General features: G+C 39.9%; 7 protein-coding genes across 10 annotated transcripts; 2 read left to right on the plus strand and 5 right to left on the minus strand.

Annotated features, from left to right (window-relative positions):
• Positions 1–9,681: 9,681 nt before the first annotated feature.
• Positions 9,682–12,702, minus strand: LOC113012406 (placenta-specific gene 8 protein-like). 2 transcript variants are annotated; one of them, XM_026152588.1, is made up of 5 exons: positions 12,570–12,636; positions 12,424–12,458; positions 11,003–11,110; positions 10,776–10,921; positions 9,682–10,447 (listed from the first exon to the last, which is right to left on the minus strand). In XM_026152588.1, exons 3-5 carry the CDS (start codon positions 11,106–11,108, stop codon positions 10,307–10,309), a joined length of 393 nt encoding a protein of 130 aa, XP_026008373.1. In that variant the 5' UTR covers positions 11,109–11,110; positions 12,424–12,458; positions 12,570–12,636; the 3' UTR covers positions 9,682–10,306. The 2 variants fall into 2 exon arrangements, with proteins under 2 accessions (XP_026008373.1, XP_026008382.1); XM_026152597.1 differs by lacking the exon at positions 12,424–12,458 and having other exon boundaries at positions 12,570–12,702.
• A 4,087-nt stretch (positions 12,703–16,789) lies between these two features.
• LOC113012412 (placenta-specific gene 8 protein-like) lies at positions 16,790–22,141 on the minus strand. Of its 2 annotated transcripts, none has more exons than XM_026152619.1 (4): positions 22,114–22,141; positions 17,958–18,074; positions 17,620–17,765; positions 16,790–17,142 (listed from the first exon to the last, which is right to left on the minus strand). In XM_026152619.1, exons 2-4 carry the CDS (start codon positions 18,070–18,072, stop codon positions 17,002–17,004), a joined length of 402 nt encoding a protein of 133 aa, XP_026008404.1. In that variant the 5' UTR covers positions 18,073–18,074; positions 22,114–22,141; the 3' UTR covers positions 16,790–17,001. The 2 variants fall into 2 exon arrangements, with proteins under 2 accessions (XP_026008404.1, XP_026008397.1); XM_026152612.1 differs by lacking the exon at positions 22,114–22,141 and adding an exon at positions 19,965–20,041.
• Positions 22,142–31,963: 9,822 nt separating this feature from the next.
• Positions 31,964–37,848, minus strand: LOC113018732 (placenta-specific gene 8 protein-like). The gene is made up of 4 exons (XM_026162058.1): positions 37,698–37,848; positions 35,502–35,615; positions 35,162–35,307; positions 31,964–32,542 (listed from the first exon to the last, which is right to left on the minus strand). Exons 2-4 carry the CDS (start codon positions 35,611–35,613, stop codon positions 32,402–32,404), a joined length of 399 nt encoding a protein of 132 aa, XP_026017843.1. The 5' UTR covers positions 35,614–35,615; positions 37,698–37,848; the 3' UTR covers positions 31,964–32,401.
• A 1,394-nt stretch (positions 37,849–39,242) lies between these two features.
• On the minus strand, positions 39,243–43,834 carry LOC113018734 (cornifelin homolog B-like). The gene is made up of 4 exons (XM_026162060.1): positions 43,745–43,834; positions 42,364–42,471; positions 41,713–41,858; positions 39,243–40,164 (listed from the first exon to the last, which is right to left on the minus strand). Exons 2-4 carry the CDS (start codon positions 42,467–42,469, stop codon positions 40,027–40,029), a joined length of 390 nt encoding a protein of 129 aa, XP_026017845.1. The 5' UTR covers positions 42,470–42,471; positions 43,745–43,834; the 3' UTR covers positions 39,243–40,026.
• LOC113018735 (placenta-specific gene 8 protein-like) lies at positions 42,478–50,566 on the plus strand. 2 transcript variants are annotated; one of them, XM_026162063.1, is made up of 4 exons: positions 42,478–42,549; positions 47,308–47,367; positions 47,487–47,632; positions 50,133–50,566. In XM_026162063.1, exons 2-4 carry the CDS (start codon positions 47,310–47,312, stop codon positions 50,271–50,273), a joined length of 345 nt encoding a protein of 114 aa, XP_026017848.1. In that variant the 5' UTR covers positions 42,478–42,549; positions 47,308–47,309; the 3' UTR covers positions 50,274–50,566. The 2 variants fall into 2 exon arrangements, with proteins under 2 accessions (XP_026017848.1, XP_026017846.1); XM_026162061.1 differs by lacking the exon at positions 42,478–42,549 and adding an exon at positions 45,937–45,948.
• Positions 50,567–51,745: 1,179 nt separating this feature from the next.
• LOC113018733 (cornifelin homolog B-like) lies at positions 51,746–54,985 on the minus strand. Its single transcript, XM_026162059.1, has 4 exons — positions 54,964–54,985; positions 52,794–52,907; positions 52,490–52,635; positions 51,746–52,269 (listed from the first exon to the last, which is right to left on the minus strand). Exons 2-4 carry the CDS (start codon positions 52,903–52,905, stop codon positions 52,129–52,131), a joined length of 399 nt encoding a protein of 132 aa, XP_026017844.1. The 5' UTR covers positions 52,906–52,907; positions 54,964–54,985; the 3' UTR covers positions 51,746–52,128.
• An 8,963-nt stretch (positions 54,986–63,948) lies between these two features.
• On the plus strand, positions 63,949–66,390 carry LOC113012420 (placenta-specific gene 8 protein-like). Its single transcript, XM_026152633.1, has 4 exons — positions 63,949–64,001; positions 64,440–64,538; positions 65,376–65,521; positions 65,996–66,390. The coding sequence occupies exons 2-4, from the start codon at positions 64,442–64,444 to the stop codon at positions 66,089–66,091; spliced, it is 339 nt and encodes a 112-aa protein (XP_026008418.1). The 5' UTR covers positions 63,949–64,001; positions 64,440–64,441; the 3' UTR covers positions 66,092–66,390.
• Positions 66,391–69,618: the final 3,228 nt, after the last annotated feature.

Raw genomic sequence — 69,618 nt, forward strand, 5'->3', positions numbered from 1 at the left:
TGCACTACTTGCCAGCGTACTATCGCAGTGAGCTAAACTGGCAGAGGTGAGTGTAGCTCGCTGTGTGTGTTTAAGAACCTCTGAGCGGAGCGTGATTTGGCGTATACTTTGATTCCTCTATACACACGGATGCGCACGGACACTTTTAAAACATTCTTCCTCAACACACACCTTAAAAATACATTCACATTTCTTTCCTGTCTTCCTGCGCTCACACATAGCCACAAAGTATCAGCGCCAGCAGTGGCTTTAACACTCGCTCCGCCACTGCTCGCGCCAAATGTAAATGTTATCAGGAAATGATCAGACAGGAGAGGGTTTTCAGGAAACACCGTTAAATATTCAGTTTCTATGCCATATGTTAAAACAAGATCTACGCGGAGTGTGATTAAAGTGGTGGGTGGGTTCTTTTACATTTTGAGAGAAGCCAATTGAGTCTAATAACAGATTAAATGCCTTGTTAAAACTGTCATTTTTAGCATCTACATGGATGCTAAAATCACCCACAATAATTATTTTATCTGAGCTGAGCACACCGCCCCCCTCCGCTTGTGCTTTGAGATTTCTGGTAGTTAGAATGACTCGGGGGTGTTGATTCATTTAAAGTAACATAATCATGCGGATTCAACCAGGTTTCTGTAAGGCAGAGTAAATCGATTTGTTGATCAATTATTAAGTCATGTACTAACAGAGATTTGGAGGAGAGAGACCTAATATTTAATGATCCACATTTCACTGTTTTACTCTTTGGTTCAGATGTGGATACTGTATTGTTCTTTCTTTGTGATTTTTTTATGTTTAACCCTTGTGTGGTGTTCGTATTTTTGTCACTCAGCCAGTGTTCATGGGTCTGGTGGACCCGCTAGAGTTTTGGCTTTCCAAATTAACACTATCAAACAATTTTATGTTAAATTACTCAACAGATGTTTACTTCATCCCAATTCCAAGACATATGAACAGCAAACATGGTTAATTTTTTCCCTTTACCTTTGATAGATCACATTTATGAATTAATGTGCTTCTCGTTTTTCTTTTATATAAAATGTTATAAATAAATCAGTTATAATCAAGTGGAGTGAGTGGAAAGACACAACACATTTACACGTGAAAAAATAATTAATTGTTTAATTTTTCTTTTGAAAAAAACTGAACACGGGTCTCACAGACCCGAACACCATACAAGGGTTAAGTTTTTTGTTGCTGGTTTTTAGTTTGTTCTTTGTCTGTTTGGGAGATGACACAGTCTCTATGGAGACGGGTTTTGGGGCGGGGGTAGGAGGAGGAGAGAAGCTGCAGAGAGGCGTGTAAGACTGCAACTCTGCTTCTTGGTCCCAACTCTGGATAGTCATATTTTGGGGGGTTTACAGTTTTTTCTGATTGCTTAAGCACATTTTTTGTAACTATTGGCTAATTTTGCAAAACTCTTCACACAAATAAGAAAACCTGTCACCCAATAATCAAAACATTGTAGTTCTCTTGCAAAAGCAAACACAGCTAGATTAACTCTTCACACCTTCGTAAAAATGGTGTTTCCGTATCAAACAGTACACACAAGCCATCATCTACTAAGCACACAATGCACCAACTGCACACTGATGGTATGAATACAAAACACATCTGGCTTTTGCTTTCTCTGTGCACAAGGTAGGCTATGTCAGTTTGAGCTCATACTTCTGTCATAGATCCATAAGCATAGAGGGATCCAAACTTCAAGTACTGGTGTTTATTCAAACACATCAAAACAAACACAAGTGTTTATTTCCAAGTATAGGATTATTTGCAATCGCCATAATGACCATATGGGTTACTTGGTCTGCAGTGAACATGCTTCCTCTGCCCCCAGCATCTGGTCATCTAGCAATTCTGTAAAGTAACAATTTCAGTATTTTTACATCAATGGTATTGGTGTGTTTCTCATTGGCATATGGCAGTGCTACAAATCTTTGTGCGAAGTGACTGTACTAACCGATTCTCATTTCAAGATGTCCTTATGGTACTTGCTACAGTGTAGCGGCTCGAGTTAGGCTGGACCCGTTGGCCAGCTACCCTCAGGGTCATTCCACGGTTGATTACATGGTCCACTATTGTAGCTCTGATGTCATCAGCAATTCTATTTCTTACTCTTCCTACCCTTCCTCTCCCCCCTCCTCATCTTCCTCTCCCCCCTCCTCGTCTTCCTCTTGCTCCTCCTTGTCCTTGTCGTCCTCTTCATCCTACTTCTTCACCTCCACGTCCTCTTCCTCGGCCTCCTCTACTTCTCACTCTTTCTGCTCCTTCCATTGTACTCCGCACACACAGCTTACCTGTATTATAGTGCTTAGGCTGATTGCAAAGTGAACTAATTATCTAAAAAAGTTTTCACATGTGAAAGTGTGCCAGACAGTTGGCAAATTAGTGTTAATGATAGCCATACATGTGTATACTTTTGCTAGGAGTGTGTTGGAAATTTGGTAATTGAGTGTTGTGCAGTGAATTGTGCCTACAGTTTTGCAAAGTGTGTGTTGCAAAATTGCAAACTGAGTGCAAAGCAGTTTTTGTGCTTTTAGTTTTGCAAACTCAGTGAGTGGTTTTGCTATAAGTCTGAATAGTTTTAGAGATTGTGCTACAGGAATCACAGTTAGGGTTTAAGCATTCAGAAAAAACTGTAAAGAAAAGAGCAGTGACATGGGTGCAGGTCTCCACGACTCCGGCATTACAGGTGCAGTGGGCGGCTTCAACCTTCCCTGTGACGCTCACAAGACACATGGCTGCAATGCTGGTTCATTCTGTCTTTGAGAGTGTGTTGTGTCCTGTAATGATCGTACCATATTGCACCACTAGAGGGTGGTGTCGTGAAATGAGAGTAAAGTGGAGTTGGTAAAGTTTTAGAGTTAGAGTATGGTTAGATGGCTAACTGATAACTTGTTGTGTCTCCCTGTTACTTCTACGATGTAAAGTCTGTGCTGAATTCATTAAAGAGCACTGTTCCTTTATGAGGACTGGTTTATTACCAGACAAAGTTAATTTAAAGACAAGGTTTTTAATGAGCCAAGGCCGACATAAATGTGTTTTATCTACTTTTTAATCCATTTATCATAAATGTAACAAAGTGTTTAGAAAGTTAGCACATACATGTAATTTTTCATTTTTTTTATGTATCCAACTATCGAACGCTGCATGTTATATTCCAAATCTGCCTGTTCTCTTTCAGAAACCTGCCTGCAGAGAATGAACCTAAAGTATGTAATGCAAGGATGCCATCACTTTCAAGATGGAGAAAGCATAAAGTTTGACTTTACAGTTTTTTCTGAATGCTTAAACCCTAACTGTGATTCCTGTAGCACAATCTCTAAAACTATTCAGACTTATAGCAAAACCACTCACTGAGTTTGCAAAACTAAAAGCACAAAAACTGCTTTGCACTCAGTTTGCAATTTTGTAACACACACTTTGCAAAACTGTAGGCACAATTCACTGCACAACACTCAATTACCAAATTTCCAACACACTCCTAGCAAAAGTATACACATGTATGGCTATCATTAACACTAACTTGCCAACTGTCTGGCACACTTTCACATGTGAAAACTTTTTTAGATAATTAGTTCACTTTGCAATCAGCCTAAGCACTATAATACAGGTAAGCTGTGTGTGCGGAGTACAATGGAGGGAGCAGAAAGAGTGAGAAGTAGAGGAGGCCGAGGAAGAGGACGTGGAGGTGAAGAAGTAGGATGAAGAGGACGACAAGGACAAGGAGGAGCAAGAGGAAGACGAGGAGGGGGGAGAGGAAGATGAGGAGGGGGGAGAGGAAGGGTAGGAAGAGTAAGAAATAGAATTGCTGATGACATCAGAGCTACAATAGGGGACCTTGTAATCAACCGTGGAATGACCCTGAGGGTAGCTGGCCAACGGGTCCAGCCTAACTCGAGCCGCTACACTGTAGCAAGTACCATAAGGACATCTTGAAATGAGAATCGGTTAGTACAGTCACTCCGCACAAAGATTTGTAGCACTGCCATATGCCAATGAGAAACACACCAATACCATTGATGTAAAAATACTGAAATAGTTACTTTACAGAATTGCTAGATGACCAGATGCTGGGGCAGAGGAAGCATGTTCACTGCAGACCAAGTAACCCATATAGTCATTATGGCGATTGCAAATAATAATAATGGATACTTTATTGATACCCATGGGGAAATTACTTGTTTTTCTCTGCATTTGACCCATTCACTCAGTGAAGCAGTGGGCAGCCCACTAAGCAGGCGCCAGGGGAGCAGTGTGTAGGGACGGTACCTTGCTCAGGGGTACCTCAGGGTAGCCATTAGGTGGATTCGAACCGCCGACCTTCCGATCATGGGGCGACCACTTTACCTACTGAGCTATCCCTGCCCCTTCCTATACTTGGAAATAAAGACTTGTGTTTGTTTTGATGTGTTTGAATAAACACCAGTACTTGAAGTTTGGATCCCTCTATGCTTATGGATCTATGACAGAAGTATGAGCTCAAACTGACATAGCCTACCTTGTGCACAGAGAAAGCAAAAGCCAGATGTGTTTTGTATTCATACCATCAGTGTGCAGTTGGCGCATTGTGTGCTTAGTAGATGATGGCTTGTGTGTACTGTTTGATACGGAAACACCATTTTTACGAAGGTGTGAAGAGTTAATCTAGCTGTGTTTGCCTTTGCAAGAGAACTACAATGTTTTGATTATTGGGTGACAGGTTTTCTTATATGTGTGAAGAGTTTTACAAAATTAGCCAATAGTTACAAAAAATGTGCTTAAGCAATCAGAAAAAACTGTAATCAATGTATAAAAATAAAATAAAATGTATTTTTAGTGACACAGGACACAAACACGGAAACAAGATATATAATTAGGATTATTTATAATAAACAATAAATCATTGCAATTTCTTTAACCATATAGAATAACTAAATCCTTCAGGACAATATAACATCAATGCACTGAACTCACTATGTTATCCCTCTAACAGAGCCTCCACGTGTTCTCACTGTAATTTCCCCCTCATGAATGAATATATGCTTGCACTAATTTGAATGTTCGGGGGGAAAATCAAACGCATTTTACTCGCAGTACTCAAGCTGACTTACCTCATTACCTCACACTTAGCTGACTCACAAATTATGTACCCAATATTTAGTGAATTGGATGTGTCCCTCCAGAAATGTATAATTGTAAAACTGGTTCACCTTCTACGCACTGACTCCACTGACAAGGTATGAAAATATATCAGGCTACGTCAATATCGGTAGGTCTTCAGGGTTTCTACTCCACGGCCGTATTTCATACAGTCCACATTTCCAATGCATGCTATTTGCTGCAAGTAACGTCTCTTTGCATCCGGACGCAATCTGTCTCTGTACTGTACTGAGAGTTGTGCTCCAATTCAAGAGAATTGTGTTCTAGGTTGGAAAAATTGTGCTTATAGGTTGGGAGAATTGTGCTCTAGGTATGGAAAATTGTGCTCCAGGTCGGGGGAACTTGTGTTTTAGGTTGGGCCAATTGTGCTCTGGGTTGGGAGAATTATGCTCCAGGTCGGGGGATTTGTCTCCTAGGTTGGGAGAATTGTGTTCTAGGTCGGGACAACTTGTGCTCTGGGTTGGGAGAATTATGCTCCAGGTCGGGGGAATTGTCTCCTAGGTTGGGAGAATTGTGTTCTAGGTCGGGACAACTTGTGCTCTGGGTTGGGAGAATTATGCTCCAGGTCGGGGGAATTGTCTCCTAGGTTGGGAGAATTGTGTTCTAGGTCGGGACAACTTGTGCTCTAGGGTTGGGAGAATTATGCTCCAGGTCGGGGGAATTGTCTCCTAGGTTGGGAGAATTGTGTTCTAGGTCGGGACAACTTGTGCTCTAGGGTTGGGAGAATTATGCTCCAGGTCGGGAGAATTGTCTCCTAGGTTGGGAGAATTGTGTTCTAGAATTGTGTTCTAGGTATGGAGAATTGTGCTCTAGGTCGGGGGAACTTGTGTTTTAGGTTGGGCCAATTGTGCTCTGGGTTGGGAGAATTATGCTCCAGGTCGGGGGATTTGTCTCCTAGGTTGGGAGAATTGTGTTCTAGGTCGGGATAACTTGTGCTCTAGGGTTGGGAGAATTATGCTTCTAGGTTGGGAGAATTATGGTTCTTGGTTGGGAGAATTTTGCTCCAGGTCGGAGCACTCATAGTAGAGCCGCTGCTCCTCCACATTGAAAGGAGCCAGCTGAGGTGGTTCGGGCATCTGTCAAGGATGCCTCCTGGGCGCCTCCTGGGTGAGGTGTTCCGGGCATGTCCCACCGGGAGGAGGCCCTGGGGCGGACCCAGGACACGCTGGAGAGATTATATCTCTCGGCTGGCCTGGGAACGCCTTGGAGGAGGTGGCTGGGGAGAGGGAGGTCTGGGCTTCTCTGCTTAGGCTGCTGCTCCCGCGACCCGGCCCCAGATAAAGCGGATGAAGATGGATGGATGGAAAAAGTATTTGCAGCTCCCAGTGTTTTCTTTTGCGTGGAAACCGGGTCCAAATGGCTCTTTGGGTGTTAAAGGTTGCTGACCCCTGCCCTAACCCAAAGCCCACCAAAACAGCCCTAAACGAAACGAGGGAAACATGCTCACATCTGCTTTCCACCGCCAAGCCTAGGGAAGCCGAGCCCCTCGACCCAAACGAAACCACCGAAGCGTGCTCACATCTGCTTTCCACCGCAAAGCCTAGGGAAGCGGAAATTCTCGACCCAAACGAAACGAACGAAGCGAGCTCACAGCTACCTTTTAACTCTGAGCCCTGGCCTAATGTGTCTGTGAACATACACTACATGAGAAAGATGTGTGCCATTACTATAAAGGACACAGGTGATCAGCCCGCAGAACAACCTCGAGATGAGGTACCCGAATACCAAAGCCACAGCTGTTCGCCGCGCCATAGTCCTTACGACGAACCAAAAATGGCAAGGAAACAAATGAAAATGTCATGTTACGTTCTTAGTGTAGGCGTGCATTGAACGCAACAAGAAATTGCCCCCATTCACACACTACCCAAGAAAGAACACGAACAGTTGTTTCTTTTAAAGTGCTAAGCATCCATTTATTTGCTTCAGCAGTGAGCAGTGCCAAAAATAACAAACAAAACTCCCTAATGGTCCCTATGCTTTCCTACACAAATAAAAACCAACCAAAAGAAAATTCACTTACCTAACTTTCTAAACGAAAAACAGGAGAAAACTGGATCAACAAAAATGGCTTCTCACGCCTACTAGGCTGCTGCAGTGAACAATATATACACAAGGTGAACAAAATACACAATTGCTACTTTACAAATCAATTTATAGCCATTTACAAGATTAAGGTCCAGTCCTCTGGAGAACATCAAGACATGTTGAGGAGGTAATTTAGCCATTTAAATCAGCTGTGTTGGATCAAAAACACATCTAAAGCCTCCAGGACACCGGCCCTTGAGGCCTGGAGTTCGACACCTGTGCTCTAAAGGATTCAAAGTATTCATCCAGGTAGTCCGGTAGCTTGTTTGACTTGTTTTCCTCAACATATATGATGACGTTGGTCGCTAGATGGATCACGGGTCCATCTCCCGTAAGACGCTCTTCAGTTCACTCAACACAGTGCCATTGCCGGCCCTATGGCCGTCATCACCATCACAATGAGATCCACAGCCACCGCCTATCAGCGTAATCTTAAATTCGTCGGTGACATACAGACACTGCAATACACTGTTTACGGCGCAGTGAGTCCCAACAACGTTGATCAGCCCTCTCATGCTGTTATCCTGTGATACTGTGTATGTGGCTAAAACTGTTCAGTAGTCCGTTGTGTAGGGCTGCTCAATTAATCGAATTTTAATCACGATTACGATCTGGGCTTTCAACGATCATTAAAAATGACTGAGCCGATTATTAGCCCCTCCCTCATTTATCCGCGACACCTTAAAGGCCGGTCCGTGAAAATATTGTCGGGCATAAACCGGTCCGTGGCGCAAAAAAGGTTGGAGACCGCTGATTAAGAGGACCCGAGGGAAGCTCGGAAAGCTAAGCAGAAGTTATTTGGAGAGTGACTGCCGTTGGTTGAAAAGAGAGTTTAAAAAAAAAAAAACTTCAGTGGTGTTGCACACCATTTTATATTATTTTTTTAAAGTCATTGTTAACCCTTTAAAGCCGGTCAGAGCAGCACGCTCCGTTTTGCGTAACTATTGTTAAATCCCTGTAGAACCTGAACCGTGTAAGCTAGCGCAATAATTTGTTTTGCATATGAAACCGGAGGAGTTGTACTTACATCTTATGCCATCAGCTTGTCCTCGGTCACGGTTTCGTTCCACATATAGCTTTGCAAAAATTGCATAAAAAGCGCTTGCAGGAACAAAAACATAATATTCCAGAAACACGCTTTGCCGATCCGATCAGCTGTTCGTAACACTTCCCACAGTAAAATGATGCACATGCTGTTTTCTTTGCAAATTTGCATCATAGGATTGTTTTTTGTTTTTCCTGCAGTATATAAAAATTGCTGTATCTCCAAAATAAAACTATGAAGACACTCAAAATAAATTTCCTGTTGTTGTAAACTATTTTTTGCAACTTTATTGTATTTAAAGTTTTGAGGGATAAACCTCTTAAATTTCTCCAAGTAGAAATATATGTAAACAAAACAAAAGCGATTTTCAATTTTTTTTGTAGTTTATTGCACTTTTTTGCAATTTATGTAATTACTATGGACTTAATGCATACATATTATTAAAATATGGGCTATAACAGTTGTATTGATGTATAGCAACTTGAAATGCTCCCACAAATGGCACTACAGCATGTAAAAAAAATAAAATAATATAAGCTCTGGTGGACTTGGTTCTATAGTAGGTCTTAAAGGGTTAAATAAATATCGTCAAATAATCGTGATCTCAATTTCAGTGAAAATAATCGTGATTATCATTTTTGCCATAATCGAGCAGCCCTACCGTTGTGTACAGGCGTAGTTGGTCGAGGGGCTTGAACACATGTCACTTTAGCTCATCCACACTTGGAATTCCTAAAAGCGCGCTAGCTTTTAGTGTGATCCTAGTCAGACCCAGAGTGCAGTCTAGAGTGGTAACCACAACCGCCGAACCCCATAACACCTTCGCCTTGCACGACAATATTTCGCACAAGATCTTTGATGAGTCCGCTGTGGTTGGGTGTCACATCAGCTGTATTTTTTTTCTTGTCTTTTTTTGCTGGTAGTTGGTAACCCTATTAGTTAGGTATATGTAATTATAAATTATGTTGATTTATATTTTTGCTAAGTACTGTTTATAATACTAGAATATCGAAGATGGTGTAGGTTTAAATTTCTAATAAGGCTTTATGACTTTTCCTATAATACCATGGTGGGCCGGTCACTAGTCAAAATGCACTGTCAAAGAAGACAGTACAGAAATATGAATGTATTTTAAACGTATGTGTTCAAGAACAATCTTTGGGCTAAAAACCCAAGTGAGAAAATACAATTGATTCAGGAGCAGGGAACACAGACATGTGTATTCCCCTTAGTCCACATGTGTGCACTGCAGATGTGGACAAAAGGGACACAAAGCCAGAACGTGTCCGTTCAAGCAGTGGTGGAGTGAGTGTTAAATCCCCAAACATCGAAACGTTAACTGCAGACTGAAACAACAACGGGACAATGCGTGAAACATTTACTAGTCAAGTGTCAAGGAGTACGCATTCCGGATGAGCCACAAGGACACAGAGATCCAATCAGGTGTAAAAAAGAAATGCCTGATGATGGTGGACTTGGGAGCAGTGTCGCGTATGATTACCAATATAACAAATTTCAAGAATTTCGACGACAGTTTCCAGGAGTGTGGGCTATTTTATTTGAAATTTGTTAAATGAGTTTTGTCTTTGAAGTGTTCAGAAATGGTGGAAGATTTCAAGGAATGTAGTACAACAATCCTTCATATAGTGGGTGGATATGAATAGTCTTTATTTTAGCACAAGTTAAACTCAACTTAGACACAATTGGTATAAGAGTAAGCATGTTAAATGATATCGTTTGTATTGGACAAGGTTAAAAAAAATACATATATATTTCCTGATGATATACATCAGTATGCTAACAAAACTCAAAACATCTGATGTTAAAAATGTAATCTAAAGTTTAAAAAAAAAAAACAGACTTTATTCTATAAATCAATTACATATTGCAGAGCATGAACCGCACAAGACAAAATTTTCTATTTTCACCTCGTGCTGCAGAAACAGAAGTAATATTTTCCTATGCGTTTCATCATTGTAAAATTGTAATTAATAACTTTGTCATATTCACAGCTCAAATGGCTGCATCTTATTCACGGAACACCTGCGTGGTGACCACCGTCGAGGTGGCAGGGTGCTGGTTTTCCCTGATCTTCAGCTCACGATTCATCTGGCACCAAACACACGGGTAACACCAAAGTATCTTGCAGCAGTCATCACAGCATGAGCCCTGCAGGACAGAGAACAGGAAGAGGAAGACGAGGAGAGAGTAACGGGATCGATCAGCAGAGTTAATGTTGTAACTCGTGTAATTAAATGGAATTTAGATTGTCTTTATTTATATGACACTGTAATTATATTTACATACAAATACTTAAAGTATAGGTACACTAGAGAAAGAAGAGGGTAACAAGTTGGGTTTTTACAGGAATACAAAAAAATATGATACTAAGTAATTTACTGAAGTCAAATAAAATAGTTTTCACTCTTCATTTTAGTTTTTAGTTTAATTTTAGCTAGCTACAATAACTTTATCCATCCTCCACTCTCACACTTACAGGAATGTTGTAGCGCGCTCTGACGGACTTGCGAAGTAAGCAGGACACCACGCAGAAAACGTCCAGCAGTGGCATGCCACAGCACCATCCATGTTTACTGGCTGTCTGACACTGCATGCAGGGGAAACACCAATATGCACAGCAACCTCGAAGAAAAATATATACAAGTGAAATATCTGTGTTCATATACATCACTGCTGTTCATAGAGTTTGCTGGGTTAACTTACAGGTGCCCACATCAGCACAGCAATCACAGAGGCCGGTGCTCCAGTTCCCCAGGTGTTGATTACCGCCCATGACTGTCATCACCTGTGTGGGCTGCTGGTAGGCCATTCCTGAAGAAAATAGACAGAAAAAACAAGAGCCATGTAGAGAAAGGTTAAAGGGGTCATAGCTCATCTGTAAGGAGAAACCCAATCCAGACTATGAACTAATTTGAAGATAATCAGCTGCAAACACCCTTCTGTTGCAGACATCTATACATCCCGATCACAAGAGACTCCCCCCATCCTGCATCTCACCTTTTCGACCTGCTTCAGAGAAAGACTGGTTTGAACATAACTATCTGCAGTGTTGCTTCTGTAACATGTTCAGCGGAGTATTACTCCTGCGTTTAAGGCCCTACAGCGGTCTTTTTGGCACAGAAATTGCACGTGACCGTTTAAAAACCACAGAACTGTTTTTTCAAACTGCATTTCCAAAACATCTTAAACGTTTTTTCCTTTCTTGAAAAAACACACAGTTTGCTTTTGTAGTGGAAAATTTGTGTTTCCACTCATTTAACCTCTGTGTACTATTGGTATGTAGTTGTTTCTTTCCTATAGAAAGACTCAGTGGGCATAGATGGGAAAACAGCCACTTTTGAGTCCCTACTGTCAGCCTGGTGCCTACGTAGCTGTGGGAAGAAAACCAGCGGAAGAAAACTACCAAGCAAAGATTGTATTCATGCAGCAGGTATAAAGGAGCTGTAATTGTTTGTTTCATCATTAACACTGGTCTAAAAAAAAACCAAGTTCAGTCTACGTTTACCAGGGCAAAAAAAATCAAGCTTTAACATGAACCTACCTATCCCAGCTGAAACGAGAGTTCCAGAGAAGCTGATTTTTCTTTTTTTTACTTAATTTGGTTTTCCCAAAACATTTGTCGCACTGAAGTTGGGATTCCCCCCCACACCATTTTCATGCTTATACAAAAAAAACCCTGCAGGTTTTCTTGTGTTCGAGCAAATGACTGAAAAGAGTGTCCAACATATGAGAGCAGTCATCGCTGAAAGCTCAGCTGATAAAGAACCCCAAGTAAAAGGTTTTGTTTTGTTTTTTTAAACAGAGAATGAAGATGGGGGTAGACTGATCACAAGGACAGAAAGTATGCGCTGGTTAATGCAGAAGGAAAAAGTGGCAGGAGGACATCATAATCCACAGAATCCTCATAACCTCATGAGGCAGTTCCTGTTTTGATCCCTCACTGGTACCTCGGACACCAGTATCACGATTAAAACAGTCCACAACACAACACTCAACTGGGCCAAGTTACACAAGGTGTACTAAGTAAATACCGCCAGACAGAAATACGAAGCACGGTTAAAAAGCACACAAAAGCACTTCAAAGAGCAGAGTTACAGATTAACTCGTGTTACAGATTAACTCACCGACAACTTGCTATTCAGGAGCCGCCACAGACAAACTGGAAATAAACGAGTGAATATTTGGTCTTTAGAGATGTATTTCTTTTGCGTTTTATGTGTCTGCTGACACTTTGTTTTAGACAAAAAAAAAAAAAAGACCTGGAGTTTACCTGGTGACGGTACGACGCAGAGGAACGATCCAGGTGTCTGCGCTGATCCGTGTTCGTAATTCCGCAGACGTTGAACTGTTGGGTGGTGAGGGCCGGCTTGAAACACGTGATCAATGACGCTTGATTCAACACGTTACTGCTCCATGCCTGATTCAAGGGTTTCTAAGGGATTGAGTTTTGATGGGATTTGTGCTTTTGGTGGGGATTTTGTGCGAGAGATGAGTCTCAGTATTTGCGACTTAATGAGAGGCATGGAGAGTTGTGCTCCAATTCGAGAGAATTGTGTTCTAGGTTGGAAAAATTGTGCTTATAGGTTGGGAGAATTATGCTCCAGGTCGGGGGAATTGTCTCCTAGGTTGGGAGAATTGTGCTCTAGGTCGGGGGAACTTGTGTTTTAGGTTGGGCCAATTGTGCTCTGGGTTGGGAGAATTATGCTCCAGGTCGGGAGAATTGTGTTCTAGGTCGGGACAACTTGTGCTCTGGGTTGGGAGAATTATGCTCCAGGTCGGGAGAATTGTCTCCTAGGTTGGGAGAATTGTGTTCTAGGTCGGGACAACTTGTGCTCTGGGTTGGGAGAATTATGCTCCAGGTCGGGAGAATTGTCTCCTAGGTTGGGAGAATTGTGTTCTAGGTCGGGACAACTTGTGCTCTGGGTTGGGAGAATTATGCTCCAGGTCGGGGGATTTGTCTCCTCAGTGAATGGTTTTGCTATAAGTCTGAATAGTTTTAGAGATTGTGCTACAGGAATCACAGTTAGGGTTTAAGCATTCAGAAAAAACTGTAACATCCTTCATTATTCACTAGACAGAAGTCCTGTGAGGAAGAAGTGTCAGAGCCGGCTTGAAAACAAATCCACTCAGCTCCTGCAAGCATTACACCCTCGGACAAACTGCTGGCAGCACAGCCTCACTGGTGTGAAACCACGATGTCATACCCAAACGCGTGGCTGAATCGATTCAGTGACAGCGCGGTGCGCGCTCTCATTGACATGAAGAATTTCCTCCACTGGCTGAGCAGCAGAGTTTTCTGCACCTGCGGGCAAATTCTGTATGCGGTCACGACCAGGCTTCCACCTCTGACTCTGACCATTCAGCTGCCTGGGATCACTTTCACGTTACAGAGAGATGGCCAAGTTCGAAGGATCACCGTTGACCTGCCCCCTGTGTGAAGGCTGAACGCAAAGACGCATGGAGTTGGACGTCCAAGCATTATCCGTGTGCTCGGTTTAAAAGAAGAGTTACCCACGAGAATTTGTCTGTTAAGTTTCAGTTTCAGAGTTTTCATAAAGTGATGACACAGATAAAAATATACTCTCAACTGTAAGAAGGACATCTTTATTTATTATAGCACACACGCAGAAAACGTGTGCGTTATTGCAGAGAGTATATAACGCGAGGTGGAAATAGCGGATAAGATGCATTGTGATTGACATGTGATGCTCATGTATATGCTGGTGATCGTCAATAAAGCTTCTCTCTCTTGCGAATGAGTTCAAGTGAGAAAATGGATTGTGGCTATTGTGTGTTTATTTCCTCCACAGTTGTCCTCGGAGCAGTCTAGATATTCGCGCCAGAATTCCTGCGTATTTTCACCTCTGCTAACAGGTTATGGGCGCAGAGTAGCTAAGACTGCCTAGAGAAAGTGAAGTGTTTTGCTGCCCTGAGAAATGCTGGTGAGCCATTGAGCGAGGGGCAATGTGTAGCACTGGTTCGCAAGAAGTGCCAGGATCATGTCACACAAAGTGAATTTGCAATGACTTTTGCCGAATTCATTGGGAAACTATGGAGCTACGAGAGCACTGAGAGAGTGGGCGCCAGCACATCAGAGAACAGCGTGCACGGCCGGCTTCAAAACCCGCGTGTGAAAATACAAACGAGCGAGTAGCCAGGAACACGAACATGTGTGTTCCCTTTAGTGCACAACTGTGTAGTCCAGATGCGGACTAAAGGGACACAAGGCTAGAAGGTGTCAGCGCGAGCAGTGGCGGAGCGAGTGTTAAAGCCACTGCTGGCGCTGATACTTTGTGGCTATGTGTGAGCACACGAAGGTCTCCTAGGTTGGGAGAATTGTGTTCTAGGTCGGGACAACTTGTGCTCTAGGGTTGGGAGAATTATGCTCAGTATTTGCGACTTAATGAGAGGCATGGAGCCAAAGAGGAAGAGAGGACGTGCTAATGTTCCTAAATAAACACCAGGTCATCAGCGATTCTTCCTCCGGGTCTAAAATGTGCATAAGAAATACACTGTTCATATAGTTACAGTTGTAATTGTGTAAGTTGCAGTGTATTATATATAAACGTACCTGTCCACTGGTTAAATACACAATTACTAGGAGGCAGGGACCTCTCAGCACAAGCATACTCCCAGCCAGACATGGGCAGCAACGCGTTACTTGTAACCCGTTACTTGTAACGCGTTACTATATTCTGATTATTTTTTTCAAGTAAGGAGTAAAGTAAGGGATTACTATTGCAAAATCGGTAATTAGATTGCCATTACTTTCCTGTAGTAACCCTGCGTTACTGCGTTACTAAAACCGTGATTTTTTTGCAAGAATGTCTCATGACAGTGACGTAAGCGAGTGCGCCGTTGGTGACAACAGCTGTGTGCAGATCAACAATGGATCACATATCGATTGTGGGAGAGAGTATGAGCGTGCAGCGTTTAAAGCGTGGAAGTACTGACCTTACTTTGAGTTTGATTCCATAAAAAGTGACAAAAACATTAGCGTCCATTGTGTGTGGGAAGAAAACTTCTTTTTACAGCGAAAAAAACCCCTAAACTTCCAAGCAAGCACCGAGTGCACAATGACGTAACGGGAAACTCACAGAGAAACTCGAGGATTCTTCAACTGACCGCGGCACACCTGCACCAGGGTAAACCTCCGCCTACCGCAGTCCTGCTTTACAGGTGAAAATAGAGCAACAGGACCTCTAGTCTTTGACTTTATTTATTTTCTGCTGTGTTTTACTGGCATCTATTTGAAAGAGTGAGTGTAAACACAAAAATATAATTATTTTATTTTATGTGCTGGAATTTGCAGAAAATAGGTTTAAATGTTAAACTAATTTATTCAAGTCAGAGAATGTTGCATATAATTAAATTTTTGCTTGATGCATAAAGTTAAAAGATTAAAACTGATAAAACAAGTTTTAAAAAGAGACTTTTCCATTTGATTACATTTTGTATGATGGATTATGCAGAAAAAGTCGAATTGGGCTGAAAGATCTATCACTTTATCACCTCTTCAGGTTGTAAATCGTGTTTTTTAAAAGTAACTAAGTAACTAAGTAATTAATTACTTTTGAAAATAAGTAATCAGTAAAGTAACGGGATTACTTTTTTGGGGAAGTAATCAGTAATTAGTTACTGATTACTTTTTTCAAGTAACTTGACCAACACTGCTCCCAGCGCATTATAAGATTGTATTGTACATTATTATTTAGAGTGTTTTTTTGATTTTTTTTAGTTATTAATAAAAAAAAAACATCAAGTAACAAGCAAACTGAGAACACGCCATGGTGCAGGTTTAAATATTAATCAGACATAACATAATTTCTTCAACCCCCGAAAAAAAAATACATGTTCAAAACTCAGACAGAAGCTGTCACATGATAGCAAACAAAAACTGTCAATTCAATTCAGTTCGAAAACTATTATATCAATGGAGTCTTAGTTTCGGGGGATGATTTGTAGCGAGGAGTACAGTTACTCGGACGGTTGTCAAGCAGCACATATATGTCACAGCGATCCCAACACCCATCCTGTTTCTGTGAAAAACTGTAAGTATGATTCAATCAGCTCTGCTCTGTGTTACAAGTCAGGTTCGAGCAGAAAACAAATAATCCAGTTCATTGCAAATAAAGATGCTGTTAATAATAAAACTGATAGTGTGATAACCATCATTTGTCATGTAGCCTTGACATGTAGCCGGAAAGTAAAACAGTACTCACTGACGAGCAGGTTAATTATTAATTTGTAGCACGTCACTTATGTATCATTTGTAGGGAGTGGAGCCTGCTGGGGCCAAACATTGCCCAAGTGCTGCTTCTGTGCATGATCTGACACGACTCTGTGTTTTAAGGATCTGTGAATGTGAATCAGTTGGTTTTTGCATATGCACCAAGTCTTTATATAATTTATTTTCATACAGGTTAAATTGAACTTGAAAAGTTTAGAATAACAACAAGCATGTTAAATGACACAGATTTTATTGGACAGAGTTAAAAGGTTTTCCAGATGATAAATAACCAGTATGCTAACGGAACTCAGATTTTCTCATTTTGAAATATAATCTAGAACTATAAAATCCAAGCTTAAATTAAAATAAAAGACAAATTGCTGAGGACAAAACTGTGTGGTGCTGAAAAATTAATACTGTTTGAAAAGGTAACTGTCATATTCACTCAACACACAACAAAAACGGTTGCATCTTATCCACGGACGACCTGCGTGGTGACCACCGTCGAGGCAGCAGGGTGCTGGTTTTCCCTGATCTTCAGCTCACGATTCATCTGGCACCAGACACAGTGATAACACCAAAATATTTTGCAGCAGTCATCACAGCACGAGCCCTGCAGAACAGGAAAATTGAAGGGGAGGAAGAGAGGTTCTCATGTATTTAGAATTTTTAACAGCAGTCTTCTAGACGCACAGCTGAATGGTGAAGGTCAAGCAGCTTGATAAAGTCTGCTTCCTATTCAGTTGTCACCTTGTCTCTAAATCAAGATCAGAGCCGTAATGGAAATTTTACATCGACCATAGAGATCCTAAATGAGGAGGAGGAAAGGAGTTGCACTCAGCAGGACAATATAAGAATATAGGATTTAATTCATGTTATGTGGCTAAAAAATGCATAAAACAGAAGTTTAAAAACATGTTGGGGTGAAGTAATAATGAATTGCACTCCATAGATTGTATGACAATACAACCAACTGACCTGTCCCTCTCTGTCATGTTTGCACCTTTTGTTTTTGTTGGCTTTGTACATACAGGTAGTCAGCTTAATTTAAGCTAAATACAATAACCTTATCCTCCACTCGCATACTTACAGGGATGTTGTAGTGCTCTCTGACAGACTTGCGAAGTAAGCAGGACACCACACAGCAAAAGTCCAGGAGTGGCATACCGCAGCACCATCCATGTTTACTGGCTGTCTGACACTGCATGCAGGGGAAACACCAATATCCAAAGCAACCTTGAAGAAAATGTGCCATATCTGTATGAATTTACCCCAGTTTTTAATAAATTCTACTTTAACAATCTCTTGCATAACCTCTGTTTTATATCCTGGCTTCAGACACTCTGATACCTAACTGCAACCAAAGTCTGAGGAGGTGGTTGATGCAGAAATCCCTGCTGTTTGTAGCTGTTTGCTGGGTTCACTTACAGGTGTTCATATCAGAGCAGCAGTCACAGATGCCCGTGCTCCACTCCCCAGCCTTTTGACTCATTGCAGTGGTGGTGACCACCACCTGGGGGTTGGACTGGTTGTAGAAATTCATGCCTGAAGAAACAAGTGAAAAAAGGACATATAAGCCAAAGACACAACATGAAAAAAATTGACAGCACTGGGTTAGATTAAATGATAATGGGTTTAAGTGTTAGGATCTTTGACACAACACTTGTGTGTACACTTTTCGAAAGTTATATATTTTATATTTTTTAAGAAGACATTTCTTAAAAATGTTTTATGTAATGAAACTGTTTCCATACATAAAACAGTTTTATCATAGCATGTTTTCAGATCGCACACACAGCCTGTAAATATAAAATTACTGAGTATTGATGATTCAATATGTATTTATTATATTAATGTGTATACATAAAAAATGAAAAACAACATTTACAGCATGAAGGTCAAAGAAATTCTGTTTAGTCCGTGCCCATCTTGCAATTATACATAAATGACAAATATATGTATCATAGATTAAGTATTTTATCTTTACTCATGAAAACTCGTGACACATTTTCCATTTTTCTTTTTGAAAAATGCAGAACAGAAACACAGCATAAACACTGTCCACTGGCTGGAGGCTTGAGTACTACATTTGAGTCAGACTCCTGCCTGTCACACAGCCAAACCAGACAGCCTGTAATCTAGAACATTTATAAGCACCTCTATAAAAGCAAAGGTTCTTAGTTTGTTGGTCTGGAGTATCTGGGTGTGCACGTGTGTGTTACAGGTTTTATCTTTCACTTTTGATCCAGTTCTCACGTCAGGAACATCACTGTCAGCACTCTTAAAGCAGTTTTATAAACAGATAAAGCATTTCTCATAACACAGGCTCATCTGGGTCAAAGCTATTTTCCCCCACCTTTTCTTTTCCTTCCTGAATTTTCTATGTGTGACTGACCAAAGTGCTTCGACCACATATACAGTGCTTTTAATGCTACAGTCCTGAAAACACTATATCTTTCTGGGACTATTGTGCAGAGTTGTGTTTGTACCGATACTCAGACCACTGCTTCATCTATAATCTGTGTTTTGCTTTCAGCCTGTATTTTCATATTTTCTAAAGTCATAGTTTCCTTTTTTGTCTGTAAATAGATCACAAGTAGATCCATCCATGTTTGGGGTCAGCCATATGCTTCCAATGCCAATTCTTTCATGTGAACGTGCTTGTTCCTGGATGGATAAACCGTAAATTAATTTATTGAGTTGATAACCTACTTTGTCTGTCTATCTTAGCCTAATTGCACATGTTGCGAGAACTGAAGCTGTAAATAAAGGATATTCCGGTCGACCTTTGTCCATAGTAAACAGTCTTGGCAAGATGGCTTTATTGCACCTATATAATGCAGTACAGCGACATTACGGGAGCTCTTGCAATAAAATAAAATGTAAAAAAAAGCAAACAAAAACACATTACATACACTCAAACACACAATCAATTTTACCTATATTTTACCCGAATTACACTATAATATTCAGCTACACATACTTAGCAGTACATATACTTTTATTTCAGATAAAATGTATGGAAATTTCATCTATTTCTAAAGATATTACACTCTTAATTGTGGGCCATATTATAAAATTATAAAAGACTTCTGTTTTAAATATATTAGCAATAATAATTCCATAACATATTAAACCTAAACTTCCCTAGCTAACATTAATCTACTTGCAGTCTAATGCAAGTCTAATCGAGTCTAACAGTCCTTAAAATTCATTAATTTCAAAGAATAACCTGCTAAACTCCCGTCTTATAACCTCCCTGTGCTGACAGTGATTATAATAATTAGATATCCAGATTTTTGTGCTATTTTTCTTAAGGCAGTATGAAGTACACGTAGACCCCATGTGCTGCAAATATTCCTTTGACTAGCTTACATGTCACAAAGACTGCTTAAATGCTTTAAGATGTTCATTAGTATCGAAAGTTTTCCTTACCTTTTCTCTGTTTCTGTGAGCTCTGAATAAAGTAGGAGCAAGTCCGACCTATTAATGTACATTGCAATGGGAGTGGTCAAGTGTGGGTTGAATGCTCTTCACAGTTCTGCAGTTCCGGTTTTCAAGGAATGAAAACCATTCCTGCAGAGGGTGACACATGTTTACTGCCCACATGCTTCCAGTCCAGTGTAAATGTACACTAATAAAACACTCATGGCCAAAGACGTTCACTTCCAATAAAACGAGAGTTAGAAGTTAGAAATCTTCTTGTTTTAAATTATTTGACTTGTACGCCAAATAGTTTGTGGTCTTCTAGTTCAAGTTCAAGTTTATTTATATATAATACTTTTAAAACAACAACTGTTGACCAAAGTACTGTACAATAAAAATAGTCAAGGCAGAAGACAGAAAAAATAGGATAAAGTTAGAAGGGAATAGAATCATAGAATGATAAGATAGTAAAAACTATAGTAACAGACTCATAGTGATATAAAAGCCAAAGAATAAAAATGGGTCTTTAGACAGGTTTTAAAAGTATCCAGTGTTGGGGAGGCCCTGATATGGAGAGGCAAAGTGTTCCACAATTTAGGAGCAGTCACCGCAACTGCCCGGTCTTCTCTGTGTTTTAATCTGGACCTTGGGACAACTAGGAGCATTTTGTCCGCAGACCTCAAAGATCTTGCAGGAGTATACCAGGTTAGGAGATCAGAAAGATGTGCAGGAGCTGGTCCATGCTGCGTCTTAAAAACAAGTATTAAAATCTTAAAATCAATTCGAAAACTGACTGGCAGCCAATGTAATGATGCAAATATGGCAGATATTTGATCTCGCTTGCATGTGTCAGTTAGGTTGAACATTATTCTTGTAAAACAAAGGGGGGGCCCAGCAAAAAAAGTTTGGGAACCGCTGCCCTGGGCCATTTCACCTCAGTGAATCACATGATAATTTGGGGCTAGGCTTCACAATGGGTTCACCCAAAACCCTGGCTGATTGTGACCCACACCCGTTTTCACACTTTGTGATTAGGGTCAATAGGGGGTCTTGGGGACACTTAATATCTGGGCTTAATATCTGGAACTCTTCAATGGAGATTGACAGACCACGTGACTTGCGCGCGTTGCATTGTGGGCACGAATGGCAGCAAAATCAAAACACTGCATGAAGCGCTAGCATTTCCAGCACCTGTAACCATCAATTCTGCAATTTTAATCCCTACTTGCATTTTATTTGCCCCAAAAACAGTTATGTACAAAACCCTGGTATATAAATGGAGCCCAGTCTCTATCGCATTGCAAATATTAGCCCACAAAGCCACACTAAACAAAGCAGCATAGTGCAACGATTTCAATTCAAATCAATATAGGACTTATTTGTAACCTACATCAACAATTATGATATGATAAATTACTTATTAACTACAACAAAAAATCTACCTTTGTGGAAATGCTTGGAGCAGACTAATATGTGAGCTGGAGTGTTCTGGAACATTATATTTAGTCTTCGAATAGTTGCAATCCAGGCCACCGTCACCTCTTTGCAACTTCAGAAACATGACTTGAACAATTTTTCTTCCACGAAGGAATCTGATAAAAAAAACTATTTCTTTACCCGTCGGCTTCCCGTGGCTGTCATGCTACTCGCTATGGCAGTTAATAATACAACAGCCTTGCCATTGCCATTCTTTATGTCTCTGTTTATCTCTGTGTGACTGTTGTCTTTTAATAGCCCATGTGGGCTAGTACCACTTGCCACTTATACATACAATCGTTTGCGGTTTTACCCCGGAAATGACGTCACATTTTCAAACTCTATTGTTTTTAGAACTGAAGAAGTTTCACAGATTACAGATGAAAGGTCTCCAAGTTTCCTTGAAGACCTTTCATCTTTTCCAACAATTCTCAGATTAATTTGTGTTCTACAAATTTGTGTTCTACAAATTAATCTGAGAATTGTTACAATGTTCCATTCTAAATCTGTTGTGTTCTACAACAGATTTAGAACTAGAGATGGACCGATCCGATATTACGTATCGGTATCGGTCCGATACTGACCTAAATTACTGGATCGGATATCGGAGAAAAATAAAAAATGTAATCCGATCCATTAAATATCACGAAAGCACCTCACAAAACTTGCAACCGTAACTCACCTCAGAACGTTAGCACGTCGGAGCAGTATGCATCACGTGATAGAGCGGCTGTGGCATGCGGGACCTGTCGGTGGTCTGGATAGCATGTGGAGCTTCGCTAGCAACCCGGCATTTCATCTCCGACAAAGTTATCCCCGAGAGAAGTAAAGCAAGTGTGTAAGTCCATCTCTGAATGTTTGTAAAGCATTCCTGCGTTAAGCTTAACAAACGATATATGGAGCGACTGCCTCTTCTTGCTGCTACTTCAATCATGAAACTGCTTAACGATCAGCTGATCGGCTTTTCTGTCGCGAGTCCGTCTCTCTTGTTTGTTTTTGGCCCACTTTGCACCAGAAAGAGGAAACCAGCGGCTGAACAACAGCAGCACGTTTAAGCTTGATAAGCTGTTGTTAGAATTTATTTAATATTACTTTCTACTCGAGGATCTTTTTCTACGTAGCTGACGCTGGTAACTGTGCAGGGGCGGATCTAGCAAAGTTTAGCCAGGGGGGCCGATAGGGCATGAACAGGGAAAAGGGGGCACAAAGACATACTTTTCTTTCTTATTCTCATTTAAAATGTCTAGCTTTTAATAAATAATTATCTGACACCCAAAGTTTTAATCTGATGTAAAATGAATAGAAGTCAATTACTGTATATAGTAACTATTAAGTCTAATATATATACCCTAGTAAGCTATAGTACTTTTTCCTTTGGGAAGGTACCATCTGTGCAGTCTGCAATTTTGTTGAAGAAAGATGTTGAATCTATTTAATATTTTAATATATTGAAAAATAATTGATTTCTGTGCATTTTTTTCCACACTGCATCAAATTAAGGTTGATTACGTTGATTAAGCATCATGAGGTGGAGCGTGAGGGGTGGTTCCCTATTTTTTATTTATTTATTTTTGTTGTTGCTGGGAGTTGGAACCCTATTAGTTAGGCTGCTTAATATTTATGCTAAGTACTCTTTAAAATACCAGAATAGGGAGGATGGTGTAGGTTTAAGTTTATTAGATTGATCAGTATTGCTGAACTATGAAATATTTTTTTTTGCATACAGGTATAACAGAATAGCTTTAGTGTAGTTGTTGTTTTAAACTTGAGTATGAACTTATACAAAATGCCGCAAGATATTAAAAAAAAACAGTTTTGTTGATTAAAAAACACTATATCGGATTCATATCGGTATCGGCAGATATCCAAATTTATGATATCGGTATCGGTATCGGACATAAAAAAGTGGTATCGTGCCATCTCTATTTAGAATGGAACATTGTAACTTTTTTCTTCTTTTTTTGTCTTGTTTTAAGCTTGTTTGTTTTGTTAGGAACTGAACTCTCTGAACTACCTCCACTCCCGTTTCTCCTCAATCCACTCCTTTTTCCCTTTCCAAGAAGTCCATAACAGATTAATTCACATTATCTGTTCTCCTTCTCATGGGCCAAGATAACTTTCTTTTGCAAAAGATAATGAGAAATAAGAGATAACTCTTTATTTTCATTGCACAGTCACACCTAGTACAATAGTACAACGAAATTGGAAACTGTCCTGCGTCAGCACTATGCACAACACAACACAGTAATTTATCTTAATAAATAAAAAGAATTAGTGTATGTTTATATTGCACATTATTATTAGAACTATACACAGATGCACTCAGCACACTTTCAAAAAAGCAACGTCTCGTCTCCCCCAGAGATAAGCCCCACCACGGTGGTATCATCTGCTCACAGAAGTAAACGTGTCTCTACCAGACTGAAAGGGTGAGAAGATTGATGGACTAGTCCTCCAGTGACTGTACAAATATAGATGTATTTTTTAGTTGTTGATCATTTCATGATTTTGACGACAGAGATTTGCTGCTTCATTTTCCTCTGCCCTATCTACCGAGAAACCTGACGCCAAGTTATTTGCATACTAACTGTGATTGGATGTTTAGCTGGGGGGGTTTCTCTGCCAAGTGCTGTTGTTAAATCTTGTCCATATTCCGTTTGTGGGTAATGTATTATTTTCTTTCACAACTTCTAAAAGTTTGACTTAATGGGGCAGGATGTTTGTTTAAGTGGGCATTGGCCACTCTTGCCCTAGAGGGGGCAGGACTAAAATGGAGCTTTAAGAAAGTAAAGTTTTAAAAATAAAAACAAACATACTTAAAACAACAAATAATGACTGAAGGGCTCATTTGAACAGTCCAATACTGCTCACTATAGTAAAACAGCTGTTAGAGCAATCTCACATCTTAACTTCGTGATCATTTTACAGCTGTCTTGTAATACTGTCTTGACAGTATACAGTATATGCTATTTGTGCTATAAAGTTGATATGAAGTTGGATTTCAGTGAATGAATCTAAGCATCATCAACTAAACGATTAATCTCTGCTACGCTTTAAGTAACATAACTCTGACCATGAGCACCACAGCCACTGTGCATGAGTTACGCACTGTTTACTCAGCAGTGTTTACTGTTACTGTTTACTTTATATCCTTTACAGTACTGGAAAGTGCGTTCATGCAACCTTTACATAACACAATGTTTGCTTACCAAGTTTGTTTTGCAGGACGTTTTACATATACAGAGCCAATATCCTTACCTTCCTCTCCTGTCTTTCTTATCTTTCTCTGTCTCTGAGTGAAGTTAGCTCTCTTTCCTTTTTTTTCACCATAACAACACCAGCTCACCAATAATAAATTATATGGTTTTGCCTTTTTCATCATTTTGTATACACAATTAGGACTGTCTTCCATGTGTTACAGTTTAGGCTCAAATCGGTTTGACGTTTGATGCCGTGCAATAACTCTCCTCAAATGACTTAAAATTTTTATACATTTAGAAGCATGAAACCGTCATTAATGGGCATAGTTGCTTCATCCAGTCTTCTTTGATTGAAAGACTCCTTTGTGCAGCCAAACACTGCCCTCTACAGTTAAACACATGTCAGCACAGCCTCACATTCTTTATTTTACAATCAGAATACTTTATTAGTCCCTAAGAAAAGTATGTAATGTGTTCTAATCAATTATTTCTTGATTATTGGTAACTTGTTTTTAACCTCCAGGAGCTGTTCAGAAAATAGGTGGTTAATATCAAATCTTCTTATGTTCTCTGAGCAGGCTGGGGGGTGAATATCGGCTGCTGCTCAAGAGTTGCATGCTGGGGGTTTTTCTCCATCTCCTGTCTCTTTGACAAAAAAGAAAAAAAGAAAATGGAAATTAGCATCTGTATTTTTCTTTATTGACATGTCTCTTTTAATCCTTTAATTGATGCTTGCATCTTGCATGAGACTTATAAGTACAGTGTATGTAAAATGAAATGAAATGAAATTTAAAATAAAAAAAGCAGTTATATTTCTGATCATTCTGAAAATGTCCTCACTATAGGACATCTTACTGGGTATTTTGTTATTCAAATATATGTCATTGTGAGCTGCATGTCTTGTGTCTTTAATTTTTAGTCAAAGAACAGAGAGATAACTCCCAGGCCTGAAAACATGATTCAAGATCCAATAAACTCAGAGAAAACTTGAACGCAGCAGTAACTTTGTCAGACTGGTGATCCTCCACTGCCAGGAAACAAATGACAACTATTTAATACAGCTTCTGTAGCACAATATGTGTTCATCATAGGATTTCTAAAGGAAAGGTACTTATCAGTCTGGCATTGGTATTTTATATGAGATGTTAGTCTCATAAGACATACAGCATATCCTTGATATACCATGATTAATGAATGAGAATTCAGTAAACTCAGTAAACAGATCTTGCCACTTTCACTGTATGCCATACTGCCTATGAATCCTAATAAAATGGTCATGCATATTTTATTGTCTAGTGTCTCATTAAAAAAAGAAAACAGCCCTCATCTCAGTTTTGTACAATTGAACAGCAAATGTAATGTGTAATTATAATGGATGATGATGCTTTTAGTTTTTGTGTATATGAGCAGAAGCATGATTGCATTATTAAAGTTCAGGGGATTGTGAATAAACTCAAAAACAGGTGATCCTAGCTGTTGTGTACAACAGTCACGCTGTCAGATTTTCATTACAACTTAGTCAGTTGTCACAACCAAAATAATTGTTATTCGCTGCGATATCTGTAGCGCTTGTGAGGGGCGAAAAGAAAGAAAAAGGTGAAATCTTATTAGTAATTACATTATAATAAATGGTCACCATCTCATCCTGCTCAGAGAACATGACAAGATTTAACATTAACTATGAACTGCATTAACTACTACAGGTTACACACCTAAAATCATCAAGAAAAAGAACATGGGGCTGTAATAACATCTGCTTTGCTGCAGAGGGCAGTTTTGGTCTGTAAAATAGAGTCCTTCAAAGATTTATATGCCATATACATGTTTTCTCTTTAATTGGAAAAATATACATTATATAATTTTCCCAATATTCCAGTGTAATTTTATTCATCTACCTTCATTAACCTGGAAAACACCAAGTTGACGAAGGGGAGGGTGCTGCTGTAGGTGTTCCACATACATTTCCAGTTCTGACAGGAGCAATATATCAATAAAATGTGGGGGGGAAAAAAAACGCGTCAGGGAAATTTTCCATCATTTCATCACAGGATGACAGCAAAGGGAATGTGTAATCAAAGCTGTATCAGCTGCTCTGGCATTGACGTAACACCTAATAAACTAGTTGGTATCTGTTTCCACGCAAATGAACAAATTCAGAAAATGTGTAGTAACGGTCAGAGATGGCAACATAAAACATCTGTGACTGTGACATCAAGACTTCTGGAAAAATGTAGCTCAAACCTGTGGTGTTTTGTATGGTTGAGTGCAGTCAAAACGGTTGTGTCGCAGTTGTTGCTGTTGTCAGTGTAACACTGAAATTACCTGAAATAAATTTTGTTGTTATTTGGAATGGAAGGTGGAAAGAAGTCCCAGTTTAGGGGGATGATCTGTGGAGTAAATTAATACAGCAGAAAATATAGATATAATTCCCAAATGTAGACGTTCAAAACTCAGATAACTGTCAAACAACACATTATATGTCACATTGACCTTACCACCCATCCTGCTTGAACGAGTACTGCAGCATTCAAAACTTTAATTTGCGTAAAATGTTTCAAGCACTTCAAGATCTGATATCCTTAGCCCTGCGAAAGACTGGCGATCCCTGCCTCTCGCCCTTTGGTAGCTGGGATATGCTCCAGCTCATCCACAACCCTGATAAAGATGGGTGGATGTAGATCTGCTATCTCCGTGTTGGTGTAGTTTCTACATCATCATAACAGTGTTGGTCCAAGATCAACATTGCAGCTGACCAATCTCGTTGTCTAAGCATTCACTTAGCATTAAGTAACTAAGTAAATTTTTATTTATATAGCACATTTCTAGATAAAAGATCACAAAGTGCTTCACAAGGTATAAAACAAAAACAGACAAAGGTTAACAAAATGCAATTCTAAAAAGATGTGTTTTTAGTTGTTTTTTAAAAGTGATCACTGAGTCCACAGATCTTAAGTTCTGAGGAAGAGAGTTCCACAGTCTGGCAGTGGCAAAAGCTCTGTCTCCCTTGGTTTTGAGCCGTATGCTGAATAACAAGAAGGCCCTGATCACATGACCTCAGGGACCTATTAGGGACATAGGGCTGTAAAAGTTCAATGATGTAGGCTGGTGCTTGTCCTTGAAGAGCTTTAAATGTAAGAACCAGTAGCTTAAAATGGTCTCTGAATTCAACGGGGAGCCAGTGCAGCTGTATAAGCAACAGTGTTACATGAGAGTACTTAGGTGTTTTTGTCAGAAGCCTTGCTGCAGCATTTTGGACAATCTGCAGACGCTCCAGGGAGTTTTTGTTTAGACATGTAAACAGTGAATTACAGCGGTCCAATCGCATGAATAACAATCTCCAGTTCAGTATGAGATACTAAAGGGCTCAATTTATAAATGTTTCTTAAATGATAGAAGCAGGATCGAACCAGAGATTTGATGTGGACATCCAGGGTAAGAGCAGAATCAAAGGTTACCCCGAGGTTCCTGATAGACGATTTCACAAATGTTGAAAGAGGACCAAGAGCATTCATTATGTTAGGTACATGTCTGTCTGGAGCACATACAAGGACTTCAGTCTTTTCTTCATTAAGTTGGAGGAAGTTGTCAGCCATCCAACCTTTGATGGATTCTAAGCACTCGTTTAGAATCTGCAGCTTAGAAACATCTTCAGGTTTAAAAGAAATATATAGCTGGATGTCGTCTGCATAGCAGTGGTAGCAAATGTCCTCAAAGGGGCTCAAAATATGCTGGAGAGGAAGTAGATATATTAAAAACAATAAGGGCCCCAGCACAGAACCTCGTGGCACACCATAGGACAGGGACGTGGAAGATGACCTGTACTTAGAGACCGCCACAGAAAAGTATCGTTCATAGAGATACGAGGAAAACCACTCTAAGGCAGACCCAGATACACCAACCCAGTATTTCAGCCTTTCAAGAAAAATGTAATGGTCAATGGTGTCAAAGGCTGACGTGAGGTCCAACATTAGGAGTACAGAACATTTTCCTGCATAGTTTTGCATCAGAATGTCACTGGAAACTCTAAGAAGGGCTGTCTCAGTAGAATGAGCTCTACGAAAGCCAGACTGAAATTTGTCAAATATATTATGTTTGTCTAAAACTGCTGTAAGCTGCTTGGCCACAACCTTCTCTAATATCTTAGCAATTAACGGTATTTTTGAGATTGGTCTCTAATTGCTAGTGAGAGATTGGTCCAGCGTGGGGTTTTTTAACAGGGGGTGTATAGCAGCAGTTTTAAAATAAGCAGGGACTTTACCAGACCCCAGTAAGGTGTGAACTATGGTGAGCACACAGGGACCAGGGACTTACATTACTAATTTTTTCTAGAAAGAAAGAAAGAAATGTTTCACAGTCTTCATTAGAAGAAATAATGGCAGCAGGTGGAGCAGGAGTAATAATATCAGTAATAGTGTCAAATAACACCTTAGGATTACCTCTGCTCTTTGAAACCAGATGAGAAAAATAAGCAGCCCTCGCATCTCTAATTGCATTGCTAAAAGAGGCTAAAAGATCCTTTAAGTAAAGGAGATGTACACATTTAAATGAGTTTTCCTCCACAAGTGCTCAGCTTTACGACAATCACGTTTTATGGAGCGGATATTGTCATTTAGCCAAAAAACAATGGTTATTAAATAGATCTGTTAAAAAATCAACGCCGTTTTGCGGGGATAGAGTTAAATTAAAAGCATCCGAGAAATTCTCCGCTGTGGAGGAAATTATGATGCGCGAGATAATTGTCTGGTGAACAGGAGACAAAGGCTCGTGAAAAGACATGTTAAAAAGAATAAACCAACATGACTAACTCAATTTGTCCATGTGCAAAAGTAACTTGAATAATATATCTATTATATTGATTAAATTAACAAAGAAAGCACTTGAAATGATTACTATTTGTCCCAGAGCTGAGTTTTATAATAACAAAGGTTTTTTTTTTTCTTTCTTATTTCTCCACATTCCAAAGCCATGACAGCACAACAACATGATTGATCAGTTGCAATTTTGACCCTAGAACAGCACAGTTATACTGCTGCTGGACATCAGATACACCGTGTTTCAGTGAAACATGTTACTGCTGTGTTACTGCTCTCATTAAGCCAGGTTTCAGCAGAAAGCAAAGAATCCATTTTATTGCAGGTAATTGTGTTGTTAAAATAAAGCTGATGACGTGGTAAGCATCATTTGTCATGTAGCTTTTTCCGGAAAGTAAAACAGTATTTACTGACTGCATAAAAATCATAAAAGAAGGAAGAAAGATGACGAGCCTGTTAATTATTCACTCGTAGCACGTCACTCATGTGTCCTTTGTAGGGAGTGGGGCCTGTTTGGGTCAAACATTATCAAAGTCACCGGTGCTGCTTGTGCGCGTGATCTGAGACGACTGCATGGTTTAAGGATCTGTGACTGTAGCCCAGTAGGTTTTTGTGTTTAGACTTTTGAGAAAAGGGCGAAGGTTTAAGAGACATGTTGATGGGTTTAGATTTTATTATTGTCATTTGTATTGGGAAATATTTAACCATATATGCTTAGAGGTGTATAATCGAGTGTGTAGTGATAGGATGTGTGATCTTTAGTAGTCTGCAAAGACTGTGTGTGCATTCCAGAGTGCTCTGGCATTCACACCCACACCCTGGGAGCATGGGAGAGGTCGTACCTTATTTTATTGTTTTATGGTAGGATAAACGTAGCTATGTCAGTTTTAGTCTAAGTGCCTTTTGTTTAGATGAACTGCTGGACTTTCAGACCAGCAGGTTTAGGGAAGTCATTTATGGGGTCACACTCTGACCCCACACACACACACAGACACAGACAAGGTATTCTTTGTCCACATGTATAGAGATTGACAGACCACGTGACTTTTGCGCATTGCATGCCGGGAACTCGTGGCAAAACAATCCAAGTACCTGCATCAAATGCAAGCATTCATTCTCCGGTTCCAATACCTTCTTGCTTTTTCTTTGCCCCCCCCAAAAAGGTATGTACAAAACGAAGGAGAACAATGCCGGTCCGTACAAAGACAGACTTGATGAAAAGTCAAAGAAAGGATACGAGGAAAAAATCAAAGGAGTGAAAGGGTCAGACCCTTACGAGCACACAGAGTGGACAAAAGACGTTAGCGTATTGCCCAACTTTCACCACGCTCATATTTATAATTATACGGTTCTTGGAGTGAGTGCATACACTCATGAAGTTTAGTAACTTCAGGTCACTGCAACAAGCCCAGGTACAGTTTACCGACGGATGGGTACAGGACCTTGAAATGCACCGTGAACAAAGGTAAGTTTACCAGTCTCACAAATCGTCTTCATAAATACACATTCGTTAACCGTTTATTAATAGGATCTTTGAGCTCAACGGTAATTAATTAGTAGTGGAAATAATTTCTGGTAGCATCACAGAAATGGAGCAGTGACAATAATATTGTACGCTGTAATCGTACTGGACAATTAGTGATACAAAAAACCTGTTTTATCCTGTGAATAAAAGTATATGTTTTTGTCAATGTACCATAATAACAGAAGCGAAACACAATATTGTGTCAGGACAATTCACTATTTATGCACAATAAACAAAGGAGCATAGCGCGACAATTTCTGTTCAGCGCCAGACTTGCTTGTAACCTATATCACCAATTATGTTATGAAAATGACGTATTAACTACAACAGAAGACTTGCCTTTGTGTAAATGCTTGGAGCAGACTAACCTGTGAGCTGGAGTGTTCTAGGACGTTATATTTGATCTTTGAATGGCTGCAATCCAGGCCATCCGTTGCCTCTTTGTTACTTCGGAAACATGGCTTGAACAATTTCTTTTCAACAACGTAATCCAATAACAACCGATCTCTTTACCCGTCGGCTTCCCGTGGCTGTCATGCGACCGGCTATTGCAGTTAATAATACAACAGCTTCTTGACATTTTTGTGTTTCTTTTTATCGCTGTGTAACTGATTTCAATTGAAAGCCTGCGTGCGCTAGTACCTCTTGCCACGAGTTCCCAGAATCCTTTGCGGTTTTACCCCTGAGTGACGTCACATTTTCAATCTCTATACCTATATGAAACATCATATGTTAATGAACCTATGCATATTCATATAACCACAATAAAAGGAGTGCTATGGGGAACCTGGCTGAGAGTCTGACGGAGGTCAAGTGGGTGGAACGACACTTGGCTCCAGGCAGGTCTCCCTCATGCAGGAGTAACACAAAGAACTTCGCCTACTTGTGTCTTGCTTTCTGCTGTGTAGTAAATTGTCTTGAACGTTCCAGCGAATAGGTTTATGCTACAAACTTATCACGTCTCCACAGTTGAAAAAAGTACAACAGTGCCTTGTGTAGTAGGTGAATGTGAATACTTTTTATTTTAGCACAGGTGAAACTCAACTTGGACAAAGTTATTATAAGTGTGAGTATGTTAAATGATACAGATTTTATCGACCTGGGTAAAATCTTTCCTGATGATATATGCAGTATGCTGACAAAACTCAAAACATCTGATTTAAACATATAATCTAAAGCTATAAAAACTTGCTTAGATTATATGAAACAACTATCTATTGCAGAGCAGTGAACCAAACGAGCATCAGCACTGAGCTATGAAATGCTATATAAAAAAGAATGCAGATCACATGCCAGGCTACATTTTCAGATTTCACTTCATGCTGCAGAAACAGAAGTAATATTTTCATATGTGTTTCATCGCTGTAAAACATATACATTTTTTTAAATTATCTTTGTCAGTTTCACTCAACCCACATCAAAAATGGTTGCATCTTATCCACGGATGACCTGGGTTGTGACCACCGTCGAGGCAGCAGGGTATTGGTTTTCCCTGATCTTCAGCTCACGATGCATCTGGCACCAGACACAGTGATAACACCAAAATATTTTGCAGCAGTCATCACAGCACGAGCCCTGCAGGACAGGAAAATTGAAGAGGAAGACGAGAACTTTGTGATATATTTTGAATTTCTAACAATATCCTGTTTAGTCAGCTGACGTCTGAATGTCATGCTTAGGAATGAGAATTGAGAAATGGTGTTCAGTCATTTCAGCATACAAATCAGAGTAACATACAGCATATAGTTCAGTATACAGATGAAATTAAATGATGTTTATTTTCCATCTCTCCATTTTCTTATCCAGGGCTAAGTTGTGGGGGAGCAGCCTAACAAGAGAAGCCCAGACCTCCCTCCCCCCAGCCACTTCTTCAAGCTTGTCTGGGGGAACGCCAAGGCGTTCCCAAGCCAGCCGAAAGATATTATCTCCCCAGCATGTCCTGAGTCTGCCCTCGGTCCTCCTCCCTGTGGGATGTACCCGGAACACCTCACCCAGGAGACGCCCAGGAGGCACCCTTGTGCGATGCCTGAACCACCTCAAATGCTCCTTTCAGTGTGGAGGAGCAGCAATTCTACTTTGAGCTCTTCCCAGATGACCGAACTCCTCAACCTATCTCAAAAGGAGAGGCCAGTCACCCTCCAAAGAAAATTCTTTTGCTTACTACCCACAGCTCGAAAATAACAGGCAGGTTTACAGCATGAATTTGGACATTACTTTTATTTTTATTGCATAAAAAGACGAGAGCATGATGGTAAAGTGGCATCCAGGACAGAAATAACTGTATTATGCTGCTAATACAACTTCAGCTCTTTGCAAGCACCTGCACAGACAGCATGCTAACGCTAAGCTAGCCAAGAACCCAGAGTGATGCTGAAGCTGAATGAATGCTGAGCCCAGTCCAGCACCGTGGTCAAGTGAGTTGTCTTTTGTGAGCTGTGGTGAAGCAAGCTGCTGCTGAACTTCATCAGGTAACAAACAGATGAGCGGTCGGGCTGCACCCCAAGTTTCTATTTAGATTGGCTTTTAATTAGATTCATGCTGTATGTTTGATTTTTGATGTATTTTATGTATTTCTGTCTTTATATTACTGTGAAGCACTTTGTGGTTTTTATCCTGTGAAGAGTGCTAGATAAATAAATTGAATTGAAATTGAATTCTATCTGGGGGGGGGGGGGGGGGGGTTCTTTGTTGTTTTTTTGCTATATCACAACAACAGTTGCCTCAAAGGCACTTGTAATGTAAAGACCCTACAACAATACAATCCTGTTCGTGTTTCTAATGTGGAATCACCATGGTGATCGCTTTAAAGTCTCTTTGTGCTGATTTTCATTTTTGATTTGTGTTGTCGGCTTTGTGTTCATACTTAAATACTAAGAGTAAGATCAGGGAATAAGTGAAGGAAGAAGGAATGAGGACATTTTACATCGAATAGAAATCCTAAACTATGAGGAGGAAACATATTAGACTTAGTAGGAAAATCTTATAAAATAGGATTTAATTCATCTTATAAGTGAATTAAATTAAAGATCTGATGGAGGAGTGAATACTGTCATAATAAAAATAATACAATGTAAGCAAAGGGTTTTTTGATATCAAGGATAGCTCCTCTGATAGAAATTGCAGGGACTGTTTGAGGTCCTGAGGACTGAGACTTAGGTGGAGTGCAGGAATTATCCAGAGGAGAGCTTGTTTGATGTTGTTGTTTTAATGGCAGCTTTTTAATGAGGTGATTTTTTTCATTGGTTGTTCTCATTGTTGAGCTGCACTGAAGCAATATTGCATTGCACTCCATCTTTAAGACAATGTAGTTCAAACCTGGCAGACATCCACCAAAAAGTGGTGGATGTCAGTATGTCTTTGGCAAAAAAAAAAAAAAATGCTATTCCTCAAATCACCACTCGAGAATGACTCTAAAAGTGAATCAGTCACTGCAGACCTTCGTGTTAAAAAAAACCCAACCACTTTACAGCAGGTTTAGTGCCTTTGGGTCATCTCCCCTTTTGCAATAGGAGTGGGTTTTTTGTTTGCTGTCTCATTTTATGACTTGTTAATGTCAGGGGTGTGCCGGGCTTGTTCTGCCATTTTGCACCATTTGTACTTTCTGGAGAATTCAATAAACAGTACAATAATATGACAAACGATGAGGCTTGTTATACTTTCTAACAGCCCACCCAAGAAGTCTGTGCAGTAGTTAGGGTGAGTGAAGGTGTAGTATTTTGTTCATGTGTTACTTCAGTTGCACTAATTTACAAATATAACCATGTGTGCTTTGCGCCAATTAAAAGCTACACTCAGCACTCCCTATTTTCATTTATGTGGTTACTTGTGGTTTGATGTTTCATCCACTTATGTTAACTTTATTTTTATTGATTTTGAGGTTAATGCAACTACAGTCATCCTGAGTATCAATAAAATATTCATCAAACCTCATCAGCAAGTGTTGACTAATACTGAAGACATTTCTTCTGTATTTTTTTAAGCTTTGTACATACATAGTATTGCTTGAAGTTTGCATTTTTTTCTCTCTTAAAGTTTAGGGATGGGGGCATTGTTCATTGTTCAGGGGGCAGTTTAGTTAGCTTAATGTAAGCTAACTACTAAGCTAACTGCTAATTACTACTAAGCTTAATACAATACAACGGTAGCATAATTTAAGCTAAATACAATAACCTTATCCTCCACTCTCACACTTACAGGGATGTTGTAGCGCTCTCTGACAGAATTGCGAAGTAAGCAGGACACCACACAGCAAAAGTCCAGGAGTGGCATTGCGCAGCACCATCCATGTTTACTGGCTGTGTCACACTGCATGCAGGGGAAACACCAATATCCGAAGCAACCTTGAAGAAAAATGTGCAGAGATGCCATATCTGTATGAATTTACCCCAGTTTTTAATCAATTCTACAAACTCTTGCGTAACCTCTGCATTATATCCTGACTTCAGATACTCTGCAAAACGACTGCAAAAAAAGTCTGAGGAGGTGGTTGATGCAGAAATCACTGCTGTTTGTAGGGTTTGCTGGGTTCACTTACAGGAGTTCATATCAGAGCAGCAGTCACAGATGCCAGTGCTCCATTGCCCAGACTGCTGACTCATTGCAGTGGTGGTGACTACCACCTGGGTGGTTGAATGCTGGAAGGCCATTCCTGGAGCAAACGAAGTAGAAAATTAGACACAGATTGAAGAGAGTTTTTGTTGTCATTGTTGTTGCTTTTTCTTATGCCTTATTTCATTGTATTTATTCTTCTATGGTTTTCTCTTGTTCATTCACTAACTTAAGAGTTTTGGTCAGCTGTTGCTTTTAAATGAGATGTAGAGATGAAACCGACGTTAACGGGCTATAGTGGTTATAAACATGTAACATGCACAGCAGGGTGTTTTCTAGTGCATGTAAACCCCTAACAGGATCTTTGGCACTTGTCTGCCAATGGATCAATATAATTATACAGGCTATGGCTGGCTTGTAGGGCTGCCACACAGCCACACACTAAAAGCACTGAAAGCAGCCCGTGTTTCACTACCAACACTGGAGTCAAATCTCGTAATGTATCCGACCCCTCCCATACCTTCCCTGTGCACTCGGGCACCTTGCAGAACAGAGTTTAGTGTGGTTGATATAGATGGACCAAAAAGAGCAAAAAGAAATTAATCGACATTTTAGCTGTCGGGACTGCTGCTGCAGCTGCACTGCAGCAACAACAACTAGTATTAAGTCCTCACAGTCCAGATGCTGAGACTGCTAGCACCAGCTGTGGAGAAGTGCAGGAGAAAGGACAGCAGTCGTCACTCTGTTTCCCATTCCCTTGTTAGCCTGTGTTTGTATATATTATCTCAGTCTTCCCTTGCTCTTTGTTATGTTCTCCCTCGTGCTGTGTTTTCTTCTTTCTCTGCTCTCCAGTAAGATTCCTTTTCATGAGATTATTTTTCCCTAACCTGCATTATGTTTACAAGCCTTTTCCAATCTTACTGATCAAAGGTCTTCAACTGCACACACAGTGATTTTAATGGTACTGTCCAGAAAATACTACGTCTAGATGAGCAGATTCAACTCTCTAGGCCTATTATGCAGAGCTTTGTTGCAATAGATGCTCAGGCAGTTGCTTTATATATGACAGGTGTGTAGTTTTCTGCCTGTATTTTATATTGAACCTTTTTGTGCTTTTCAAATGTCATAGTTTCCTTGTGTTTGTAAAATCCACTGATAGATCCTGTTGAGCTGTCCATGTTTGGGACAGCTCAACTGTCACATGTTTCCAATACCATCTTGTTCACGTTAGCACCCTTTGCTACAAGACTGATAAACTGCATATGAATTTATCAAGTTGATAACCAGCTTTGTGTGCTCACATAGCCTGACTGGAGATGTTGTGAGAAGTGAAGCTGTACATGAAAGATATTTCAGTTGCCCTTGCTTCATGGCACACAGCCTTCGCAAGATAAGATAAGTTACCGTGGAGGTAATAATTTCCATTTCCACGTGTTTTACCAAAAGTTGCAGTGTAGTTGTATCATAATAACTTAAAACAGGGACTTTAGAGATTAATGGAGGTGCCTGGGGGATAACAAATTTATCTACACCAGTTCTGCAATGTAAGATGCACACTACACTGTACAGAGATCCATAAACTACAATTTGCTGTAATACACACACAGTGAAGTGACTCTTTTAAATTAACTGGTTGAGGTCAAACCCAACACACTTGTCCCAATCAGGATATCAGTCAACCACCTCCCTGAGCTCCACCTTCACCCCTATACTGAAACATAACACACCAAAAATAGAATAAAGAAATGTTGAACTTGTGTGAACACAAGCCAATACATGGAAATTCCATGTACCTGATACCAGGCCGATTACACCCTTGGTCATGGGGCATATTATAAACTTACTTCAGATATCTTAGAAATAATATCTTAATTAATATACAAAAAAATTCCTAGCTAACATTAATCTACTTATAGTCTATTGCCAACTAGTCTAACAGTCCTATAAGATTCATTAATTTATGAGTATAAACTGCAAAACTATGCTTATAATAATTAGATGTCCAGTTTTTTGTGCTATTTTTCTTGAGGCAGTATGAAGTGCATGTAAACCCGTGTGCTGCAAGTATTCCTCTGACTGGCTCACAACACCACACTGGGAAAATGATAGCAAACTGTACTATTAGGTCGCAAAGACTGCTAACTGCTTTAAGATGTTTGCCAGTATAGAAAGTTGTCCTTACCTTTTCTCTGCTTCTCTGCGTTATGAGTAAAATGAGAGCAAGTCCAACCTATGACTGTAAATTGTGACGGGAGTGGTCAAGTGTGGGTTGAAGGCTCTGCTCACTTTCAATTTTCAAAGAAACCACCTCTCTGACAGAGAAAGACGAACAGTTACACACGCTTTCATTCCAGGATAGATAAGAATAGATGAAACACTCAAGGCCAAAAAAGTTCAGTTCCAATAAAACGAGAGTTAAGCGTGAGAGTTACTGACCGTGTCGAGTTTTATGCAGTTTATAGTGCATCATTTATTATTACTTTATGAAAATCACCTTGCTGTGAACTTTTTGACTTGTGCTCTAGTGGTGCCTGTCTGTATTTCTGACTTCATAACATGACACTACAAAGAAAAGATCAGGCAAAAGTGCTATGGACTGTAACAGAGGGTTTATGGTCATGCACCTCTATAAAAGCAGTAGCGGAGCATTCAGATGTCTGTTAACAAAACAATTCACCCCAAGGACAGACTGTGCAATGCTCAGAGAAACACAAGAGATAAAAGTTGCAAAGTTCCATGTAAACAAACCACAAGCAAAATGTCCTTTCGACATGAAGCTTTGCTGTAGATTAAAGAATTAAAATGTTTTAAAACAGCTCAGCCAGAAAGTTCAGCAACATTTTGATTTACTCAAATCCCTCAGTCGTCATTGGTCTCTTCGGGCCCATGGCTTGTTTGGTCGGTAAACACTGCAAACCAAGCTGAGTAAGCTGTGTGGTGTCAAGTGCTGAAGTAAAATCCCCTCATTCAAATTTATTTTACTAACACGTTAAATGTAAATGAATGACTGCAGTAGAGCAGAATTTAGGGATGTCTCAATGAAACCAGGTCTGAATACAACAGCTGGATATAGTTTGATTTAGATCATCTAAGTGGGTGCCAAATATTTCTTCTTTGGTCTTGATCCTGAAGACAATGGATTCATCAGAACCAGAATATAAAAGACATTTGAGCCCTTTTAGGAGCGTTTAGGAGTTATTGTTATGCTTAAAATATTAATGAAGGGTCTGTGTAATGTCTGTACGACGGCCTGTCGGCTCAGTAGATCGAAAAGCATAATACGATTAGCTATGAAAGGTGGTCACAGTGTGTACTAGCATTGTTAATTGATGAGCGGTTTCCAACACAGAGGTGAGAGGAGTAAGGAGTTTGTGTAAGTGGGTGTCTCACGTTGCTTATAAACTCTTCCCTCATTTCACTGCCAATGAAGTTCCTTCAAAATTATTGGCTGGTGTAAAAAGTTGAATTTAATGGTATCTGGTCAAATGAAATTTATTTGATTGCTATACATTCAGCTATAACTAAGCACAGTTTCCATAAGTTTAAGCATGTGAATGAATAAACCTTTAATTTGGCATTTTTCAGTTGCATTTGTGTCATCATGTTTACAGAGGGTGAAAAATCTGTTCTTGTAAAAGTGTAAAGGGACAGACTCACGTTTGCCAAAAGACTTTTTATTTATTTTAAAGAGTACAAGAGAGCCATTAAATGAATACTAATATTTGGGTGCTGGGTGTTTAAATAAGATGTTTCTTTTTCTTATACACCAAATCCTGTCTTAGTATAAGAAAAAGGGTCAGTTTAAACACTAACTCTCAGTTCAACATATGCGCATAAAGGTTTACATACTACAAGGATTTATAGATTGTTTCCACTGTCTCCATAATTAAAAGTAAAATAACAGGTTTAATGCAGCCTGGACAGTGAACATAACAAGAGTTGCATAAATGTGGAGGCTGTGCTAACATCTGTACTGATGCAGAGGGCAGTGTTGGGCTGTATGTTTTTTAAATGTGAACCATTATAAATGAAGGATATAACTCACATCTATTAAACTATTAAACACAGGAAAAGGTTCCCCTTGTTTTGGTCACAGTAGTGGTTTTCAGGTCATCGAGGTGAGGTTATACAGGTCCCTGGGTGTGTTTCGGAGATTCCCAGGATGAGATGTAAAGTGATAAATGTGGTGATGTCTGGTGAGATTAGGTCAAACTCGTCACTTCAAAATAAGCTTCTCACAAAAATACAGTGAGCTAGCACTGTTATTTGGATCCCTGCATAACCATTCTTATTACTTGTTACATGAAATTAGCTCTGCAAACAATGAATGACAGTGAGCTAGGCTAATAACACACTACAGGTTAATTTACATTAAAGGTTAGTTTACAGCTCTCAAAATTCAACTGAGGTCAAAATGCTTTGAGATGACTGTTACATGCAGATAAAACAGAAGTGGATTGAAACATGTGGCTTTGAATGGGACACATGCCTTTGATCCAGAGCAAAACTGTTTACAGCATGGCTTGTGTGGTGATCACAGTCGAGGTGGCGGGCTGCTGGCTTTCTCTGATCTTCAGCTCGCGATGCATCTGGCACCAGACGCACGAGTAACACCAACATATCTTGCAGCAGTCATCGATGAACGAGCCCTACAGGATGGAGGAGAGGAAGCAGCAAGAGTTATCGGGATTGAATTTGTAGCTGTCGTGATTGTACCTGTTTAAATGTCCCTGTTCACGCTGCTTTGTACTGAACTGAACTGAAACTAACACGACTAGAAAGAGAAACAGGGAGGAGCGATTTTTTTCAAATCTTTATGCAACTCAAAACAACCTCTCTATTTCCTCAAAACTTTATCTGTCTGTAGCCAGTTTCCTTGCTGTTAACTGTCAGGATGTCAGTGAAGGACCACACACAAGCAGGATTTAGAGAGGTTTCCTTTCCTTCAGTGAGACAGAGGAAAATAACAGATGGAGTCTGATTTGCAGTAATTTCAATGAGCTCTGCATTGGTCTTTTTCTACCTGCTCAAAGATCCTCTATATTCACTTACTGTCAACTGTTAAATATTGGCAAACAGGGCTAATAAAAGCAGTGAGAGTAACATGAACAGTAAAAAATACTGAGTGGCAAAACATCTATGAGAGTTAGAGATTAGAATAGCTTTCCATTTCCTCTTCCTCTAATTTGGTCAGCAGGCACTTCTCTATGCTTCTCTCTCTCTCTCTGTGTGTTTATGAATAAAAATTAGTTTATGCCAGATGCCCTTCCTGATGCAACTCTAATGGGACTTTTGTCTCCTTCCAGGATTGAGCTAGTGCTTGTTAGCTGAATGTGTTACCCACAACCAGAGATGGGCAGTAACGCGTTACGCGTTACTTGTAAAGATTAAAACTGATAAAACAAGTTTAAAAAAAGAGACTTTTCCATTTGATTACATTTTGTATGATGGATTATGCAGAAAAAGTAGAATTGGGCTGAAAGATCTATCGCTTTATCACCTATTCAGGTTGTAAATCGTGTTTTTAAAAAGTAACTAAGTAACTAAGTAATTAATTACTTTTGAAAATAAGTAATCAGTAAAGTAATGGGATTACTTTTTTTTCAAGTAACTTGACCAACACTGCCCACAACTATAGTTTGTTAATGTTAGCTTTTATCTCTACTCTACCCTATCATCAACATACTGTCATTTCGGACTCCAAATAGCCAACATGGTGAGGAACCTAAAGTTAAAGCTTTCCTCAAACCAATGAGTGACATCATAGTGATGTCACAGTGGCCACAGCCACAGGGTCAGTCATTAACCCTGGTTCCAGAAACAGAAAACATAAATCAACAGGAAGTCATGTGACTGTGAAGCCAGTCTATAGTTAATCATTTGCTTTTTATCCAGTGTGATGTTTGTTGAATAGTCGGTTGAGTAAGTTGAGAAATAACACGTATTAAAGATCTAATAATCACATCAAAAATGAGAGAGCTGGATGGAGGGCAGCCGACAGATGAGACACCAAAAGACGATGAAAGGTGAGGAAGAGGTGATATGGCACAATAAAAGAAAAAGTTATGAGAATTCAGCCATTAGGTACTGCACAATGTTTGACATTTTATATTAATTTCACTATAAAACATATGCCCTCAAATGTTTCAAAATCCTAGCAACACGCCTGCTGCCCTTCATCTCTAACCCAGCCTTACAGGGATGTTGTGGCGCTCTCTGATGGACTGACGGAGTAAGCAGGAAACCACCCCGCAAACATCCAGGAGTGGCATTGCACAGCACCATCCATGTTTACTGGCTGTCTGACACTGCATGCAGGGGAAACACCAGAAGCCGCAGCAACCTTGAAACAAAACAGAAAAAGAGAAAATGGGGAAAAAAAGAAGGGAATAGGGAATAATCTTGCCAGTATGTAATCCTCATTTCACTAGGTTTCAGGTAGTTTTCTGGGTTTTTAAACACTTCCCCTTCTGCTCATTGTCACTTCTGTCTTCTTGTTTCCTGAGCGTGTGCCTCTGTTCTTCTTCTTATGATCTGGTGATGTTTGGTTTGGTCATTTCATTGCAAGGGTCATTCGTTACCCTGGAATATTCAGCTGCCGTTGGTTCAAATAATAACTTGCCAGTGGATTTCTGGGAGGAAGCCAGAGTAACAACAGGAAACCAGGCAGGAGAACATGCAACAGTGCTAAGCACTCCAACAGAGTGCTGCATTTAAGTTCCTGTGCCAATTAGAGAATCTCAGATTTCTGGAGAAGAGCATAATATAATCAAAAGCTCCATAATGCAACTGATTGGACAATCTGAGGAGATGGTTGATGCAGAAATGACTGCTGAGTGTTCACTTACAGCTGTTCATATCAACACAGCATTCACAGAGGTCGGTGCTCCACTGCCCAGGGTTCTGATTGGTGGTGATTGTCACCACCTGGTTGGTCTGCTGGTGGCCAGCCATGCCTGGAGGAGACAGCGTGAAGTGTGACAGAAGTTATTGCTGCTACGCATGGAGAAATCCAAGGGTAGAATTTGAGAAAGGTAACAGGCTGGTTTGTTACATATATAACAGGATGTTTCCTGATTCATTTAAATCACTACAAATAGCTGGAGTGAGATGTGCAAAGAATTTGCGTGCAGTGCACTCTTCTGTCCTCTGGACCCCATGCCACCAACCATCCTCAAATCATGCCTGTGCACTTTGTGTACCATCATGGTGGACATCATCTGAAACCAGCGGAGCCCTGTACTATGAAGTACAGTTCGGCATATCCAGAGTATCTTTCTGTTATCTCTCTGCATTCCTTTACCCTGAAACAGGCGATTAGGATCAGGTGAGCTTTGTCGCACAAAGCTGGTTATCAACTTGCTATCCAACTGACGCAAGTGAGAAACTTTACACCATCCCAGGCTCCCAACAGAGGTCCATGGGATTTTTCAGGAAAGGTGACACCATTTTCTGGAGAATTCATTGGTCGGTAGGCAGTGATGTCATACCTGCTCATCTCTATATTACAATGACAAATTGAGCTTCAACACCTGACAGGTTAAAAGCAGTATGGGGCAGGAGGTAGGCTAACAGGCTACTATCAGTCCTACAGTATGTCCTCCACTCTTGTGGAGGCCTGTCTGTGAGGTAAATGGCAAGAATATGTGAACTAAAAATCACAGTGTGACCAGAAATGAGGGTTGAAATGAGAGGAGATTTCAGACTGTCCAGATTTATGTGCATTTCACATTTATTTGCATATTAAATGTGAACAGTTCATTAGTGGCCAAGCTTATGACCACTAAGGACTGTTTCGTACATTGATGATTTATTCAAACAATCAAAACATGCGTGAGAGATACGCATTAACAAATAAAGGCGGGGGCAGAATTCTGTTTGGTGTCCTTGATTAAGATAAGAAAGGCATTTCTGGTCGCTCCCTTATTTCCTACAAGAACAGAGTTTACATCAGATGACCCTTCCCTCAACCCAGACTTGGAACTAGCATTATGTGTACACTAGCTTCTGACCCAGCTTGGACAGGAATCCCCAAAAACCAAACATCAATAATTAGTGTCAAGCAAGACAAATTACTAGATTTGACAGAATAGATAGACTATATGGCAAACTATGGTTAAACCAGGCTGGAAAAAAAAACATTGAATGTCTTGTCCCCCCACAAGCTTTACATGTTAATCACTACACAGAAATACTAAGCTGTTCATCAATATGAAAAGTTAGTCTTACCGTTTCTCTGATTCTCTGAGCGTTGAAAAAAAATTAGATGAAGTTGAGAAATCCCAGCACTAAACTGGAAATGAGAGAGGGGGGTGTGGACACACTAGCTTCTAGGGGTGGGGCCAGAAGCAGGACGTGGAGATGGGGGGGTGAGGGTACTAGCTCCTGCCATGAAATATGATTATCCTCCTATTGTCCCCTGACTGAAGCCATTGGACTGTCCATTCATTTTCTTCCACTTATCTATTTTGCAGCCATGACTGGAGTGTATCTCAGCTGCTATAGCACCAGAGGCAGGGTACAGCCCATGGACAGGCTAACACAGAGAGCCCTGTGATAGACTGTGATACAGTACACAGAGAACCCCCTCCACAGTCATGAGGAAAGATGTAAACTGCACTCAGAAAGGCCCCAAAGGGCCAGAGTAATTGAAACCAGGACCTTCTTGCTTTGAGTTAATGGTACTAACCACACAGCACTGTGCATGAGTACTATTAGTCTCACGGTCCCTAACGCCATTAGATGAGCGCATAGACAGGAGCAGCATGGATCTGAGTACATTTCCTCAAGCACTTTACTTTGTTGTAATGTACTATTTAAGTTTGTCCATGTTATGTTGCTTTCTACTTTTACTGCGCTGTATTCTGGATGCAATTACTGTACTACTACACCATGCTATTTCTTTTAAAGCTTTAGTTTGCTGACTAGTGGGGTTTACACATTATGGAGTCACCAGCTTAGCAAGTGCAACACACTATCCATACTATCCATATCCAGGTATGTGTGTATGTATGTTTATGCGTATGTGTATGTGTGGGGTCAAGATGTGACCCTGTGAAGACTCCCCAAAGCTGTTGCCAGGAGTCTAGTGGTCCATCTAAACAAAGGGGTAGATATACGTGTGTTTGCTATACCATATATCAGCAAGAGAAGATACGACCTCTCCTAGGAGGTGTGTGATCCATGCCAGAACACTCTGAAGAGGAGTGAACGCACTCCCCTCTTCATGCTACACAGAGTTGTTACAGACCTCCTAGGATGAGACATTCTTCCAATATGCAATCAACTATATACTTCTAAGAATATATAAATATATATTTCTAAGCATAAATGTCAATCCAACAAAACAAACCTGACATATTTTATCATATAAACCATCCCACAGAGCAACCAAGCAGCAAGCCGCTCCCACTTGAGCTCAACCAGACTAAAAGTTAAGCGCCATCTGATGATGCTACTGACGAGTTTTTGCTTTCTCCTTTCAGAAGCTATCTCATATCATCCAACTCTCTGGTCGTATTAAAGGTCAATTTTCTTCAATAAGATTTGATAAGAATAATTCATTACATAGATCGAGTCACTAGTTCTACCAATGTGAAAATGAAGGTGCTCTATTTTTCCCAAATTTCCATATGTTTTTGCAAAAGAAATAATAAAAACTAATAATCCTCCTCCTTGTAAATGAAAATTTTTACAGTCTTTGTTGCACACTCTATGTCATGACCTGGGTGTCACGGGCCACTGAACCCTGACAGTCTATCCCTTTTAATAAAATTAATAAAATTAAGCATTTATGTTTCTTAACATCTCCACCTGTTCATCTTAAGGATGGTTTATTTTATTTTTTTACCAGATTTTGTTAGCTTGTCATTTGATGACTCACCTAATAGCTTTAAGTGAGTATTTGAACTAAAGTGACATTAACACACCTGAGCTAAAGGTTTAATCGGTAACATCACATGACCTAATTGAACAAGTGAGAGCGAACATGTTAATGAATGTGAAAATGCTAATGTGCTGATAGATGGTTCAGTGGCTGTTCACGACCATTTAATGACCAAAATAGTGTCAGTCAAATATTTTGTTTGTTTTTTTAAAACAACAACAACAGTCACTGGGTTTTTCCTTCCTCTGTAAGAGACGGTCTGACCAAGTATCTAGTCACTGTGGTGTTTTTTGCCTGGGGACATTTACCCGGGGACAAATTTATCTTTTTCATCCATATTTCAAATACTTTTGCTACAATGTTTCTGTGTTACCACATGCAAACTAGTTATTTTACATTTACACTAGCTGAATGACTGTGTATCGTGAATTCTGTGTTTCCCTGTGTGAACAGGTGGGGTGTGTCTATGTGTGTGTGTATTAGTTAAATGTTGGGTTTTCTACCCTTCATCTCATTTTTCTTCAAAGTTCACCAAACCAGAAACCAGGTAAGAAAGACTTTCTATAAAAATGAACAGCTTGAAACATTCAACAATGTTTCTGAAGCTTACTGCACTGTTGTATCGTTTTTCTCAGTCATTTTCAAGTGAGCTGATGAACCAGTGTACTCAAGTGATGCTGAGTAAAACAAGGGGGATTTTTAAAGGTTTTCATATCTTCACAGAATTAGAAAGAAAATTCTGGAGTCTACTTATCATAATTACTCATGGGTCAGTAAAAGAGAGGATGAACATTAAGTAACAAATGTTGTTATAACCATCCTTCAATTTTATCGCAAGATATTTAAAAGAATGAGACTGATGACAGGTTGTACTGAAAGATATGCAAACAAGTTCAAATAGCTTCTGAAGCCACTCCAATCCAATATCTGATAAAGAAACCCTAAAATGAAGATGTAAAACTGACCTCTTCAGTCTATAAAGTTTCTCTTTGAAAATAATGATTTATCTTCTTCTCCTGTCCTCTCTTTGTTACACCTTTATTTTTCTGTGTGCCACATTAGTGGGTTTTATTTATACAGCAGCTGTTCATTTAGCTCACAGACACATTTTGTGACACACTACACAGAGACCTTTTGGGAGTCGGGTGATATTAAAGTAGAGTGAGTTTCCAGTTTAAGAAGGTTCATGCTGCGTCCTATTGTGTAGCTGTCTAGCCAGACGCTGAAGTACTGAAACTAGTACTGAAAACTTCAACTATACAGCTGCACCATGGACACGTCACAGGAATGACAAGAAAAGGTGTGAGCAGGCTGTGGAATATTTTCTTATTACTGAACATGTATCTCCACGATGTCACTGAAAGCAGGGCTGCAGCACATGGTTCGGTCTAGCAACGTGCATTAACCTGCCTGTTAGATATAAGAGTGCAGCTGAACAGCAGATACTGCACCTGCAGTTATAGTACAACAACACATTTTTCAGGTTATTGCAAAACTTTGTTTTTAATCATTTCATTTGCTTGTTTTTTTTAAGTTATTCAAAAAGGGTTTGAAGACACAGCCACACAACATCCATTAAAGCACACAGACTATTACCAGACAATTACATTAAAAGATATATATGAACAATAATGTTTGCCATGTACATGTGTGTACGTACATCTGTGTGTAAATTCCTTGCCACTTGTTGGCAAACTTTTTTGTCTGTATTGCACGCAGATCATTTCTACATCTGCTTCCAGGTTTTTGTAGTGATTTACGTGGACCAGTTCCAGCTGTAACACAAGCAGCATGTTGAGAGCAATAGTTTTAACCAGTCTGTACCTTTCTCATATTCTAGAAGTGATAATCTTTATGACGGCATTAACCCTTCACTCTGTGTCTGTTTCTGCCTTGTTTCTTCCAGGGATGAGTGCAATGAATTGGAGCACCGGCATCTGTGACTGTTGCTCTGATATGAGCTCCTGTAAGTTAATCATTCAAATCCTACAAACAGCAGTTTCTCTGACTGTTTTTGCAATAAGGTAGCAGAGTGCAATGTAATAACTAGTAATGAAACACAAATGTCTCTGTGTATTTTTCTAGGTTGCTACGGATATTGGTGTTTCCCCTGCATGCAGTGTCAGACAGCCAGTAAAAATGGATGGTGTTGCGCAATGCCACTCCTGGACATTTGCTGTGTGGTGTCCTGCTTACTCCGTCAGTCCATCAGAAAGCGCTACAACATTGTTGTAAGTCTGGGTTAGGGATGGAGGGGCGTATGTTAAACAGTGTGTAACAGATTGATGACCCCACTGGGACGTCTAGCCTTAGTTTGTGAACCATTTTAAAGTTTTCACTATTGTTTGTTTTGCTTTGTGGATCCAGAAATGCCTGTTTTTGGGGTGGAGAAACAGTTCGATGTTAAAACTTCACATTAGCAAAACTGCATCCCTTAATGCAGCCGTCCCCAACCCTCGGACCATGGACCAGTACCGGTCCGTGAGTCGTTTGGTACCGAGCCGCGAGAGTTGATGCTCAGGTGTGAAATTTATGGTTTTCATGGTTTTTATCATTTTTATCGTTAACTCTGTTTCCCTGAGTCTTTTCCCGTGTGTTATAAATAAATGTTCTTTTTTGGTACCGGTGCTGGTTTTATTTTGTTGTATTTATCTGTGACACCTTAAAGGCCGTAAAAATATTGTCGGACATAAACTGGTCCATTGCGCAACAAAGGTTGGAGACCGCTGCCTTAATTTATAGGGATTTCTGTAGGGTTTAATTAGTAAAATGTGCACATTTGCATATTCAAGTTACTGAATCAAGAGACGATGAAGGATGATGAATGTAGGGTAGTAGGGTATTATACTTTATATTTGTATTCTTTCATGTCCTCTTTAAGTACTCAACCATCCAAAGCAACAGACACAGGTGAAAACAAGAGTGCAGCCAGAGTGGGGTGGGTGGAGATGAGTGTTGACAGAAGGATTTCTGCAAGAGTGAAAATGAAGATTTACAAGATGATGGTTAGGCCTGCTGTGGTGGATGGGTTGCAAAACTACTGACAGAAAAACAGAAGGCCGAGCTGAAGATAAGTTAGGTTAAGTCACCTTATCATTCAGTGGCATCAGTAAACTGAGTGGGATGGCATTTTTTAGGGACTAGCTTGCATCCAAATTAGAAAAAGAGGAAATGGAAAGGTATCCAAATTTGAACTCTCTTATTTGTCTGCATACGGAAGAAATCTGCACCTGTGGCTGCTTGTTTTAAAAAACTCTCAGATATTTGGTTATCCAGGTGGGGACAATGCAAAGCAAACATGGCCTACCTTTTACTTGATGGTGTACACTGTTGCTGTTGAGGGGTGGCTGCTGCTTCTGCTGCTGATAACAAGTGTTATCAGATAAAAATAAAATGCAAAGATTGGTGACAGCAATGGAATCATAAGACAACTGATGAAAATAAATTAGGCTTTGTCTGTGAATCACTCTTTGCCTCTCTCCCTCCTTCCATCTCCTCATCTGAGCTATCGAGCTCCACTCGCTGTCCATCTGAGAACAAGGCACAATTTGCTATTGCTTTAAACTATTATTTAATTATCCAAACTGAATAACTCTTGCACCTAATCCGTAATAAAGTAATAATAGAAAAATGTTATTGAACCAAATCATTGCAGCTGTGTTTGTACCAGCAATGCAACAACTGGTACGTGTGTTATTGTTACCTACTCTTTTTAATCCAGCTGGTGAAGGATCCACTGCCTTTAGCAGCCTCACACAGCTCCTTTTGACACTGTTTTCTCCTCATATCCTTACAGGGCATGTCTGGACAATGTTATAACATGAATAATAATTTTAAAAAATCTATACACATAAAACATGCACACGTAGACACACACACATACAGTGACATTTTATACCTTCTCCAGTCCAATATGGCCACAAGTTTTCTTCCAGAATCCTTCTCCTATTATTTATTCCTAGTGCTCTGATATTAAAGTAATAAAAATAAAATAATGTATTTATGATGATTCAGTGATTGTTTAACTGTCCACTCTGTGCAGGCAGAAAGCTTATTAAATGTTTAAACTGTAGAGATACAATAATTTTGCTGCTGTAAATTCAGCATTTTGTCATATTTGAAATATAAATCTAATATCATCTGTTTCTTAATGTATTTTTGAAAATACAGTGGGGGGGTTTCATAATATTGTAATTATAATAATCCATAATTATGTGGATATGTATATTAGTTAGTTTTTATTGAAATATAAGCCCTGTAGAAATGCTCATTTATTTCAATTCATCAGTTGCCACAGAAGAACAACTGACCACTACATAATAAGCTAATATGCTATAGACTATAGTGTGAGCTGTACACCTAGTTTCCTTTGCATCAATCTGCGTCTGCATCTCCCAATTAAGTTGTGTTTCTCCTACAACTCCACAACGCTCAGGAGGCAAAAGCAATCCACGTTTTCTTTGTGAGTTGATTCCCGGCTCATAACCAGCGCGTTCTACCTTCAAGGGCAATCATTGGTTAAATGGTAGTGATGTGACTGATGCAAGCCAGATCCTTTTATTTAGCAAAATTGTGATTAATAGTTAAATATTATTGTTGAGGGGCCCAGGCAGGACTCCACACCGCACATGCCTGCATGACAGCTTCATTAAATTAAATTACAGTAACTCCTTCTGCTTCATTGCTTCATCCTCTCCCTCACTCTCTTCTTCCTTTTTCTCCATCCTGCAGGGCTCGTTCGTTGATGATGCCAGCAATGTGATTTTCTGTCACCCATGCGCCTGGTGCCAGATGTATCGTGAGCTGAACATCAGGGAAAACCAGCAGCCTGCTAACTCATCAGTGGTCACCACTCAGGTGGTCCGTGGATAAGATACAACCACTTTTGATGTTCAGGACCTGTTGTGGTTTTGGGGTTTGTTTAGTTTTTTGCACGTAAGAAGGGATTAGTTCAGTTTGCCAAAGAGAATCAAGTAGCATAGCGTCCTATCTGCTTTCATTTTCAGAGCCCTGCACAGCTCATTACTACAGTGTAGTCATTAGCTCCGACCATCAAGTGTGGTTCCATGTTCCATGTTAGTTTTCTTTCATACAGTTTTAAACACTTGAGCTTTAAAATTAGATTTTTTTTAAAGGTTTCATTGACATATCAGGTGGTGGTTGTTATCTCAGGGAAGGTTTTAATCTGACTAATAAAATCTCTGTGCTTAATAAAACTTGATTGCTCTTGGTGTAATTTTTCTTGAGTTTAACCTGTGTTCATATAAAATCTCTTCAATTAAATGAAGGATCGGTTTCTGCTGAAACTTCAGCTTGGACTACATGAAACTGAAAAACTTAAGAATGAATGTGTTAACCAAGGCACGAATACTAAAATGAATAAAATAAACACACTATTAAGTAATTAATTAAATATCAGTTCATTTCATTGAAAACATCTGATACGTTATTCATTTATTTAGTTCCCATTTTAATTAATTAATTTGATTGATGTGGTTTATTCATTTTGACACTTGTAGGCCTCCATACTCAGAAAGCTGTTGTGAAATGCTCAACATAAATCTATTAAAAATGAAGAATTGCAGCTGGCTAGTTCTACAAAGCCTTTGATTTGATGGAGAAACACAAATAAAAACTGGTTTAATGAAACAGCTCGTACAAAGATTGTCAGCCTGTTGATATGACTATAAACACTTTAACCCATAAAATACTGCAGGAAATATTTATCTATCTATCACCTCATGGGGAGATATATTAACCATTCATTTTACCCCAAGCTACTGAATGTTAGAAACAAAATAATGGCGAAAGAAAGAAGGTGAGGCTGTGCTAACATCAACGTTACTGTAGAGGGCACTGTTGGGCTGCCCAAAGAAGGTCTTCAGTTATTTGTTTATCTTTTAATGCCACTAGTATATATGTTTTTATGTTGTTATACTTCTAAATGAAAAGGGTTGAGACAAACATATCTGATGCAGCATATTTAAACAGGCGATCCAGAAACAGATGCTGGATACAAACATCCACACATACATCAAGAAACTACAGTAACAGCAGACAATATGCTGAACAAGAACACACCAAGAACCATAAGAAAGAGAAGGAAGGCAATACGTGGGTGACTGTAAAAATTATTGCAGCACAGACAGAGTCTGTTTAATTATAAATGAGCTAAACGTTGCTAAGGCGACCATGATCTAAAACTACTGTGTGGTTTTGGCCACAGACAAACAGTTTTGATGCAGGTCATTTTGGCTTTTGTATTTAGGGTTTGAGAAAAGGGTGAAAGGTTTGAAGACATGTTTTCATACATTTGTGTAAAAAAGGTGAAAGAATGCATTAGACAGGTGTCTATGAATGCTTTATTTTAGCATAGCTTAAACCCAGTTGGGGAACGATTGGAAGAAAGTGATGATATTATACGCTATGTCATGATATATCCTCAATTTTAATGCACTAACAAAGCATTTATGAAAAGTTCAAACATCTTCGTAATAAAAATGTTCTAAAAGTAAAGCAACTAATGTGGCTGTCACGTATCACCTACACCATGCTAGCACTCGCAATGACCTCTGCAATGCTATGAAAAAGCAGATACAAAGGGGCTACATTTCTTTGCTTTCATTTCAAGCTGTACAAACAACTAAATGTTTTTTAATTGCAATATTATGACAAATAAGTTTAATTAAGAAAAAGTGACATGCACTTGACACACGAGGTTGATATTCTATCCATGGATGACCTGCGTGGTGACCACCGTCAAGATGGCAGGTGCCTGCCTGGCCCTGATTTTCAGCTCACGATGCATCTGGCACCAAGCACACTCGTAACACCAAAATATTTGACAGCAGTCGGCACAGGATGAACCCTGCAAATGAGGAGAGAAGAAGGAGAGAGGATCACGCAGCAGGAGTTAATGTAGTCTCTCTGAAGCTGTCGTGGTTGCAACAGTTTAAAATGTTGTTGTATACAACATTAAAAACAGGGCTGCGATATTATCTCACTTTGGGCTTGTTAAGTTTAACTTTAATTCTTATTTCCAATAAAAATAGGTTTCACTTTCAATTTTACTGGTCATCCAGCCTTACAGGGATGTTGTAGCGCTCCCTGATGGACTTGCGGAATAAGTAGGACACCACACAGCAACCGTCCAGGAGAGGCAAGACGCAGCACCATCCATGTCTACTGACTGTCTCACACTGCATGCAGGGGAAACACCAAAGACCATAGCAACCTTGAGGGAAGAAAAACTCACAGAGATGTAAGATATCCTTGAGTTTGTAACAGTTTTCATTAACGTCTCCTTTCATGACCTGCATCTTGTGTTTTCAAAATAGCACAGAGTTGATGCAGAAATCACTGCTGTTTGTAAAATTTGCTGGCTTCACTTACAGGTGTGCATATCAGAGCAGCAATTACAGAGGTTGGTGCTCCATCGTCCGGAGTTTTTATTAGTGGTGGCGACCGTCACTACCTGGATGGGTTGCTGGTAGACAGCAGCCATGGCTGGAAGATAGAAATGCCAAAGCTAGAATCTGAAAAAGTCAATAGACTGGTGTAAAACATTACTGTCTACAGCGCTGTTTCTGTAACGTGCACAGCACGGTGTTTCCTGGTGCAAGCAACCCTCTACAAGGATCTTTGCACGCTTTAGACGGCCATTGACTATCTAAAGTCTAGAACCTATGGATATCACCAAATACTGTTCAGAGTCCAGACCTCAACATAAGATCCACTATTTTGGAGTAATTTCTCCATCACACCTGTTTCCACTGATTTTCAGTGCAATTCTTGTGTAACTTGAAAGATCTCAGTCTTTTCTGTCTGTTTTGTTTCCTTAAGAACAGCTTCTTAACAGCCTCACTTCCACTCAGACCATTTCTGATGAGGCTTCAGTGAACCGTAGATGGATCAACTGAAGGGCCAGAGGTATCTCTGCATACTTGGGTTTGGATCTGACATGTTTTATTAGGCTGTGTAGACATAACACTGGTTCATCCTTTGGGTTAGGTGTATTTTTTATGCTTAAATGATTCATAGGTCAGTGTGAAGTGGCTTACAAACAAAAAGCATTCCTTTGAAAATGGTCAGGTACAAGAGATAGACTAAAGATGAGTGGAAAAGCAGACAAAGAGGACTTTACTCATATTTCCTCCATAATAAAACATCCTTTGTCTATGTAGTAACTCCAAAACACTATGTGATGCAGAACTTGGCCTTTTTAGTCTTAATGGGCTCACTGTGGCTGCTCAGCTTTCCTCTCAGAGTCCAAAGACACAGATTTGAGGTTCACTGTTGATTTTAAATTGACGGTATACAGCCAATAGCACACCTGCAGGTGTGCTTGCAAAGCAGACAAAGCTCCGTGTGATCGTGTTTGAAAGGTGAAGGTGGCCTTCGGTCCAGTTCCTTTGTTATACAGCACATTGTTCACAGTTTGAGAGTTTAGCTAACTTTGAGTTAATATTAGCATCGGCCCAAACATCAGCAAGAACAGGAGTAGCTTTGTATTTGTATCGAGCCTTAAATTTGACATGTTATTATTTTCTGACTTCCTAATTTAAATTACTTAATTAACCACAAAAAACACAAACTTTCACTAGCTCGTGGAATAACTAAGATGCTGGCATGTAAAGGTAATTTCAGTGTTATTGCTCTTTGGTCAAGAAGCTGTTTGAATTTTAAAGCTTTTTTGTTTGCATGTCTTTCATTACATACTTCTGCTTTTAAATATCCTAATACAAAATTTAGGGATTTGCATAAAATTGAAGTCATTAAAATACATTAGTTATATCCTAAATGCTTATAACCTTCCTGTGGTCACAGTAAAGATTGTTTCTTTTAATGTCTACTTTGTTCCTGTTTCGCTGAGGGAATAAAATGCTGTTGTTGCACATGTAAGCTCACAGCATCTTTATGTTTTGAGTTTCATTAACAGAAGTTCTACATGTCACCAGCTGAGAAAAATGACACCAAACAGCATCACAAATTCAGAAAGAATGCTGACTGCTTCAAGATGTTTTTCTTACCTGTTCTCTGGTTCTTTGAGCTTTGATAAAAATCAGAGGAAGTGCTACTTAAAACTAAAACTTGTGAGGGGAGGGATGTTGTGAGGGAACAAGGCTCTGCACTCTTTCAGTCCTGCAAAGGGTCACACACTTTTTAATTTAACGACAGAGAAGATACAAAGTCACAGAATAAACAAGGAGAAATGTCACGGTTCTGGGTCATTTTGACCCAGCATTTTGAGTTTCTTATGTTTTGGTTTATTTTTGAATGATGGATTGTTTTCTGTTTCTCTGGTGCTTTATTGATTATTATGATAAATCTATGTTTCAGTTATTCTGGTATATGTATTATGATTGATGTTCTGGTTGTATTTTGTTATTATTGCAGGTTTAGTTCAGTGTCTAGTCTGTCTCTCCCTTTCTAGTCTGTGTCTTAGTAAAGTGTGTCTTGTTTCCTGTTTTACTTTGAAGGTTCATGTTCATGTGTGATGTCAGCGTGTTCAGTTTTACTTCTCCCCCTGTCTCGTTAGCCCTATTCCAGCTGTGTTCCCCACCTGTTTGTAATCTCCCCGTGTTCTTCTGTGTGTGTTTAAGTTGTGTCTTCTTATGTTGTAGTCGCTGGTCCGTCTGTGTATCCACCGTGCTTCATCCGTGTGTTCTCCCTGTTGTCCGTCATCTGCCTCTGCTCACCCGCCCTCATATTCGTGTTCTTGTTCATGTTTAGTTGTTCTCAGTTTAGATTATCTTCAGTCCCGTTTGCTGTTTTCTACTTGTATTTTATTTTTACAATAAACCTCCTTCGCACCTCCATGAGTGCCTGCAATTGGATCTTCCGTGATTTTTCTCCACACAGCTCATCCCACTCGCCGTAACAGGAAAGAAGTCAACTTCCTGAAGAGCAAGGCTTAAAATGGACCTCATCAAGTTTCATGCACATTACATGCACATTATTATTATTATTACATGCACATTATTATTATTATTACATGCACATTATTATTATTATTACATGCACATTATTATTATTATTACATGCACATTATTACATTACTCTTTCTCTTATGAAAATCTGACTGGTGCTCTGAGCGGTGTGCTAAGACGAGGTTTACATTCCTGTGAAAACCTAAGTGCACCCTTGCTGCTTCAACAGGAACCATGAGGGTGAGCAGCAGCCAGGTGCTATTAATCAGATGCACTCTGTAACTGACCTGTCGAAAAACTGACCTGTCGAAAAAAGCAAAAGTACAAAAACAGCTGCAGATTTTAAATCCTGCAGTGTTTGCTGTCTTCGTCCTTCCAGAAGTCATCATGAAGCTGTAACAAATGAGTGGTCTTCATTTTAGTCTAGACCATTTTTTTTCATTATGCTTAATTTTGTCAGAGATCACTATCTCACCCAAGACCCACTTAATATTTTTAGCTGCCCACCCAAACACAGCAGGCAACAAGCGAACCTGGCGTATGAGAAAATTGTCAGAGGTGACTGTTGTCTACTCGCCCTCGCTTGCTGTGCACTCTGAACTGGCTTACATCAGTTTCATTAAGTGTGAACAGTTCTGAGTTGTGTTTAGGAAATAATAATAATAATAATGGATTGGATTTATACAGCGCTTTTCAAGGCACCCAAAGCGCTTTACAATGCCACTATTTAGTCACACGCACTGGTGGAGGCAAGCTACAGTTGTAGCCACAGCTGCCCTGGGACAGACTGACAGAAGCGAGGCTGCCATCGGTCCTTCTGGCCAACACCAGCAGGAGGTAGGGTAAAGTGTCTTGCCCAAGGACACAATGACCAGGACAGAGAGTCCAGGGATTGAACCGGCAACCTTCCGGTTACAGATACGCTTCCCAACCTCCTGAGCCACAGTCGCCCCGAAATGGCATCAATTCTTTTTTTAAGGTCAACAAGTACCATTGTTGCTTAGCCAACTTTGGTACGCATTTTCCCCAAGTCTTAGCATGTTTGTTTTCCCCAAGACTTAGTATGTTTTTCTTTCCTCAAGTCTTAGCATGTTTTTGTGAGGACTACCACGAAAAGTTTAATGTTATTAAAATATTTTCTCATACATCTCCGGATAGAAGCAGTGGTGAAAAGTGACTTATTATCGGGGCGACCATGGTTCAGGAGGTTGGGAGGCTTATCTGTAACCGGAAGTGTCGAGAAAAACCTGTTATTTTACTGTCACTTTGTTATCATTTACATGCACTGTCATTATTTTATCATTATTTCATTAGTCTGCATCACTGATCATCAGTTTATCATCAGCATTATCATTGATCACTTAGTAGATCTGCTATTCCAGAATAAAACACATTCTAGATATAATACTATACTCTGTCATGCAAATAGCACCAGAGGAGCTGGAGGTCCAGGCGCTCCACAGCGAGTCAGATAAGGACAGTGGACTTTTGTTGGCCTGAACCCACAATTGCACAACATATCACACACTTGTTTGTCTCTAAAGTAGCAGCTGATGTCTATATAAGGAGAACTTTTTGAGTGTAGGGAACTGTGATCATTTCCAGTAAGATCTAACTGTGATGTCATCAGGGTTATATAAGGATGGGGAGCGGTCTGCTCGAAGAAGTCCGGCTCTTCCCACACTGTACTGTGTGTTATAATAAAAATAATCTGTGTTGACCCACTACTACCAGTCGTATGTCTCTTCCTCAAAATCCGAACCGCGACAGAAGGTTGTCAGTTTGATCCCTAGCTCTCTCTGTCCTGGTCGTTGTGTCCTTGGGCAAGACACTTTACCCTACCGCCTACTGGTGTTGGCCAGAAGCGCGATATTGGCAGCCTCGCTTCTCTCACTCTGCCCCAGGGCAGCTGTGGCTACAACTGTGGTTTGCCTGCACCACTGTGTGAATGTGAGAGTGAATGAATAGCAGAACTGTAAAGCACTTTGGGTGCCTAGAAAAGCGCTATATAAATGCAATCCATTATTATCTGTAGTATCGTGTAACAGGAAGCTTAGAATATTTCCGAGTACCTTTGCATCACGCTCTAAACTAGAGAATGGTGTTATTCACACCTTTATTATATCACATCTGGATTACTAGATTTTTGACTTTCTTTTTTGATTTCCTTAAAACATCTGTGGGTTGTTCTGATCGACGCTGCAAGGCTGCTGACTAATTCTCCTGGGAATTCAACTGTCATTGTTCCAGCTGCTACTTGCTCTTACTTTTTCAGTTCACATCACACTCTGTCAAACACAGAGGTATCTGTATGAATCCACACCTTCTTTGGCTTGAAAACCTTTTTTTTCTTCAAAACCTGTGTGACCCAAAGACAACAGAGAGTTACTATGAAAAAACACTGGAAATGACAAGATGTAAGATGTGTTAGTGAGTTTAATATGAAGCGAATGGAAAGCATATGTAAACTCCCTCAACACATCATCTTTTAGGCTGATATTATAAACATATTTGTGAAAGATGGCTTTATTTAAACACCCAACAAACATTATCATTCACTCAGTATCTCTTTTGGCAGTAACAAGACTAACATAAAGTTTTAATGGCAATATGTTCAGCATTTTAATTCAATAAGTCTTTGGATAAGATGAGTTTGTGCATTTCCTGTGTCATGTTTCCACGTGTCAGAACTTTAAGAGCTCTTCTGCTGAGTGCATCACTTTATTGAAACGGGATGGGAGGAGAGCATTGATTAGTTAATTCATTCTGATAGGTTGTCTCTGTCATGTTGGCCAAGTAGAGTTTCTGCATAAAAAGAGTTGCAATCTCTTAATGCCTAACTGTTTTGTTTGGTGTGATGAAGGGCAGGATTTACTGAAAGGAGACTTTCCACTCGTTAAAACATGCCCACCTCATTTCTCCAGTTCTGCAGAAATTACTTTGTGAGCCTCTCACTACCCACACCTACGGAAGCGTAGAGCTGCCACCCAGGCAAAAGAAAAATACAAGTGTATCACGGTATAACGTGAAAGGTTTATTGTTCTAACAAGATACTTTTCCTGTTTGTACAATATACTTTTCACGTTTGAACAACATAATATCACGTTATTACAATATACATAATTATCACGTTCGTACAATATAGGATCACGTTCGTACAATATAAATATTATATTGTATATAATATAGGATCACGTTCGTACAATATATTGTACGAACGTGATAATTATGTATATTGTAATAACGTGATATTATGTTGTTCAAACGTGAAAAGTATATTGTACAAACATGATAGTATATTGTACAAACAGGAAAAGTATCTTGTTAGAACAATAAACCTTTCACGTTATAACGTGATACACTTGTATTTTTCTTTTGCCTGGGTGGCAGCTCTACGCTTCCGTACACACCAGACAGTAAAACTGCCTGCACAGTCTCATCAACCACTACACATTTATAACCTTCTGAGATCCAGAAAAAACAAGGCTTTTATGTTTAGATGGTTTTTTTTAGATAATTTAAGGACTGTGGATGAAAGAAACGTGTAACATCATTTTGTTAATAGTTATTTATTTTTTGAATTTGGCCAAAATGAAAACTTCAAAAAATACAAACTTCTTATAGATTATGTTTTTGATCGAAAACGAAGGGGAAAGGTCAGAGGAGGACATCCCAGGTTTCGAGAAGCTGTAAGCTGGGATAAAATGACAGGAGGTGAAGTTCCTTATAAGTGTTCATGATAAGTGTTGTGTGAGCTACCTGTCTGGTCATCTACACGGGCCTGGTCTCTGCATGCTGATGCAGCCTTGTTACACTTTTTTTTTTAACTCATTGAACTGTCTGTAACTAGGATCTAGTATACGTGGTTGCCTGTTATACTCAAATGTTTGGGCTGCTTTAACAGATTCAACTCAATTCAGTTTTATTTATATAGCGCCAAATCATATCCACAGTTGCCTCGAGACACTTAGCAGGGAGGAAGGATTCAGGGTCACCTGATTCAGCCCTAACTATGAGCTTTATCAAAAGGAAAAGTTTTAAGCATAATCTTAAAAGTAGAGAGTGTCTGTCTCCTGAATCCAAACTGGGAGCTGGCTCCACAGAAGAGAGACCTGACAGCTGAAGGCTCTAGCTGGTTTAATTGATTGTTTCAGTATCAGTGCTCACAGTGCTCCTCCCCTTTTGTGAGTGTGGACGCTTCATCTCTTTGCTCTTAAATGCTTTGCTTCTTTTATTGATTTTTATTGATTTTCATGCTGATTTTTTCCCTTTTTTCCGTATGAGCTTACCTGCGATAGCTTCTGGACACTTATAGATCATTAGGACTAAAGTGTTCTTAACAGAAACAGCAACATTTTTATAGTTACCTTATCCTCAGCGCTCTGTGTGTCTGTGGCCTAGACACAGCTGAAGCCTGATTACAGCGTCTGGGCACCGAACAGCCTCAATAGCCTGGAAAGGTGCTAACCGCTAGGCTAACTAGCAACAAGATGCCTTCCCTCTCCACAGATGACTACCACAGCCTCCTGCAGAAGATTGTAGTACTGGAGACAAAAATTCATCGCTTAGAAGTAAACGTGGAGGTAAATGGACTGTGTGGAAATGAAACAACCTTGCCTTTGATTCAAAACAATGGCGATGAGCAAGCTAGTACACAGCTAAGGAGCACAGATAACATGACCAAGAAAGTAGACTCTGTGCATTATTATAAATCCTCAAGTGATAATCCCCCCTTGGACTGTCTTGGTGCAAAACCAAGACATAAATCATGTCTCCTGGAAGGGGGAGGACGTATCACGGGCAGAGCACAGCGAGCTGAAATCTCTGAAACCGACTGGCCTTCACTTCCTACGAGACAGAGAAGCTCTTCTACCCCTGTATACGAGAGGAAACAGGACTGGACAACCGTGAATAGGAAGGTTAACAACAAACCTCCAAATCAACTGAATGTGAAACTGCAGAACAGATTCGCTCCACTATCAAAGGACCCTGGATCTATATCGGACAACCATCCATCTAAAAGCAGCGAAGTAAGGTCTGAAAATCTGTTGAAAAGTAAAAGACCACTGGGAAAGCTAAAGGCTAGGCCTGAAACTCTGATTGTGGGTGACTCTGCCGTAAAGGATGTACAAAGGATGTGCGGTAAGAACACTAAAGTCCTCTGCTTTCCTAAGGATATGGTCAACAACCTGACCTTCAAATGGCAGATGAATATCCAACTGTGACAAACATTGTTCTGCATACAGGGTCAAACGATGTGTCCAAACAACAGTCTGAGGTTCTGAAACGGGACTTTACTGGATTACTAAATACTGTAAACTCTCTGAATGCAGCTGTATTCATCAGTGGACCTGTACCGCCCGTCAGAGGAGGAGACGAGAGATTCAGCAGGTTGTTTGCACTGAATAAATGCCTTATATCAGCATGTGCTGACCACTCAGTGCATTTTATCAACAACTTTAATATTTTTTGGGAACGCAGGCATCTGTTCAAAGCAAATGGATTTAATTTTAACAAGTCAGGGGTGAAACTGTTCACCTCCAACTTGTTTTATTCCATACGTCATCCTCCATCTGTGCTTGGTGCCAAGGCTGAGATAAACGAGGAGTTATCTCATAAAGAGGAACAAACAGTACTCCAAGAACAGACAAAGCCCTGCAGAAACCTTGAGGAGGAGCTCCATTTGCCCCCACCCGGGAAGAGCCTCAGAAAGGAGAGACATCTGAGGCAAGAAGAGGCAAGAAGAGGGGTCCCTATTTGCCCAACTCTCTCAACAACACCAACGACCAGGACCAGGGACCACGATCTTCCCCAGTCCCCCAAACCCCTGACAGGCCATCACCCTCCTCCCCCTCCCTTTCTCCCTCCTCCCCACACCTGAAATTCACTGAGGAGATGATGGAGCGGGTCAATGCTGGGCTCAGATCTACCCCCCGGCCCAATCCCTTTTTGTCCTCCATAAACCCCCCACCAGAGCGGCCAAAGGTTCGCCATCGAGCCCCGCCCTCAACAGAGCAATCGAAGTCACATTGCCCAGCCTCGCCCCCCTTAGTTCCTCCTTACCACCTTCATGCTCTGTCTCCGCAGTCTGATGTGTGATGTGTGGAGGGTCCGGGCTGCGAGGATTATGGCAGTGGTGACTTTTCCCAGGAGAAGCTGGGACCCTGTTTACTAGAAATGAATGAAATTCCTGTACTTTTAGGTGACAGAAGGAGACATGTGGCCTGGTCAAAACACAGAGAGCTGCACTCTAAACGATCTTTAAACATAGTAAACATACCTTGTGTGCCACAGACTGCTCCCAAACACGAGGGGACAAATAATACCTCTAAAACACTTAAGTTGGCTTTATTAAACGTTAGATCTTTAGCTGGGAAAACATTTTTAATTAATGATTTAATCACTGAGCACAGCCTTGATTTTATGTTTTTAACTGAAACTTGGTTGGACCAAAGTAACAGTGGAGCTGTTCTCATCGAGACGACCCCTCCTAACTACAGTTTTATCAGTGAGGTCAGGGCGAGCAGGAGAGGAGGAGGGGTTGCTGTCTTATTTAATGAATCATTTCAATGTAAGCAGCTATCTCCTGGAAGTTTTCAGTCTTTTGAATATGTGGCTTTACAGCTGAAGGCCCCATCCAAAGTTGTGTTTCTTAATGTTTACAGGCCTCCCAAATACTGCACAGACTTTTTTTAATGACCTCAGTGAACTGCTGTCTGTGATCTGTGTTGATTTCGACTGTGTAATTATTGTTGGGGATTTTAACATCCATGTGGACAACCCTCAGGACAAAGGGACTAAAGACCTGAGTAACACTCTGGGCAACTTTGGGCTGACTCAGCATGTAACAGAGGCCACACATAATAGAGGACACACTCTTGACCTACTGATCTCCAAAGGCCTGAGCATTTCAAAGGTTACTGTGTCTGATGTGGGCCTGTCTGATCATTACTGTGTTTTCTTTGAAAGTAAAATCTCAGCCCACACAAATATATCAACAACAGTGATCACAAAACGGTGTATAACTGAACACAGTAGTGCAATTTTTAACCAGGTCTTCCCATTAACACCTGACCTGTCCAGAGGGTCAGTCAATGAGCTCGTCAATAGCTTCAATGCTAACATGTTAAATGTAATGGACACTATTGCTCCCATTAAGGTGAAGGTTATCTCTGGAAGGAAAAAGTCTCCATGGAGAAACTCCACACTGGTGAAAAATGAAAAAAGAGAGTGTAGGAAAGCTGAGCGCAGATGGAGAAAAACAAACCTCCAGGTTCATTATGACATCTATAAAGAGAAACTTCACAATTATAATTTACAACTGAGGAGTGCAAGAAGGTCCTATTTCTCTGACATCATCACTAAAAACAGCCATAATGCTCGGGTCTTATTTTCTACAGTTGACAGGCTAACAAACCCTCCTGTGTCAGTGGCAGCTGAACTTCATTCGACCATGGCCTGCAATGACTTTGCCAAATTCTTCACAGAAAAAATCCCAAAAATTAGACAAGCAATTGGTACATCAACAGCAGATCCAGACTATGTACTGTGTCCACCAAAAAACTGTTTAAACACCATGAAACAGTTTCACCCGATTAACAGCAAAGACCTGGAGGACATCTTAGGACTAGTTTTTCCAGGTCCTGTTGAGACATCAGATCTTTTATCCTTGATATATTCTTGAGGTGATAGTAAGCTGACTTTGTTATTGTCTTAATGTGTTTTTCTAAGTTTAGGTCTGCATAAAAGATCTGATGTCTCAACAGGACCTGGAAAAACTAGTCCATGCATTCATCTTTAGTAGGCTTGATTACTGTAACAGCATCTTTACAGGTCTACCTAAAAAATCAGTCAGACAACTACAGCTCATTCAGAACTCTGCTGCTCGAGTCCTCACTAAGACCAAAAAATGGACCACATCAGTCCAGCTCTGAGGTCCTTACACTGGCTGCCTGTCCGTCAGAGGATAGACTTTAAAGTTCTGATGCTGGTCTATAAAGCTCTGAATGGTTTAGGACCAAAATACATCAGTGACCTCCTGACCCAGTATGAACCATCCAGATCCCTCAGGTCATCTGGATCCGGTCTTTTATCAGTTCCCAGAGTCAGAACCAGACACGGAGAAGCAGCATTCAGCTTTTATGCTCCTTATATCTGGAACAAACTCCCAGAAAGCCTCAGATCAGCTGAAACACTCAGTTTATTTAAATCCAGGTTGAAGACTCACCTGTTCTCAGCTGCATTTGAATAAAGCACCAAATCCACACTTTTAAGCTTAAATTTCAAAACTTACATTTAACTACTGATTTTATCTATTGTTCTGATTTTATCTGTTTTGATTTTATATACTGTTTTGTTTGTTTGTTAATTAGTTTGTTTGTTTGCTTGTTTTAATCTATTTTAAATCATGCTTTTTATTTGTTTTTGTTTCTAATGTCTCTGTAAAGCACTTTGAATCACCTTGTTGTTGAATTGTGCTATACAAATAAACTTGCCTTGCCTATCCATTTAACATCAAATTTAACTGTTAAACTAAAAGGGCTGTGACACTGCTGAGCTAGAGGTGTGTTTGTGTATGTGTCCCCTCCCCTCCCTTAGTTGGAGTTAAATTCTGGGTTTCAGCCCTTTTTTTCCCCATTTTCTCTTCAAAGCTCAGAGAACCAGAGAAGAGGTAAGAGAAACTTTTTATACTGATGAGCTAAATACAGCAATCTATGTGAATCGATTTTACTATTTCAGTATAACCTGTAGTAATGAAACAGTTTATGCATGAGATGCTGGAACTAAAGGAAATGTTAAAGCCTTCCAGACCCACATGCACAAAAAAAGACAAAATTTGGAAGAAAAAAATATAAATCATGTAATTCGTGGCATATTGAACTGTTTTGTACTGCACACAAATTATTTGTACATGTCACTCCAGGTATTTGTAATGATTTGCATGAAATAGAAAACATCTTGTTACACGTGTAATAATGGCTCTCATAATGGCCACACTGTAGACAATAATGCTTTAAACCAGTCTGTTATCTCTATTGTATTCTAGCGCCAGTTTGTAACTGCTATAAAGTTTCACTCTGTGTCTCCATTCCTGGCTTGTTTCCTCCAGTTATGGCTGTCCGCCAGCAGCCCACCCAGGGGATGTTATCCCCCCGCTCTGGAGCATGGAGCACCGAGCTCTTAGATTGCACCTCTGATATGAAAACCTGTAAGTCTTCCCAGCAAACCAAAGCAAACAAACAGCAGTAATTTATGAATCTACCATGTCCTCAGGCTTTGTTTCAGACAATTCAAGAATGTTGACAAAATATCTAAATTTATCTAAATTATAAAACTGTCCACTTATACATACAGAAGATTAAGTTTCCCTGTTGCTATGGGAATTTAAAAGCATAGGCAGCACAGCTGTGGAGCGGTTACCACTGTTGTCTCATAGCGAGTAGTTTTTGGCCTCTGATGGCCTCGTTTCGTGACTGCATGGGTTTCTGAAAAGGAGTCTGGCTGCCTGAGGACCAACAGAATGATTTCCAGGCATTGCATTACATTAAATTGGCCTTTTAGAATTGCAACACAGCAGCTACACTGCAGCATTTAGGCCACAAAAACACGACTATCAGAGTGCAATTTGGCAAAGTCTTACTGATGATAAGTTAATCGAGCACATCTGACTAACAACACCTGGCTGCTTCTCACCCTATTGAAGGTTTTCACAGGAATGTGTACCTCGTCTTGGTACACCGCTCAGAGCACCAGTCAGATTTTCATATGAGAGCAAGAAATGTAATAATGTGCATGAAACACTTTGCATTAACACTGCATCAAACTCAACGAGGTCCAAACTACAACTTTTTTATTTTCATTGGTGGCATCAGAAAACTAAAATTCCTGGAAAAACAAAAATAAAGAAGCCAAAGAAAGTTCTAAAACAAATGACCTCTTTAGAAAACAATCCTTGCTCACGCTGACATTTGATATATAGTGATTATAAACTACAGTAAACACTGATACTCTAATGCTGTATTTCTGCACATTTTCCTCCCTCAAGGTTGCTACGGCCTTTGGTGTTTCCCCTGTATGCAGTGTCAGACAGCCAGTAAGCATGGATGGTGCTGCGCAATGCCACTGCTGGATGTTTGTGGTGTGGTGTCCTGCTTACTCCGACAGTCCATCAGAGAGCGCCACAACATCGAAGTAAGGCTGGGTTTGAGATGGAGCGGGACTATGCACTGCATAAAAGAGATGTATTTGGCCACTCTGCATTTTAAAGCTTTTCTTTTGAGCATTATAGCCAGAAATAACCATATTTGAAGGGTGACCAAGAGGGTGGAGTTAAAAATCACATTAGTCAGTTGCATCCACACACACCCCAAAAAATCCCCAAATTTCTATTACTTACTACTGAAGACTGCCTTATTCACCTTTTGGTTGTAAAATGTAATGCCCAGCATCATGGAGCTCTTAGCAGAGCTCAAAGAAGAAATATCTAGTTCACAGTGAATGTGAGAGTGAATGAATAGTGGCATTGTGGCATTGTAAAGCGCTTTGGGTGCCTTGAAAAGCACTATATAAATCCAATCCATTATTATTATTCACAGAGCAGATACTCCAAACTAATTAAAAATCTGTCTGAACAGCTCTCTCTTTTTCCTCTTCTCCATCCTGTAGGGCTCTGCCACTGATGATGTCATCAATGTACTTTGCTGTTATTCGTGTGCCTGGTGCCAGATGTATCGTGAGGTGGTGATCAGGGAACGCCACTAGCCCTCAAACTTGATGCTGATCACGGTGCACATTACCTGTGGATTAAGCTCATGGTTCAGGGCCCATGTCATGATTTTCAGATAAAACCTATATGTAGTAATGTAGTAATAATAAAAGCTATAAGAATATGTAAGCTCATTTTAAAATAGCGTTATAGAGGTTTTAATCTGACCAAAAAAATCTTTCTATTTCATGTAACAGGATTCCTGTTGTTGTAATCTTTTGAGTAAAAAGAAAACTATTCTTATTCACTCATTAGGATTCATTGTCTTAAATAAATAAGATGTATTCAGAACTGATACAATTTAGTTATTTACTGGCACAAAACAATATCACAACAAATCACCCAGCACCATCGTGTGAAGGGTGGGGTGCCTCAGGGACACGTAGCAGGCACACTGCACATTTCTGTAACTTTTCAAACACACCTACAAATTAAAGTGAAAGGATTGTGTGTGATGGCGTAACCCACAAACATTATTTTGCTTAACACAGAAGAAACAAACGACAGACAGACTCAGGTTTGAGGGGATTGAGGAGCTGTTAACACGCCTCTTTATCAATGAGGAGTGTTCAGCATATCTTCATCCTACAGATGTGGGTGAGAGAGATACTGTATGTGAGGATTGGACACAGTTTAAACTATAATTGGATTACAGTACATCTATTTGAGCAAAAAGATCCTTAATAATCTTCAAGTGTTTTGAGAGAAAACCAAATGACAGCACCTCCTCCACTTGATGGGAAACTTTGGATAATCACAGGTCTTATTATTTTGTTCAGATGTAATTTCATGTGAAGCAGAGCCAGAAAAAAATGCAAGTTGAAATTTGTGTATTACACCTATTTAACACCCGCTTTCGATTTTCAGTGGCAAGAGGAGAAAAAGAAAGAAAAAGAAAAGAAAACATACCTCCATAAGTTTTAGATTCTGAAAAACGAAATCTAAATGTCAGCAGGGCATGTGAAGAAAGACAATACGTTTCTACAGAAGTGAGGTTGGCATGCCTCAACAAGTGAGTATCTCACATTTCCTGTAATCTGTGTCCCGTATCCCACGAATACGGGTCCAGTGTTCCTTTCATGGAGAATCTTCTGCTTCAATGCTGCAATGAACGTGTCAGCGAGCACTCAGCTCTCATCACATGACAACAAAGTGCCAGAATCCACAGCTCAGCACACGAGTCCTGGTGTATGAAGACTATCTGAAGTTCTGCTGTGTGTAGATCTTCTGTAGATCACTTCAAATCATTAACTGATCTTAATTATATACTGCTGGGTAGCTTAAACTATAATAAGAAAATATTAGTAACTTTATATTTATAAATAATGAAATCCTAGTAGTGGGAATAATGTGGTTAAAAAACACGTGCCTGTGAGGCAAAACCAATTAATAACGGTGCTGTTATATACTGGCAACAAATTTTTAACCTGGAAGCAATAGAATGGTAACCCTAATGGAAATTGGGGTTTAATTAAAATTATCTTAAATGTTTACTGCCAGGTATAATAGAATAAGGGGTTAACAATTAAGTAATAAGTATCATGTAACTCTGAGGTGTTTTAGAGGAAAGGACAAACACACAATTGAAAGGTACAAATGTGTTGTGCATGAAACGAATTCAAACGTGCTGCAGATGTGTGTCACAAGTCGATCCGGCTGTAGGCTGTGGCACTTGGCCAGAGGTGGCGCTGGTTGATTCGAGTCCATGTTAGTGCACAAAGTAAACTGCACACTTTAGTTGTGAAGCAAAAACGCTGAAATCGGAGTAATAAAACGTACGAGGGGAACGACTAGAGTCTCCCGATCGTTTACTCTTGCTGTCCTGTGAACAACACCGGCGTGGTGTTAATTGTTTGCTTTTTTTTTTGTGATCGCGTCGCGCATGACAATATCACCAGGTAAACTCGCGACATTTTTAAATATTTTGTTGTTCAAAAGCATCAAGACTGACGGAGTGTGTTTGAGATAACCTCACAAGTGTCACAGATGACACATTTGGCGTTTTTTTGCTGGTTTGTCGGTAGCAGCTCCTGAAACGCAAGTCTGCCACACATCTGTTCCACCAAATCCAGTTAATCTGGAACACCGGTCCTCGCAGCGCGGGCTTGCCGCTGCTAAAACTAAACCGAGCTCTCTGAAAGGCACAGCCAATCATATTGGCCATATTTGTCACATGACGTAGGACTCCAGTAGAGAACGTAATTTAACGCTCTGTGCACCGCTAGGTGAATGAGACGTTGACAGATCGTTTTTTTTTTCTTGCTATCGGTTTTGTTTTCCTTAACTGGAAGAGATTAAATTATTGGTGGGGACAATTCAATAATCGCTGGATATTGGTGGGGACGTGTCCCTTCCGTCCATGCCAAATACGCCCTTGGATCACGAGGATGGCTTTTAGAAAACTCTATAGCACTGCAAATAACTTTTCAAAAACCTTTGTTTGTTAGTTACTTTTTGGAATAATGAGCCTTTTATTTTGGTGCACTTCCTGCTGATTATGGATGTTGTACAGGGATCCAAGTGTTTGTTTGCTAACTGACTTTCTCTTGAAGCAAAGTTACCTACAATTTTACCCTGCAACTTAAAACTTTGTGTTTTAAAAATCTGAAATGGGAACAAGGTGCTGTGTGTTTTGATTCTATCTGGGGGTGTATTATGAAGTAGTTCAAGTAGTTCCAGTACAAATTATTTTTAGTGTGCACTATGGATTTTTGACTGTACTATGATAGTGCATATAGAAATAAAATATAATGCTGTAGTAAGTATATCTGGATTAAACATAATAGCACAAAGAATATAAAAACGGTAAAAAGAGGGCAGATTTATCATCCTGTCCATTAAACATAAATTATTGAAGAGCTCCTTTATTCAGCCTAGCACTGCCCTCTACAGGAAAACCGAAGCTTGTGTCAATTGTGATACAATTTTGCTGTTAACACTCCGAGGTGATAAACACCACAGAGGCTCAAATTTCTTACTTATTAACTGGCCATCTAGAAATTATGAGAAAGTTTCATAGTGTGCTGAAATTTCAAGATACTAACCTGAAATTTTGATTTACGCACCGGATGGGTACACTTATTAAATATTATAGAGCTCACTAAAAATTAAATACAGGCTATTACTTTTGCATCGTTTATTGCATTGATGGAGGCAGTGATGTATGCAGCTGGGTAATGGCACAGCTAGCAACCGGGTGACTTTATTCACCCGCTTTGGACGTTATCAGTCGATACATTGGCCTTTATTAGCAGACGTCAGTACCATAGAAATGGGCCAGCATGGCCCATCTCCACCTGCTAGTTTGTTCAGAAGGTGGTTATCATCCATCCAGATGGAGGTTCATTAGGAGCGTGGGAAGACTCCAGAAGCCACTCTGGCTGGAATCAGTTGATTACAGCAGTGTTACCATTTGAACGGACAGCATTTATAGAATAACTATTAAAAGTCAGCGAGTGTCAATAATGTTAATGTGGTTATGTTAGTAATACAACGAGTGATAATATAACAGCTTTAAGATGCA

This window comes from Astatotilapia calliptera, chromosome 3, assembly GCF_900246225.1.
Source record: "Astatotilapia calliptera chromosome 3, fAstCal1.2, whole genome shotgun sequence".
NCBI lineage: Eukaryota > Metazoa > Chordata > Actinopteri > Cichliformes > Cichlidae > Astatotilapia > Astatotilapia calliptera.

Bases quoted from the DNA above. Each gene is read 5' to 3' on its own strand.
- LOC113012406 (XM_026152597.1), bottom strand. From the start codon at position 11,108: ATGGCCTACCAGCAGCCCACACAGGTGATGACAGTCATGGGCGGTAAT. The intron at 10,922-11,002 runs GTAAGTTAACCC...TTTTTCTTCGAG, and splicing joins CTGTGCTGATGTGGGCACCT to GTTGCTGTGCATATTGGTGT. The intron at 10,448-10,775 runs GTAAGTGTGAGA...TCTGTCCTGCAG, and splicing joins GAGCGCGCTACAACATTCCT to GGCTCATGCTGTGATGACTG.
- LOC113012412 (XM_026152619.1), bottom strand. From the start codon at position 18,072: ATGAATTTCTACAACCAGTCCAACCCCCAGGTGGTGGTCACCACCACT. The intron at 17,766-17,957 runs GTAAGTGAACCC...ATTTTCTTCAAG, and splicing joins CTGCTCTGATATGAACACCT to GTTGCTTTGGATATTGGTGT. The intron at 17,143-17,619 runs GTAAGTATGCGA...CCTGTTCTGCAG, and splicing joins GAGAGCACTACAACATCCCT to GGCTCGTGCTGTGATGACTG.
- LOC113018732 (XM_026162058.1), bottom strand. From the start codon at position 35,613: ATGGCCTTCCAGCATTCAACCACCCAGGTGGTAGTCACCACCACTGCA. The intron at 35,308-35,501 runs GTAAGTGAACCC...TTTTTCTTCAAG, and splicing joins CTGCTCTGATATGAACTCCT to GTTGCTTCGGATATTGGTGT. The intron at 32,543-35,161 runs GTAAGTGTGAGA...CCTGTCCTGCAG, and splicing joins GAGAGCGCTACAACATCCCT to GGCTCGTGCTGTGATGACTG.
- LOC113018734 (XM_026162060.1), bottom strand. From the start codon at position 42,469: ATGGCTGGCCACCAGCAGACCAACCAGGTGGTGACAATCACCACCAAT. The intron at 41,859-42,363 runs GTAAGTGAACAC...TTTTGTTTCAAG, and splicing joins CTGTGTTGATATGAACAGCT to GTTGCTGCGGCTTCTGGTGT. The intron at 40,165-41,712 runs GTAAGGCTGGGT...TCCATCCTGTAG, and splicing joins GAGAGCGCCACAACATCCCT to GGCTCGTTCATCGATGACTG.
- LOC113018735 (XM_026162063.1), top strand. From the start codon at position 47,310: ATGAGTGCAATGAATTGGAGCACCGGCATCTGTGACTGTTGCTCTGAT. The intron at 47,368-47,486 runs GTAAGTTAATCA...GTATTTTTCTAG, and splicing joins TTGCTCTGATATGAGCTCCT to GTTGCTACGGATATTGGTGT. The intron at 47,633-50,132 runs GTAAGTCTGGGT...TCCATCCTGCAG, and splicing joins GAAAGCGCTACAACATTGTT to GGCTCGTTCGTTGATGATGC.
- LOC113018733 (XM_026162059.1), bottom strand. From the start codon at position 52,905: ATGGCTGCTGTCTACCAGCAACCCATCCAGGTAGTGACGGTCGCCACC. The intron at 52,636-52,793 runs GTAAGTGAAGCC...TCTTCCCTCAAG, and splicing joins CTGCTCTGATATGCACACCT to GTTGCTATGGTCTTTGGTGT. The intron at 52,270-52,489 runs GTAAGGCTGGAT...CCTCATTTGCAG, and splicing joins GGGAGCGCTACAACATCCCT to GGTTCATCCTGTGCCGACTG.
- LOC113012420 (XM_026152633.1), top strand. From the start codon at position 64,442: ATGGCTGTCCGCCAGCAGCCCACCCAGGGGATGTTATCCCCCCGCTCT. The intron at 64,539-65,375 runs GTAAGTCTTCCC...TCCTCCCTCAAG, and splicing joins CACCTCTGATATGAAAACCT to GTTGCTACGGCCTTTGGTGT. The intron at 65,522-65,995 runs GTAAGGCTGGGT...TCCATCCTGTAG, and splicing joins GAGAGCGCCACAACATCGAA to GGCTCTGCCACTGATGATGT.